This window comes from Solanum dulcamara, chromosome 12 (assembly GCF_947179165.1).
Source record: "Solanum dulcamara chromosome 12, daSolDulc1.2, whole genome shotgun sequence".
In the NCBI taxonomy this organism is placed as follows: Eukaryota; Viridiplantae; Streptophyta; class Magnoliopsida; order Solanales; family Solanaceae; genus Solanum; species Solanum dulcamara.
This window is the reverse complement of record NC_077248.1, coordinates 5,119,377-5,190,918: the sequence shown is the minus strand read 5'-3', so window position 1 is coordinate 5,190,918 and position 71,542 is coordinate 5,119,377. Positions and strand designations below refer to the sequence as shown.

The 71,542-nt window shown below is 33.4% G+C and overlaps 6 protein-coding genes, 1 non-coding gene and 2 pseudogenes across 11 annotated transcripts; 4 read left to right on the top strand and 5 right to left on the bottom strand.

Moving 5' to 3' along the window:
- Positions 1 to 1,497: 1,497 nt before the first annotated feature.
- On the bottom strand, positions 1,498 to 1,570 carry TRNAR-UCU (transfer RNA arginine (anticodon UCU)). Its single transcript has one exon. It is a non-coding gene; the product is annotated as a tRNA-Arg (tRNA).
- A 918-nt stretch (positions 1,571 to 2,488) lies between these two features.
- Positions 2,489 to 10,051, bottom strand: LOC129876127 (pyruvate kinase 2, cytosolic). The gene is made up of 16 exons (XM_055951459.1): positions 9,765 to 10,051; positions 9,556 to 9,652; positions 9,379 to 9,476; positions 8,282 to 8,437; positions 7,974 to 8,051; positions 6,950 to 7,081; positions 6,033 to 6,113; positions 5,847 to 5,918; positions 5,612 to 5,701; positions 5,170 to 5,314; positions 4,837 to 4,925; positions 4,235 to 4,330; positions 4,049 to 4,116; positions 3,864 to 3,963; positions 3,153 to 3,212; positions 2,489 to 3,021 (listed from the first exon to the last, which is right to left on the bottom strand). The coding sequence occupies exons 1-16, from the start codon at positions 9,831 to 9,833 to the stop codon at positions 2,869 to 2,871; spliced, it is 1,584 nt and encodes a 527-aa protein (XP_055807434.1). The 5' UTR covers positions 9,834 to 10,051; the 3' UTR covers positions 2,489 to 2,868.
- Positions 10,052 to 19,073: 9,022 nt separating this feature from the next.
- Positions 19,074 to 28,494, bottom strand: LOC129876174 (probable 3-deoxy-D-manno-octulosonic acid transferase, mitochondrial). Of its 5 annotated transcripts, XM_055951520.1 has the most exons (14): positions 28,163 to 28,474; positions 27,088 to 27,181; positions 26,401 to 26,443; positions 25,820 to 25,942; positions 25,412 to 25,531; positions 25,247 to 25,325; positions 24,884 to 25,000; positions 24,033 to 24,130; positions 23,018 to 23,108; positions 22,206 to 22,325; positions 21,953 to 22,023; positions 20,747 to 20,921; positions 20,073 to 20,153; positions 19,074 to 19,773 (listed from the first exon to the last, which is right to left on the bottom strand). In XM_055951520.1, the coding sequence occupies exons 1-13, from the start codon at positions 28,359 to 28,361 to the stop codon at positions 20,143 to 20,145; spliced, it is 1,341 nt and encodes a 446-aa protein (XP_055807495.1). In that variant the 5' UTR covers positions 28,362 to 28,474; the 3' UTR covers positions 19,074 to 19,773; positions 20,073 to 20,142. The 5 variants fall into 5 exon arrangements, with proteins under 5 accessions (XP_055807495.1, XP_055807499.1, XP_055807498.1 ...); XM_055951523.1 differs by lacking the exons at positions 26,401 to 26,443; positions 27,088 to 27,181; positions 28,163 to 28,474 and having other exon boundaries at positions 19,075 to 19,773; positions 25,816 to 25,904; XM_055951522.1 differs by lacking the exons at positions 19,074 to 19,773; positions 20,073 to 20,153; positions 20,747 to 20,921; ... (1 more) ...; positions 22,206 to 22,325; positions 23,018 to 23,108 and adding exons at positions 24,203 to 24,304; positions 24,511 to 24,565 and having other exon boundaries at positions 24,046 to 24,130; positions 28,163 to 28,494.
- Positions 28,495 to 35,009: 6,515 nt separating this feature from the next.
- LOC129876880 (protein PELOTA 1-like) lies at positions 35,010 to 35,534 on the bottom strand. Its single transcript, XM_055952357.1, has one exon. The coding sequence runs from the start codon at positions 35,532 to 35,534 to the stop codon at positions 35,010 to 35,012; it is 525 nt and encodes a 174-aa protein (XP_055808332.1).
- Positions 35,535 to 39,952: 4,418 nt separating this feature from the next.
- Positions 39,953 to 41,910, top strand: LOC129876194 (cytochrome P450 76A2-like). The gene is made up of 2 exons (XM_055951551.1): positions 39,953 to 40,980; positions 41,099 to 41,910. The coding sequence occupies exons 1-2, from the start codon at positions 40,066 to 40,068 to the stop codon at positions 41,702 to 41,704; spliced, it is 1,521 nt and encodes a 506-aa protein (XP_055807526.1). The 5' UTR covers positions 39,953 to 40,065; the 3' UTR covers positions 41,705 to 41,910.
- A 6,922-nt stretch (positions 41,911 to 48,832) lies between these two features.
- On the top strand, positions 48,833 to 51,125 carry LOC129876970 (cytochrome P450 76A2-like). The gene is made up of 2 exons (XM_055952443.1): positions 48,833 to 50,068; positions 50,297 to 51,125. Exons 1-2 carry the CDS (start codon positions 49,154 to 49,156, stop codon positions 50,900 to 50,902), a joined length of 1,521 nt encoding a protein of 506 aa, XP_055808418.1. The 5' UTR covers positions 48,833 to 49,153; the 3' UTR covers positions 50,903 to 51,125.
- Positions 51,126 to 54,996: 3,871 nt separating this feature from the next.
- On the top strand, positions 54,997 to 56,435 carry LOC129876969 (cytochrome P450 76A2-like; annotated as a pseudogene).
- A 2,253-nt stretch (positions 56,436 to 58,688) lies between these two features.
- LOC129876558 (protein SRG1-like) lies at positions 58,689 to 65,308 on the bottom strand. Its single transcript, XM_055952016.1, has 4 exons — positions 65,006 to 65,308; positions 64,437 to 64,684; positions 59,938 to 60,262; positions 58,689 to 59,221 (listed from the first exon to the last, which is right to left on the bottom strand). Exons 1-4 carry the CDS (start codon positions 65,264 to 65,266, stop codon positions 58,958 to 58,960), a joined length of 1,098 nt encoding a protein of 365 aa, XP_055807991.1. The 5' UTR covers positions 65,267 to 65,308; the 3' UTR covers positions 58,689 to 58,957.
- Positions 65,309 to 69,700: 4,392 nt separating this feature from the next.
- On the top strand, positions 69,701 to 71,446 carry LOC129876828 (cytochrome P450 76A2-like; annotated as a pseudogene).
- The last annotated feature ends 96 nt before the right edge of the window (positions 71,447 to 71,542 follow it).

Genomic DNA, 71,542 nt, shown 5'->3' with positions numbered 1-71,542 from the left:
ATTCCGTTCAAAATTTTATCAGTTGGGTTCAAGATTATTTGACTTGGGTCAATCTCAACTCATTCAAGTCTTAACTCATTTTAAAGAATCTTCAATTGAGCCCAATTTAATCTCAAATTTCAACTCATTTTAATTTTTAAGACTCTTTATTGTGTAATGCGTATTCCCATACTGAAAGTTTTAAATTACTATCTATTTTATATCTTTTAGAATTTATTTATTCATTTATAACTTTTTTTTTAATTTTCTTGAGTGGAAATTCAAATTATGATTATAAAAAGTAAATAGCAATATGTTAAAATTATTGAGATTAAACGGATCAAATTAAGTGGGTCATGACCCAACCCAATTTCTATTTCAAACCATTTTAATATCTTGAATTTCAAACCAATCTACCCCATTTGACACCCCTATATAATATCTTTAAATTATTTGTTTCGAACTTATAGTTAAGTTTATCCGATCCTAGAATCTAGAATCAACTCGCAAACTTAAAATTTTGGCTCGTTTGCTAAAACTAATTAACTAATATTTCAATAGTTACAAATATTAAAATTCAGTGTTATAATTTTTTGTTTGATCATTCATCAGTATTGCAATGTACTAATTAAACTTCAATATTTGAAATAGAGTTGAAACACTACAAAATACGTATTTGAAAAATATTTCAAGTGAATTAACGATCGATTTTTAATTACAAGTTTTCTTAGACTTTACATAAAATTAAAGATATTTCATTAAATAAAAAAAAACCAGAGGAACCGTCATTTCTCACTGTGGTATTTACTCTTGAAAGTCTCGGGATTGCTTAGTTAGTTAGAGCAAAGGTATCCCATCTTTGTGGTTAAGGTAACGACTTCGGGCATGCTGTTATATAAGGCATATACACTACAAATAAATCAGATATAAAGATGGCAATTATATCTGTATAATTTATATATAAATACAGCATATTCATTTACAAATTCAATCAATATTGTCCAAATTGCGCCTACTATTATTATTATCTTTCTTATATGTTCCCTTGCCTATCTACAAAAAATGAGAAAAAGACATAGGAACAAGAGTAGTCTTACTCCTTGAAAACATATCATGTTAGATGGAATTTGAAGGTCTTCTTGCAATGTACCTTTCTAACAAATTAAAGAAGAAGAAGAAAAGAAAGAAATTATCTGTTTGCATCTTAAAAGTGATCTTTTATTTTATTTTATATAAATATTCTAAAACTTTGTAGAAATTCATAAGAAAAATAACCATTAAAGATTGTAATGGGATGGAATAGGTCCCTGCACTAACCAGATGACCTCAGGATCGAGCGTGCATGGAAATGAAAAAAAAATTATAATATAAATCACTCAATGCTAATTCAAATTGGTCAAAGGCACCAAAGCGAATACCAGGCATCCGCCGATTACTCAAAAGAGAAAAAGAGAGAGAAGCTTAGCAATCAACAAAGAAAAAGAGGGTTGGGGGGGGGGGGGAAGGAGAAGGGGAAATCACGCCCAGTGGGACTCGAACCCACAATCGCTTGATTAGAAGTCAAGCGCCTTATCCATTAGGCCATGGGCGCTGCCTGTTACTTTTTACAACAAATCTATTATACTTTATGTTATGTTTGATTGATACGGAAGGTTGTGCACAGAAGAAAATATTTTCCTAAAAAATTAGTAGTTTTTTTACTTATTTATTTGATGTTCGGTAAGTATGAAAAAAAAATATTATTTCAAATATTGTGGTGATGTGGGGTTAGGGGTGGAACGGAATTTGATGGAGACTTGGACTCATCGAACATGAAAAAATTAAAAAATATTTTTTCTTCATACCCAAACTGAAGAAATACCAGTATTATAGTTACTCACACTCTCAATAATTTAGGTAAGAAACTAAAAACGTGGATAATTTAGATGTGTTTTTGATACTTTAACTCTAATTAGTATGATGTTTGGTCATTTTAATTTATTTTTTGAAAATTCTTATGAATTTAATTATTAAATTAGTATCTTTATTTTTAAGTCAATAGTAACTAGTTTATCCAGCACTTGAGAGTAAGAAATTAATTTTATTTATGAAGTAATAATTATATGACCCAACTTTAACTGATTCTTAATCAGGTCGGCTAAGCTCAGGGCTAAAATACTAGGAATTCGAGCCAAATTGTTGATTTTTATTACTAGTCCTAATAGAAGTCCAAAGGAACTTATTGACTGCTTAACCAAAATTTGTTTACACGTATGGATGTATTCGATTAGGTACTGGATTTATCAAAAATTGAGTTGCTTAAGTAATTTCTTCTCATATGTTAAACATTCAAGGACATAATACATAGAGCAACAATCGACCTAAATGAGTGAGAAACAAAGAAATTCTCTATACCTTACCATGCCGACCATCAAATACAAGATGGGGCCCTTCTCAAAGATTTGATGGAATGGCCAACACTATAAAATGAAGATCTTTCAAATTGGCTAAAAAGTAGAAACAACATACATACTTTTCAAGGTTTCATTATTGATATTTAAATGGGCATTGATGGTCTTTCTTCTGTTGAGTTAAGTTCTGAAACAGAACAAAAATTAGTTACAGACATCTCCATAACACACAGCATCAGAAAAAACAGTTGGAAGGACTATTGAGCACGGAGACTCCTATCGATAAACTCAAGGAGGAGCCATTAAACTAATTTCAATAGTTTCCAGTACTGCTAGTTCTATCAACAAGAATAATCGCCCGGTTTATGACTGTACCATATCACACATCAGAGTTAACAAAACCTTTGTAGAAACAAAGAATGTGATGGCTTTAACACTCCCATCCCTTCGCAAAAAGATGTGGACAAAATAAATGCTGACAACGGCAACCTATAACACCCTAATCTTCAAGTTCAATAATCTTAACCACTGATGCATCTCCAACTTTCTGGCAAACGACAACTCGATCATGTGATTTAATAACTCCTGATGCCTTTCCATGATCAAGAGCAACTTTCAGCACTGACTCGTTAGTTGCATTGTTAGATTCAGCCTATGAAAGAACAAATCACTTGATTACGCACAGCCAAAACAAAGAGATGTGAATATCCAATCAAAGAACATTTTGGGATGAAAAGGAGCATTCAACTGAACATGATACACCAAAATGCTGAGATAACTTACAGGATGTCGAGGATCAGCCAGCATTGGGAAAAGACCTCGGACAATAAGAGATTGCCTTGCCTGAATATGAAGAAATTGAACACAAGATCTGTCAGCTTTCATTGTTTAATCAAAAGTTACACAAGATAAAAGGAACAAATAGAAAGAGAAACGAGAAGCTGATAAAGAAAGTAAAAGAACAAGGAATGAATAGATGTGATCTAAACAAAAAGCATAGAAGCTTCATAACTAATCACTGCAAATTCAGACATTTGTCATTCTGATTCCTCTAATAAATCAAAGAATGAAAATTTGACATTCTACTGTCACTGCTGCAATCACATCAAATAGGTTAACCACAAGAGTGGCTCTAAACAAGGAAAAAAATAATCCAAAATTGAATAAAATAGTCAAAAGTTTCGGACAACCCTTCTCACAATTGTTAAAAAGGATGACATGTTATCATATCAGTTCCAAAAAAAAGGAGCACCAAATTCAGTATTACTATCGAAAAGTATTTTATGTTAAGAATAGAACATCTAATGACATAATGTTTAGTTTAAATGAGTAGTAACTATTTAATCCGATGATAAGTCAAAATAGGAACTGAAAAAATATCTAGTAAACAAGGTCTCACTAGTAACATAACACTCTTCATTCAATGCATTTAACAGGCCATCAGCTGATAAGTTGGATTCGATAACTAAAGAATATTTAAGCTGTAGGTTGTACCTCAAATGCACCGGTAAAACTCCACTTCAGTTGATTTGTCTTGAGTCGAGGAATGACAACAGACAATACTGGCATTGTTGGCCTATATTTAGCTATCAATCTGTGTAATGAACATAAATTACAACTCGCATAAAGAAAGAGACGCTCAATATACCAAGAAGTACAGTAATAATGCATCACACTACCTTGCTGCCCTTCCAGATGAAGTGAAACAAATAATTACTGATGCTTTCACCTTGATGGCGGCTCTTACCTAGAGAACAAAGGAATATAGGGTTATTGTAGTAAACAGACTCAAAAGAAGAAAGCATTTCAAATTCCAGAAATATTTCTTTTCCCATCTCAGAAAGGCGTTGCATTTAAAAAATTACCGCCGATGAGGCAATTGCTTCCAGATGTGTCATGGGTTCTCCAACAAATTTGACCGTTTTCTTGAAGTATAGGTCTTGGTTGAAAACCTTCCCTGCCTGCATGGAAATTAATTGCTGATTAGTCCCTAGCCAGAAGCTCAAGTAGATCAAAATAGACAAATGATGAGCTAAGACAGGAGCAATCGCCCATCCAAAGTTAATGCCAACAATAACTCCAATGCCATAAATCTTGGCAAGTAAAGACCACATTGAGAATTTCCAATCAGAGCTCAAAGCAACAATACCAAGAGTTGATGACAGAGCAAATATGTTTTACCCCAAGAAAGCTAATAAAAGCAGAAAACATGCAGAATGTTCTTAAAATGTCATAGGAATTTAAGATGTAGTTATTTCTACAACAAAAATTCTTGAGCAAGCATAAGCCACAACACCTCCCTCTCAAAAAAAAGGATCATTAAGTATATCCCTCTCAAAACAAACCCATGATATTAAATGCAAAGTCAACACATGTCGATTACATCTATTTGAGGCTTTACCATACGTTCTTTAAAAGATAGTGTGGAGACAATTTCCTAAACTAACAAGACTTCAGGAAAAATTACCTCAGCACAAATTTTGCCAACAGTAGAAATAGTCTCGACTGGGTATAATCCACGCAGAGTCTCAGCACCAAGAAGAATAGCATCAGTTCCTGAAAGTGTTAAATGTTAAAATCTCCAAGCAAATCAAGTTTTCTCAATAAGTTTGTTTTACTTTTTTGATAATCGAGAAATCCCCGAGGGTAAGTGATGCACAAATCAAAACTTGGTGGATAATTGAGAGTTGTCTCAATTAAGTATTAAAATGGTAAATTGATGTTATCATGACTAATTAGATGTAAACGGATAAAAGAAGAACACCAATCCATCACAATAAAAAGTCCCCAAGTAGATTACCATCCAAGACAGCATTAGCAACATCTGTTGCTTCAGCACGAGTAGGCCTAAGATTGTCAGTCATACTATCGACAACACGTGTTACTACAGCTGGCTTGCCAGCCATGTTACACTTGTGAACAGCAGCCTTCTGGAACAAGAACACCTGCAAACCGCCTGATATTAGCATAGCAACAAGAACACAAATTTTGCAATAGAATTATATGTGAGTAGGAGAAATGGTGTATGTAGACGGCTTAAAATCAATCAATATATAGTTTTAAATTCAACCTGGGTGCACTCAAAACTCAAAATATTAAGGAAAAAATTAACCATAAAGGATATCTATTTTCTAGAAGAACACTTTTTACATGCTGATAATGTCAAAACAGAAATGAAATTTGTCTGACCAGCCAACCCACTTATCAGACATGTAAACACCGACTGTTGAGAAGATTATTACCTTCTCTGGTGGAAGATCAATACCGAGGTTTCCACGAGAAAGGATGATCCCATCAGCCTCTTTGAGTATCTCATCAAAATGAGTCAAACCCTATATAGATTACAGAAAGAAAGGCAGAAACTTAAATGCCTTGCCCTTGCATAATACATGATATTCAACATAAACAGAGACCTCATAGGACTTGCTAAAAACAGAAATAACCAACCTCACTAAATATACAAGTGTATCAACTAACCTCAACATTTTCAATTTTAGCAAAGATCTGAGTTTGACTTAGATCACCCAGCTTAGATAAGAACTCACGGGCCTGAATTTTAGCACAAGGAATGAAGTCAATTTTACATTGTAATGGTCAATGCAAATTGTCAATGCCAGAAAAACAATCTAAAAATAAAAAACGAAAAGTAATGAAAATACATACCTCACGGACATCCTCAGCATGCCTTGTATATGATAGAGAAATAAAGTCGATTTTGTTTTGAACACCCCATGTGCTAATAACCTGCACAAAATTAAATAACCAAATGTCCGAAGTAAATAAAGAAGGATTCCTATAAAAATAACCACAAAAGGACACAAAAAAAGGAGCAAAAAGTAGCTTTATCAAGGCAACCTATGTATACAACAACAACAACAACAACAACCCAGTGAAATCCCACAACATGGGGTCTGGGGAGGGTAGAATGTACGCAGACCTTACTCCTACCAAGGTAGGACGGCTGTTTCCTAGAGACCCTCGGCTCAGTAAAAGCATAAAGGCAACCTATGTATGAACAATGATAATAAAGTAATAAACTGGAGTAGTAAGATCATATAATGTAAATATTACTACAATGAGGGGGGGAAGTGGGACCAATTTATTTTAGTTGTGAAGTGTCATGTACCCAACTTACACTTGTAAAGTATAACATATACAATAGTTAAACATGTTTTTAAAATGGTATTACTCTAGAATAACCAGAAAGCTAATGTGGAAATCCATTTGGGATAAGGCAGTAACCAACAAAGCTAGCTTTACCTATCCTAGGCATGGGTTAGGGTGTAGTATGGATGGTTTTTGCCTACTGCTGGGCTGTATCAGTCAATAATGTTTAGGCGGGAAACAAGAATGAAACTATGTTACAACTCATATATGTCGTTTACAAAGTCCCAATAATCCTGTATCCAATAGATATTGACATTCAGAAACCACATGTACTCAAGAGTAAACAGTTGTAGTTATGCTTAGCACCAAGTTCTCAGAGAAAATTATCTTGAACTATGGAACTTGAACTTCATTGTCTCCAGAGTGATTTAGAAATGGCTCTTATCAATTGTTATGAACTTTGAGTAACTTACCTCTTTGTCTTTCTCAGTGAGGGTAGGCATATCAATATGAACTTGAGAAGCATGCAGGGTGAACATTGACCCAGCTAAAGTGGCAGAGTTCTTTACCACGCAAATGACATCATCCCCATTCACTTGGTCTACCTGTGAAGCCACATCAGAAATATCTAGTTAACAGTGTCAATAAAAAAAAATTAAGACTGCTTTTCTTAGTACAGAGATTGTACAATTACAAAACATATCAATCAACTTTCTTTCTTCGTTTTTTTAATAGCATTCATCCACGAGGGCCATTGGCACACGGTTCAAAACTCAGTTGATAATGGCCGATCCCTCTATCTTCTTTTTAATCTATAGTAACATTAAAAAAAATTAAGAAAAAATGGAACAAAAGAGATGGATCAGAATTCTCCACTTAAATATCAAGCTTTTGTATGTCGCAACGCTCGAACCCGTGTCATACGCTTGAACTCACACACCACGTGATGCGCTCTTACCACTAGAACAGAGAGTCCTAGGAGATACTCATCAATCAACTTACTTTAACAAAGCAATAGCTAAATCCTAACGTTAAGGGGTCGCTTGGTTTAGAAGTAAATTATGCAGGGACTATAATCCATAAAATAGCAGATTAGTAGGATTGTGATGTAAGGATTATTCATTATTGGATATTTAATTTGTTACATTAAATATTATATAGAGTGCACATGTTAAATATATTTTTTTAACATGATAAATATTGATTACTACATGAAAGGTTATTTTGACACTTAAATGTTTAATTTATGTATTATATCTCTACATTCTTATTCCACATTCTACCCTGCATAAGATAACACATACACTCCCACATAACTCATACATGTTTAGTTATGTGAAAAAGATAAACTGGAAGCAAACATCGTATGAATATTGCTAAGTTTTAAAAGTAGCTTACTAAACAAATGTTAAGTTTTACGTGGAGATTATTTTATCTACTACTCCCAACCAAATGTCACTAAGGTTCCACGGAGGGGGAAGAACATCTAATTCATACCTCCAGCCAAACAGATGTTGTTTCGCTTCCTGTGAAAAGGTACTGACCAACAAAAATGGTGTCTCCCTTCTTTACAGCCTGTGAGCAAAATTAACAGTAAACATTATTACCATGGAGTTGATGAATAAATATACTTATCCCGATGTCGATATCTTGTTCTCTCCACCGAATTTTACATTGCATTTGGAAATAACTGCTCCATTTGGTTCCTTTTAAAAAGTCTTACTTACCAAACTTCCATAGGAACTTAATTTAATAACATATACTGTCTGAAAGGGAAAAGTAAAGACAAGGGATGTAGGCTAGACCTTGGCTAATCCACCAAAGTTAATTGGCAAGACTTCATTAGATGCTTCTTGACCTTGATGAGGAGTCAGAGTAACAATTGCATCTTCCTTAAGTGAAATAGGTGTCTCGCGTTTGTTGACAACCTGCAACTCAGCACCAACAGTATCTAGCATGACCTGAACAGAACGAAGAAAGCATGTATTTTACTACCTTTATACTGGACAATGCTCAACATATCAGACTACATTGTCATCATAAATCCCCATTCAAAGACTCTACGGATGAGTAGGAGTAGATACACACAATCTACAACTAAAGCTTTCTTACACATTAACTTGCATAACCCTTCTCCTGTCTCTTGTACTTCGATTATCTTTACTTCATCATGCTTTCTATAGTATTAGCTTTGATATGCTTTTCCTTTGAGTTGGGGCTCTATCGGAAACAGCCTCTCCACCTCCCAAGGTAGGGGCAAGGTCTGCACACACTATACCCTCCCCAAACCCCAATTGTTGGATTACACTGATTATGTTGTTGTTGTTGTAACTTGCATAACCCCTAAATAATATTTGTTAAGTCCAGTCCAATGATTCCAATTGACACCTCAACAAAGACCAAGACAACAACAGAATTTACAACTGCCTCCCTCCACCCCCACCCACCCAATGTGGCATGCTTTAAGACAGCAACAAGTTTCTGTACATGTGTTTTTATGATTAGTAACCCACTGACAAGAGGCAGACCCCAGAACTTAAGACCCATACAACACAAGGGTCAATGGTGTGATTAAGTAGCCGATGAAGTGGGATGAAAACCACATGAGAACAGAGTTCAAATCCCAGCAAAGAAAAAAAAAACTACTTGATTTCTTTCAATGCGACTAAAACGTTGTGGAAAAGTCATCATCCAATAGCTCTATTGGTAACAACAAGTGCAGACTCAGCATAACAGTATATGTCTGCACACATCTGCCCCTGACCCACTCTCCACACATGACAGATGTATAAACAACCAGAGTCTTAAAAACTGGACAAAACTCAACAAATCCAAGGCAAACAAAAAAGCATTAATTACACCAGTAACAAAAAAAGGACAAAAAACAAATTGTTATACATACAGCACAGAGCTTCTTAGTAGCCTTAATAGAAGCCTTCAAGTTCTCCAAAGTCTCTTGGTGGTACTCTGAATCACCCCATGAAAAATCAAATCTTGCCACTACCAATAAACAAATTAACAATCAATACACATCCAAGTATAAACACCATAAACAAAGTAACAAAATTTCAAGATTTACCAGACATTCCAGCTTTAAGACAAGCCGAAATAGCCTCAACGGATCGAGATTTAGGACCCAAAGTCCCAACAATCTTAGTCATAGCCGGGAAAAAATTCTGCAAGATTCAAAAACAAACAAACCCCATCAAATATAAACAACAAATACACATGCAAACATAGATCTAACAGTATAATACATCAAAAAGATTCGATTTTTTTTGTTCTTACAGCTTTGGATGGCTCTAAAATTGAAGCCATCCTGATGGGTTCTTCAAGAAGCAAGTGATTTGAATGCATGTTTGGTTAATTAATCAAAGACCCAGATGAAGAAAAGTGAAGAACTTGACAGAGGCAAGTGGAAAAAGGGAAGAGAATGTGCTTTCTTTGGAGTTTTTGAAGGAGTCTTTTTGGTGTTGGGGAGTTTGATTCTTTTTGTAAGGGAAAAGCTGGGGGGCTGCGGTGGAATACTCATTGTTTAAAGTTTAGTGTATTTGTTTTCTTTTCCCTCAAGAAATTTCTTCTAAGTTGAAACTTTAGGTAATGACATCTATATTTCTTTTTTTCAACAGGTTATTTTTATTCCCTCGCTTTGGTATTCATTATTTCAAAAAATAGATTTTCATACTTTCTTGTCACTTTTAATATATCAAAAAAAAATTAAAAATTATATTTTATTCTTAATATTAATTAATTATTTTTCAAGACCTAATAGTTAATTTGTCTATCTTTATATGTTTATTATATTATTTTGGATATCTAATAATATTTGTCCAATTTATAAAACTAATAAAAAATTTATCCTGATGTACCTATTTTACCCTTATTATTAAATACTATTTATTTTTCAATTGTTAAGATAATTTGTGTTTAATAAGGATAATTTGATAAAATTACTTCTATCATTTACTCATTCTTAATCTTTGTGCCAAGTAAATAGTAGACAACTATTGTTAAACAGAGGGAGTATTAAACATCAATTAATAGAGGTAATGTGCTAAAATAATCATGTAAATTATTATTTTGTTAATGGGTATGTTAAGACTTGAGTCCAAATATGACAAGTAAAAATTAACGAAAAAAATAGTTTTTAGTTTGAGAGAAATATTGAAAACACCTTTGAACTTGGTGCAAATTATTAGTTTCGTCCCCAAATTACTGACATGCTTAAAAATACACCTTTACTTGACTAATTAAACTTAGATATACCTTTAGGGTTGTATTTCACCATGTTATAAAATCGGGAATGTATTTAAATTCAATTAGCCAATAAATATTTTAAAATTATCAATAATTTAATGATGAAACTAAAATTTGAGCCGAATTTAGGAATGTTTTAATAATTTTCTCTTTTTAGTTTAGCAAAAAAAAAAAAGGATGCTTTTTAGTCTTGGTATATTCTCTGGATCTATTTCCAACCTTTGACCCTATGATAAAGTCGTGTGTATTTTAAGGGGTTGTTTGGAAATTACAGCGTAGTTTTTAGGTTGTGTAACTTTTAGCTAAGCTACGTTTGAAACTTTGAATGCTATAATGTTATTTCCTCCTTTTTAACAGTCATATTACGCATTTTAAAAGTTAATTTGATTAATTTACATTTTAAAATAAAAAATTAGATATTTAAAAATTATATAAAAGGTATTATGATTAATTGTAATTTTTTTTATATTAATATGATAAAAAAATATATCTTAAAATGTTGATCAAAGATCATATTGTTTAACTCTCACAAAAAATTGTGACAAATAAAAAAGAATGGAAAAAATATAATTCTTACTCCCTCCATCCTAATTGATGTGATGTTATTTGACTTGATATGAATTTTCAAAAATAAAAATAATAATTTTTTAAAAATTATGTCTAAAATAAATTTGACGTGACATAAACTTTTAAAAAATTATCGTAATATGACATTAATCATGAAAATTATGTGGGAAAATCATGAAAAAGGTGAGGGACATAGCGTTAAAAATTTAAGATCACGAAGGAGGTAAAACATAATGGTTAAGAGTAACGAAGATAGATTACATTGGATATTCACATAAATAAAAATACTCATAACAATAATATAATTCTAGCTGACGGCATCATGTTTGATTAAACAAAGGCAATCACACTATAAAATAAAATAAAATAACTAAAACTAAAGAAGTCAAGAAACTTTAATGTATCGTTTTACGGGTAAACAAAATTAATTCTCTAACTAATATTATAATTGATATCATGACTAGCTTTCAAATAAACAATATTTTAACCTAGTGTAATTAATAAAATTCCAATTATGAACATAAATTTTTTTATCAACTTATGTGAATTTAATATAAAATTTATGACATTTTTTTTCTAATTTTTAAATAATAAAAAGATAAATCTAAATTCAGAAGTTATATTTTTCGTAATATATACTTATATACGGTTATATTATGAGGCTTCTCACTTGGGAAATGTGATGTCTACCTCGTGGTTAATGCCACATTGTCTCTAATTAATTTATATTTAAAATTTGGAGACTACTAAAAGTATTTAAAAATAAGTAAATTTCCTTCAAGATTGATAAACATCTACTTATAAAAATATCTATTGTTTAAAATTAAAAGTCAAGATTTAATTTTTAAATGTGAAATTGGAGTGTTAAATAACTTTTATCTTAATACTCTCTATCTATGCCAATCAGCTGCACATTTTTTTTTTAAAAAATTGTTCTTAAAGAATATCATCTTTTTATAATTTAAAATAATTTAATTCTAAAATTCTACTTTTAATTCTTAATTAAAATAATAACTATCACATAAATATTTAAAAATTATTTCAGATCATGAATCATGTCTAGTAAAATGATATTACACAGATAGATACGAAAATAAAAATAAAATTTATGAAGTGAAAATGACCTTAGTTATTCGTGTACTTTTTTTTTATGAGACAAAAAAGAAAAAGGAGTGCGTAAAACATGGGACCGGTTTGTACTAGTATATGTTCTAGAAGAAACATGTGTTCAAAAAATAAAAATAAAAATGAAAATAAAAAAAAAAATAAAAATGAAAATAAAAATGAAAATAAAAATGAAAATAAATAATAAATAATAAATAATAATAAAGAAAAAGAAAAAAAGAAAAAAAAAACTGGGTGTAAATCACATGTTTTAAAGCAGTAGGTCAGAGTTTTTTGGCTGTTGAAAAGAAAAAAAAGTAAAAAAAAAATCTTCGTTGGCTGGCTTTGGCTGACGGCTAACTAGACAAAACAATAGTATTGACGTGGGTCGTGGTAGGATCAGTATTTTTATTAAAAAGTTTAAAATATAAAAATAAATACGCAAAAAAGTCGAAGACAATTCAACATCAATTATATATATAAAATAAAAATAATAATATATAAATAATATAATTTTTTGCCGAGGAGATTTTGATGACAGACTTTTACTGGTTAATGTTGGCTCGTATGCCCTTTTAAGAATTCATTTTTTAATATATATATATATATATATATTGTAGTGTCACGATCAACGTATGCCCTTTCATGAAGTACTTGTTGCCTTCTACCAAAAGGTAATTTTGTGCCCTTTGAACATTTGCACAAAATAGAATCTTTTAGTGCAAATTTGCCATCTCTAACGAACTCGCCGAAATTTGCGGTAATTTTTTAAAAAAAGATCCAAGTTTGTTGTGGTATAATTTACATTAATTTAGCAATATAATTGTAAACAACAAATTTTCGAGCCGAGGAAAATAAATAATCAAAACCGGAAAATTGGAGTAACAAAGTGTAATATTTGATTTCAAAATATGATGTGGTTACAATCTCTATAATAATCCTCTGATTCTTCAAATAATATGAAACACGTTGAACTTGAATTTGATTTAGAGTCAAGGGCTTGAATAGCTTGATCTTGAATCTTCGTTTTCGAATTTGGATTTGAATTATTCGTCACGAACACTTGTATGGTTATGACGAACAGTAAAGATGAACAAGTAACTTGATCTTGATCTTCTTCTTCGTTCTTGATCTTGAACTTGAATTTGATTGCTTGAACTTTGTAGCTTTGTAGAGAATTTGCGGTCTTTGATCCACGAGCTCTCTTCTTGCTTCTTGTTCTTTCAAAAACCCCTTTTTTCAGAATAATGAGGACCCCTATTTATAGTTGTAGGGAGTGGTATGAGGGTGTGATTTGATTGGTTGGTTTGAACTGACCAATCAGATTTCTTTGTTGAAGAGTTTTAATTTGATTGGTCAGAACATGTCACATGGACACGTGGCATTATTTTAGTGGCTTATTTAATTTGACTTAGATTGCCACATAACTCTGACATGTGGCATGATTTTAGTGGCTTATTTAATTTGACCTGGATTGCCACCTAACTTTGACATGTAGCATGATTTTAGTGGCTTATTTAATTTGACTTGGATTGCCACCTAACTTTGACACATGACATAATTCTAGTGGCTTATTTAATTTGACTTGGATTGCCACCTAACTTTGACATGTGGCATGATTTTGGGCCTCTAGGATGAGATGATATTGGGCTTAACAAAGTGGAGTCATCTTTATAGCCCAAATCAATGGATTTAGGTTTTTTAATTAAATCCACATTTATTGGGCTTAAATAATCGACCCAATTTTATTAATCCAAAATATTTATTTGGACTAATATATCTTGAATTTAATATAAATTGAACCATTCTACAAATTTATATTTAATAAATTGTAAATGATTACAATAATTTTAATTTATCTCCTCCAAAATACAATAATCTAACAAATACATACATCCAAACAACTTCAAATTAGTTGAAGATTCGAAAGCTCTATCAAAAAAACATCTTCCTTAGATACAATATAATACTTTTCATCTACTTCTAATATTTTTCTTGTTACAACTCAATGAAGAAAGTATCTTTTGTACATGTATAAAATTTCTTCCACAAATAAATATCAGGATTGTGAATAGTCATATAATAGAATATGGGATTGATGGATAATTAGCGGTAGATCATGATATTAGCGGTTATCTGAGCTACACCATAAAATAATGACCACCTTCTTGCCAATTTATGCCCACTAACATATACACTTTAATATTTTAATTTAATATTAAAACGTAATGCTGTAACCATCATGTCATAAAACCTGATGAATTCTTAGAATTTAGCCACAAAATTAACTAATACTTTGCATTTTCAATATGTTCTTGCTTCAAAATTGGCATGATGGAACTTCCAATGACTTTAAATTTAATATTCAATATTCTAATATTAATTCCAATAATCCACGTTAAATTTATTCCAAACTTTCAAAATCACTAGACCCACATGGTCTTCTTTCAACAATCAAGCTTAACAAAACTCAAATATGATGTTTTACAAGTTTATCCAGCTAAATCAATTAGTACAAATAAATAATGAGTATTTAATTTTTTAAAAGGTAACAGGTCAAAAGCTAAACCCCAATCCTCAAAAAGGACACAGGTGAAAATTAGTATATTAAATAGTCCTGTACAATAATATAGTGAGTCAAAGCTTTGCTTCTTGGATCTTGCCGTCATCCCCCCAACAATATTAGGCCAAATTCATAGTCTTATAGAACTCATAAAATTTAAATTTTAGATGTGTATAAATACCGTAAATTGCTAACCAAAGATAGATAGGTGATTGACGTATACCTAAAATTGTCGTACTTATTACTTGGCTAGAAAAAGAATTTGTAGTGGGGACTGTTGTATCTTTTTGGATTTTGGTCATTTCATATTATATAATTTTTTATATAGGGTGGCGGGCCATTAGGGGGCTACAAAAGGCAGGTATATAAAAATAAATAACCTTATTGTTAAACATAGCACGCATTCTTTTTTTTTTTTTTTTTGAAGGGAACAGACCCTACACGAGGCTTTCACCTCTCGTGCACAGTCAGGGGTTGAGCAGCACCCCCAAGCCTTAACATAAATAAACAAAATAAAAATACAAGGAGGGGGACATAAACTTTACCTCCGATCCTATGTTGGTTCATAAATCGGCTAACCTATTAAGGTCAGCTAACTCATCCCCGATACAAAAGAGAGGCTAACTATAACTAGAAAGCAGTAAACCTATGAGAGGACTCCTCCCGGTACAAATCGACTAAGAAAGTATAAATGAGGGAGACTCTCCCCTTCCATGAGAAAAAAAGAGAGTAACCTACACTATTCCTATTCAATTATGCTACGTATCAGACATAGCTAAATTGAAGAAGAAAAAAGTATATGAAACTTCTATCTCACATGAGATGGGAAAATTCTTTTCATCTTTGCCCTTTTTAGTCTTGTCATACCAAGTAAGTCCAAGGAAATATGCAACAACATTAGTATAAGGATGAGTAGTTAAGGAGGATGAAAGGATAGGAAGTAAATGAAGCTATAGCAGCCAGTAGCCTTGGGGTTGTTGTTGAGGATCATGAAATATAGAGTAGTTGTGTAGTGCAACTTGTATGTGATGCCTCCCTGAGCCCTTGCTTGTGTGGCTGTTGTCTCCCTTTGTCTGAGACTTTGTGTACCTGCACAACCAAGCAACCAAAGAGCCAAACAAGTATGAGAGGTGTGATGGCTGTTGCAAACCTGCAGGCAGCTTCTTAATACAAGCAGCCAAGGAAGGTTGCTGCATTCCTGTAACCAACTCCTTATTGCCTCTCCCAACAAGCAAATCTGGAAGCTGATGTATGAAGTAGTAATGACTTGTAGTTGCTCATTGAGTGCTGTAAATTGTTGGTACAGATGTTGGATGCTGATGGCTGCTGGTGCTCTGAGAACCCAAGCATTCTCAACTTTGACGTTGTAGCTGGGGTGCACAAAAGCTGTTGCAGGTGTTGAGACTAGGAACCTGGTATTTAGTAGTGTTGCTGTGATGATGAGGTCCAAGTAAGCCAAGTAGTTGTCTCCCTTAATGTGAGGATCTATGGACTTCAGGTGTTGCATTGAGGGAATTGGCTTGAGTGGAGAGCTGATGTGTTGGTGAAGTCCTAGCTTGTAAGGTTACTGTCTCTATGTTGATGCCTTTTATTTGCCAAGGTGCCCCATCAGGTGTTGTACTTACACAAAAACCATCAAAGAAAAACGAAGAGCCAACCAGACAGAAAAACCAGGATGGGCCTTGTGTAGCAGTCTTGGAGTTTCTATTTGATTTGGTGGTTGTATCTTTGATGTCCTCCATGTAGTTGTTGTTAATGCATGTTGATGTAGCACTCCAGCAACCTGCAACAATACAACAAACAAACAAAAGCAAGAAAGAACTTGCACAAGCTAGCAAAAAGGAAAGGACCTCTAAAAGTGTTTTGGAGCCTGTTTGCTTTTTCAAGGTCACTCGCCTAACGTCTCCAATTATCCGATTGAGCTGAAACTCCTTGAGACTTGCACAAACATTATTTTCTTTTGTCCTGCAAGATTTTGAGGCATTTTGCACAAGTTGGAACTTCCAAATAGCAAAATGCTCCCTCTTTAGGCTTAAGACAGCTGATTTTTTCAAGGTCGCTCGCCTAACGTCTCCAATTATCCGTTTGAGATGAGACTTCTTGGGTCTTGCTCCTATAGTATTTGCTGCAGTCCTGCAAATTTTGGAGACCTTGGTGCAGGTCCACATGGTCCAAATCACCCTGCACATCATACCCTGCTGCATTTTGGTCATAGTCTGCTGCAGGTCCTTGGGTATCTCCATTTTACTTTCATAGTAGAGGGGGTTAAGATGCTTGTTGTTGCAAGCTACTCCCAAGAGAAGACCCTTCCTTATGATCAGGATCAGCTCTTCAGAGTACCTGCACAAGATAGACAAACAAAAGGAGAAATCCCATTGCTGATTCCTGTGCTGCATCTCTACAGCATTCTTATGTTGTTGTTGCTGCATCTCTGTAATGTAGTTGCTGCTGCTGTAGCATCTACATGTGATGTTGTTGATATGCTGGTGCAAGAACTTCAAACTCATCTGCTGCAACTCCAACCCCAGGCTCAAAGTAGCATTAAACCTACACAATGAGACACACAACAGAAAACAATAATAGAACCAGAGTTTTCTTTTTGATTGCTGTTGAATGGAGTTCCATGTGGTGGATGTTGTGTTGCTGGTTTGTACAGTTGTTGCTGTGGATTATTGTATGCTGTTGTATTGCTGGTTGACATTTTCCATGTCTGCAACTACCTGCATAAACAAAAGGACAAGAGAAGAGAAGATAGCTACTCTATCCCTTATCTCTAGTGGTATGGTAATTATTCTAGGAAAGCAGTAAACTAGGGAGACTCTCCCTTTTACAATGGTCCTGGATATCATTATATATATCATCTAGTATTAAAAAAATGTGAATAAATGTACTTGAATGGAAACTAACACTAGAGCATGATTAGTGATATCCTTCAAGGTGGTTGGTGGATCTTCTTCATTTTTGTTCTCCTAAAGCTAGCCATGCCAGCTTTGTCCATTTTGTAATATCCCTTGGTCTCTCTTGGAAGTTGTTGAAAACTGTAGTAGTGTTGTGTATGGTCCTTCATGTGGCTTTCTTTTGAGAGTGTATCTGCAGGGAAATTAGCTTCCCTAAAGATATGTCTGCAATGGAAGCTTTCCATCTTGCTAATCAATAACTGCAGCTCAGTGAGATAGGTGTGAATATTCCATGGTGGTTTCATCTCTTGTTTGAGCCACTTGATCAGTAGCTCAGAGTCTACTTCCAGGGCTACCCTACTGTGGCCATGTTGTAGACACCATTGAATACCAATAAGAGCTGCTTGTACTTCAGCTTGGTTATTAGAACCAAAGCCTAGTGGAGATGCAAAGGCATATATCAGCACTCCATTATGGTCCCTAAGAATGCCCCCTGCCCCTATCTTTCCTGGATTGTTAAGGGCACTCCCATCTATGTTGAGCTTGATCATTGTAGGCTGTGGTTTAGTCCAACATACTTTTGGTCATTTCATATTATATAATTTTTTTATATAGGGTGGCGGGCCATTAAGGGACTACAAAAGACAGGTATATAAAAATAAATAACCCTATTGTTAAACATAGCAAATTGTCCCCACTAAAAATAAATAACCCTATTTTTATATACCTGCCTTTTGTAGCCCCCTAATGGCCCGCCACCCTATATAAAAAATTATATAATATGAAATGACCAAAATCCAAAAAGATACAACAGTCCCCACTACAATAATTTATACGTAAGCATTAGAACACTTGCTTGTACTAAATATAAATTGTTTATTGGTTAGGATTTATAATAAACAAGATTTGAAAATAGTGTTTTTGAGTACAGGGTCTATTGGAGATAAAATAATGTTGAATATGATGGAACCAAAGTGATTCTACTATCCTTAATTCAAGTCAAGGTCTTGGGTGATAGGAGGAATTCTAATGGACAACAACGTTTTCGCTTTAAATGGTCTAATATGGTACAAATCTGAATTAATTGAGCAAGTGAATTGAATACCAAATGGTTAAACTAAAAAATGAGCAGAAAGGAAACTTCTCAAGGGGCATAACATTTCCACAATCACAATAAGTAGTGACATGCAAAGAAATAGCCCCTCTAGCTCTAGTGGAAGGTAGTAAGTATGAAATCTGTGAAATTAGTAATTATGCTCGCCCAAATACCACAATTGTACAAAAAAAAACAGTTGTTCTAGTTAATTTGATCTGCATTTTGTATGTTGAACACATAGTATACTCTACTTCTCAGCATTAGTCAATGTTGTCATTGTTCATGCCCAGACATAGTCCGCCATAACTGCAAGAAATTGTTATCGGAACAAATTTCTGGACGTTTTCTCGTCTATAAGTCGCTTCTACGGTGAAGATTATACTGCATTTATATGTTACCACAACAACAGTCACCATTCCAGGCAGTTATTCCCAGAATAGAGTACTGATGAATGCTGTGTATATGATCCCGATAGAAGATGAAATTATTGCGAAACTCAGAAAGATGCTTGAGCAGTTAGGGAATAAACCAATATACAGTAGTGGAGAAGCCATGCAAGATGTGAATAACTTTAATCAGCAAATTATCCCAGAGATGGAAGAAATTTCAAAGTATTGGTCATAGTAGCCATGAACTTCGCGTCCAATCCACAAACGTGCAAATGCACTCCATTCAGATTATCATGTTCTTCATTTCAAGCTTTGAACAATCTCACTGGGAAGAAGAATTTCTGCTGCTCCTCTTGTATGCCTTAACAGTTAGTATTCCAGCAATAACATCACCTCTAGCCAATCAAGCATCATCGTCACTGGACTGAATCAATGATAATTTAAAGAAGTCAGTTAGATCCTTCTTCTATACTAAAATTATGGCATTTAATAGGTGACAATATGATATAAAGAACATAATTAGAAAATACTGATGATCCCTAAACCAGGAATACTTCATTTTTGGAAGATCTTTGTGTCGCTTGTCGTTGACTTCCAAACCAAACAAAAATTGTTCTCTATTGAGTTTATGCCCAAAAAATTCTTAATCAAACGGTTTAAGAAAGGTGTTACCTAATACTACCCAAATAACAGCTAATGCTATAAGTAATGCATCTGCGATACCTGATATTTGTGATACACTTCCATTTGAGGCCTTCCCTTAAAAATCCTTGTCCTCTTAGGCTGATCTTTACTAAGTACAATCTGATAAATAAAAAAAGTAGATATTTAACTGCCGCGAACTATCAAAAGAAGCTGAGGGAAATCCAAATCACCCAAGGTATTAGCGAAGTAAGGGTGTAGGTGGGATTCAAAAGAAATGCATTACAGTAGCTCCTGCAGAAATTTCAGGCAAACAAGCTTACAGCTGAGGAGTTAACAGAGGACAACCAGATATCTAATGAGGTAGCATGACAGAATCTAGCATCAATGAGCCGAGGACATTTCTCATCACAATAATGAATTCTGTTTTTGATGAAGACCACATTAATGAAAATAAACAAGAGAGAACCTGATCTATATTGGGGACAACCAGATATTAATGAGGTATTGCAAGACTGAATCTAGCATGCAATGATCTGGGGACGTTTCTCACCACATTAATGAAAATGAATAGATGAGAACCTGATATACAGGGTAAGGAGGGAACAGCATTTATGTTCTTCACATTTTTCTTCCCTGTTCAAGATCTCATGATATTGAATTACTGATGCAGGAACTCGTGAAGGCTTTTTTTAACATGACACAGTCAATCATAGATAGGGATGATCTGAAGAAAGGGGTTCACAGCATCAAACCTTGGTTTGCCAGTGCAATCCGAAAAATGTGGAAGTCTAGAAGGCTCCAAACTTTTTCTGTGATCCCACAAGACAGAGCATGATAAGCTTGCTTAGCAGCTTCTTGACGTTTTTCCAAAAGTTTTGCATCACTAAGAAGGTTGCTGAGAGCTTCAACAAGAATGTGTCCAGAAACCTGCCAGAACAAAGGACAACAAGGATCTCAAAGAGGGAGATAAAAAATCATATACAAAGCAAACCACAGTAAACACTTCAATATGCTGATCTTCAGACTTGAAAGTGCATATGCTTCTACAGCTAAATTAGAATATGAAATGTTAATCTCTTCCTGCTGCAGGCTCATCAGTACCAATTTATATAAACACTGTAGTTGGTTTATGTTTCTAGTAAAGATTGTACTGTTGAATATTAGAAGGTACAGTACCAATTTACATATCTGACATACTTCATATGGATACTTCACTATTACAGTACTATGCTATCTAAAACATTAAGAAAGTAAAGCTTTTTGGAGGGGGTTTACACTTTGATGTGGTATACCTGTGGATACATAGAAGTAAATGTTACCTTTCTCAAAAAAAATAAAAAAATTAAGAATGTCTGCAGAAGATAAGAACCTGGTTCATGAAACTTTTGTCGGTCAAAGGCTATTGACCTTTTCTTTATGAAGTAAGAAATTTCATAAAGGAATCTAGAAAGTGCAAATTCGTACAAAAGATAGTTAGCTCCAATACATTAGATGCGCACTCTAGAAGAAAGACAGGGAGCTAACGAATCCAAAATTTGCAGTCAAAGACTATTGACTTAAAGGTTGTTAAATTATAAGATCTTGAATAGTTTTATCTTCTTATTTCATTTTCAATCATTCAATAAGAGCTATTGAACAATAGACTTTCATTCTCAAAATGTCAAGTGTTATGTTGCTGTTCCATCTCATTTTTTTGGTTATATACTACGTTGAGTCTTCCTTTTCTCCAAAATAGGTTAGTTATCTGCCTTTCTCCAATTTAGGGTTTGTGTATGCAAGATTCAAGGAATCCTCTCATAACTGACATTGAAATTTGACACCATAAACAAAAGAGTCTATTGCACATGTTGAACTACCACTTCCTAAAATATTCATGCCATCCTTCCCTTCAAATAAAAAGCATCAATATCACAATGCACGCCAGCCGAGTGTGTATAGATCAAAATAAGTATCCACACCTGTAATACTGACAAAGGATTCGAGCGCTGCATCTGTGTCGCCATATGAGAGAAATGACCGATATAAGGACCTGGTAATTGAACCAATAGAAAAACTGATATAAATATACGTTATGCACCAGATGAGAATCAAACATGAAATTTTACTACAAATTAACCAGGCACTCCAAAAAAACAAGGGAAAGAAGCGTTGATCCCAGACTAGCTGCAGACTGGATCCAAGTTCTATCTAAAAGATGGGAACGGAAGTGACCAGTCAAAATAGCACAGCCTGCTGCAGCGGCTTCTGAAATATTATGACCAGCTAAACCTGGTAGAAATGAACCTCCAATCACAGCTATTGGTGTTAGTCTGTAAAACTTTTGTAATTCACCTACAGAGCAAAATAATAAGAAATATCAATGACTTCGTTAATACAGCTCTACAACAGGAAGCAAAACGGAAGTATTTCACCTGTTCAAATTTACTGTACCTAATGTCCTAATCTTCTAGCTTCTATAGGCAAATATCTGAATTTACATATAAGGAAATTGCTATATCATATATGGCGTGGATTGTGGCTCAACAAATAAGTTTAGTTCTTATGAAGGTATAGCTTCTTTAGGGATTAGATTTTCAACCTGCTCTCATGTGCAAGCTGGATCTTCTCTATAGGCGGAACACAAGGAAAATTTGCAAGAAAACTGAAACTTCTAGCTATTTGCACCTTGTTGAAGTATGTGGATCCACGTCATGTTAAAGGAAACAAGAAGAGAGAGAGAGAGAGATGAGATCATTAATTGGTATGCACCGCACCCTAGTCATTCTAGGCAATTTGACCCACAACTAGAACAAAGCATATTAACAACAAACTCTAAACTCTTTCTGATTTTCTCTTTAGTTATTCTTAGTTTGTTAGAATTCACCAAAAAAGTGTGATGGAGATCATTCGATTATTTCACCTACAGGATAATATTACCCACAAAATTTTTGAAAAGGAAATGGGATGGTAAAGCTTAAACAGATCTAGACTGAAAAGCTGAGCCAGCTAGCTTGAGGAATTTTCATAAGGCCAAAGAGGTTAACCTAATGTGTCAACCACATATATGTTTGTCCCTGGCATGAGCTTATCATGACGTGACCGTAATGCTACCCTTACTCCTGCTTTCTCCAATTCCTGCATAAGTTGAGGAAGACGACATAAATCCAGTCTTGATAGAGGAAGTAATATACAAGTTCCATATTATGAGAAAAAGGCCTCTTTTGACATCAATCCTAAGGACATTTTTAATGACAAGAAAGAGGTGAAATAGAAGGCTCATTATGAAATGTAAAACATGTGGTCACTGGTAGCTTTAAATGTATGTCAATTGTCAGATACTTTATGGGCTTGACTGCACTTTATGGAGACCTAGTCCTTTGGTTTTTTTGGAAACATTTTTGAGTTTAAATGTAGCTACAAATTGCCTGATCTTGATGGAATTTTTTCTACTATCTCTATGACCAACAGGCAACAATTATGCTTTTCTTTCTCAGTTCCAATGAGACCACAGAAGAGTTTCAATTTAATTATTCCCTATAGATGGAAAAAGCTACAGCCATCTGACAAGCCTTTCCTTAGCCATCCATCTCAAAGAGTATGACATCAGCTTTCCTAGCCTAATTTGAACCTCCTGGGCGATGGACATCCCTATTAGCAACTTGGGTTCATGATCCCTCTAAATCTTTTGATGTAAGGTCAAAACACATGCTTTTCTCAATTTAACTAACAAAATATGGCTGTTTTCAAGTATTATTATGTTCACTTGACAAATTTCTTGCTCTTATAATGCAATATCAGGAACCCATCCAACTCTTTCCTCCAGTGCTCACTGGGTAGACATGAGAATGAGGATGAATACGAGCTTAAAGAACAGATCAAGATCATTCAAGAGTTCTTTATACAGTTTGAGAAAGCACTTGAGCGTGATCATGGTTAAATAAACTTAATGATACAGTCAAGTTAACTTTCAAGAGAGAGAAGTTAGGGCAATTTGAGAAGGACAGAGATGGATTATGAATACAGTAAATAAATTCTAATAGGCTAGAACATGAATCATACCAAAGCAATTTGTTCTCCATGCTGAGGATGCCTGGGCACAATGATGGTAATGATATCCGGATGTATTTGCTTTAGTGCGTTGTGTACTCCTAACATAACTGCATATCGATGTTGTTACAAATTCAATCAGCAACACAAAGCAACTTTAGTAATATTCAAAGTCATCAGACCATGAGATACACTCCATTCACTGCGCTATATCCCAAGAGCAGAAGGCTGCTCACGTCATACGGGAAACCCCTCTTCCATTTCCCTTTCCACTTAGACAAACACTGATTACCATAAAACACACAATCAATACATGCATCTTTTAGAACAAAAAATTAGAGAAGTAGAACAAAGTTCCTTTTTTTTAATAAGTTGGAAGTGGATAAACATGCTTATGTTAAATTGAAAAGAAACAAAGTGCAGATGGCCTTAAACTTTGTTAACTGAAGTGGGAATTCAAGTTCAAGCTGAACCACTAATTTTTTTTTACCTTGAACCGTGATTGTATGACAAACAGACTTCGGAAGTTTCCTCTTCACTCAGTCCTAGATTCATTCAACCAAATAGCAGTCATAAATAGAGAGTTTCAGGGTCCAGTACCCTCTTAACCTCTCTTGAACAACTTACAGAAAATTGAAAGGGGGTTAAAAAGAAATGCATACACAGAACACAGTTTGTTCACACACATGCCTGCATGAACCCAAGCTCAAACTACTACCATGGTATAAAGTAACAGAAAAAAGGGGCCTTTATGACCCTCTTATCTAACACCCTTGCTTCAAGTTAGAGATTGTTTTCATTTCTTCACCTCCATGGAAAGTCTTTAATACACGGAAAGACATTATATATCAAAAGAAAATTACCTTTTTCTTCACCCTTATGAATAGAAGATGCCATCCAAACCTTTCTGTCCATAAGCTGTACCTGTAACTCTTTCAGCGCTCTTTGATCCTCTTCATTTGTGTCAATGTTCCCTACGGCTAAAGGGAAAAAGAACCAAGAAGTGAGAACAAAGAATACAAGCAATGTCTTCTCTCTGGTAAGCAGCGGTAAATGTAACAAATATTCCTGAACCTGAAAATAAAGAAGTCATCTGTGTATTTCTAAGGCACAAACAAGAAACAACTAATCATAGTAAACTAAAGGAATATATAAATGAATTTATTATGAGTGCTAGTAGTTCTATCGTATCATGCAAGCTAATAAGTCTTTCTTTTTGGCCATACCATACTTTAGGTCACCGCAAAAATTTATGACGAAGGGTGGACACTGCAGCAGTTGAAAGCGAATTGCCTGGGTAGTGCTCTTTATAGAAATAAAACCAGAAGTTTAAAGGTTAAATGATGTCTTTAAAATCCATAAACTTCAATATGAATATACGAGATACTTACCAGTGGAAGAATCAGCAAGAATTTAGAGAGCATTAATGATGTCAGAGAATTAACTAATGGCTGAGACCAACTGTCATAAGATTTTGCAGATATTCGAGCATTAAGCAATGCAAGTGCAATCTGAGTAGCATAATGGATGAGTGTAAGCAGAGTAACAAACATAATACACTAACATACAAGTGAATACAATGAGAATTAAAAAAGAAAAAGAACAAGATAGATGCTAAACCACAAAATAGGGTGTCTGGACAATAACAATGGTTAAACGAAATAGTGTTCTCGTGAAAAAATTAAGTGAAATTTGCATTAAGTCCTTAGCAGAAAATATAAGCCTTTAGTCAAGATACTAAAAGTTGCAATAACAGGCATCTCGCAGTTCAGAAGCTTTCAGAAAAGATGTTTACCTACCCTATTTTTTGCAGCACCTATAATCAGGTTTGGCCAGAGTTCACTTTCCATTAACATGATTGCACTTGGTTTCCAATAACGAAGGAAAGCATCAATGGCGCCAGGAGTGTCAACTGGAGAAAACTGGTAAATTTGTAAACATGTTAGAGACGCTCCTTCTCTATCTTCTAACTTTTGTAAGAAATCCATATACAAAGTATAAATCGCAAAGAGTAATTTTGGATTTTTTTTTTAAAAAAAGTAAAACAGTTTTATATGCGGAAATAGGCAGGTCAGAAGGAGAAATATTCAGAAGAAACATTTGAGCCAAAAAAAGAAATGCCACAACATCATAAGAACTCTGAAAAATAAGAGGGTGAGATTCACCCAGTGTGGTCAGAAGAAAGGGAAGGAGGAAACAAGCTAACAGCAAGGAAGAAGAGCTAGGGTGTGATCTCCTGTTCAGATTTCACTTGCAAAAGCCAAAATTGGAATAGAACACTTGAAAGGGAAGTTGGTGTCTTGTCAGATAACTCAACTTAGTGACCTCTATCAAGCAAAATGTAAATTGTGGATCAGTCTTAAGGAAATGGAACAAGTACCTGATAAATGACATTATTTGGAAGCTGGTGCTTTATTACCTCACTGTAAGGAAAAAAAAAAGAACTAGGTATTAAATATGAATTAGCTTTTCAGCAGGGCATGAAAAAAGATGAAAATAACACCTACACGAATCTGGCAGAAGTTGTTACATGACCAAATTGGAACATCCATATCGTAAACAAGTTAAAGTAAATAGCATACTCGAAAGCACAATTTATTTATTTTTTGCATTAACTGATCTAGGACATATCTTCTGTTTCTCATCACGAAGTAGTTGATTCTGACCACATTGTTTTGATCCAATAAGTTAGTTATGCCTTCCATTTCTATTGGGAACTAATAGGAATCTTGAACATAACTTGAATTCCGATACTATTAACAACTAAATGCACTCTTAAACAGGTCTTTCTTTTCCCGTGTCAACAATTAATACACTAAACTAGATTTTTAACATCAAGGATATCTTGTGTCATTATCTTTCCCTCATTATCACAGAACCACCTCTTTTCATATATTTCCCACAATACCTTCTATTTTATGCAGCAGAAAACTAAACTATGATTGCAAAATACTAATTTTTCTGGCCATTATCACATTACAAAATTTGTTATCACCAAACACTTGACGAAATAACGAAGGACGAAGATAAGAGTATTTGCAGACTTTGAATTAAAATTGAGACTCACAATGCTGACTTGGTGGTTGTGGTCATCAAAACAGTTACATCAGGCCTCCTCTCTATGCAGCTTTTGATAACAGGAATCGCACACATTCCTTCACCTAATTCCGCATTATAACAAACAAGTAAAATAACCAATAACAGTTTCAAACTAGGATGAAAAAGGAAAAAAGAAACAGTAATAAATAATACTATATTTGTCTCAATTTATGTGGCACACTTTCTTTTTTAGTCCGTTCGAAAAAGAATGTCATTGTTCTATAATTTGATATAATTTAACTTTAAAATTCATCTTTTACCCTTAATGAAATAATTCATTGCCACACAAGTGGCTAAGTTTGTTTTAGATCACAAATTTCAAGAGTCTTTCATAAGCGTGGTGCAAGATCAAGAAGATGTCACATAAACTGGGACAGCAGGAGTATAGATCAACAACTTGAACAACAATTGCACAATATACAATTGTATAAATTTCAAATACCTACACAATAACAGGAAAATGTGTGTGTGAATGTGGGGTGGATTGGGGGGGGAGGGTTTATATCTACACATACACACAATAATACTAATAATAATATGTGTATGTATATATCACTCACTAATTCTGATATGCATACATTATGAGTCTCTCTCTCTCTCTCTCTCTCTACTTGTGCGCCTAGAGTAACACTATGTTTGGATGGTTGTTACCTAGTATTGTCTTTTAATGAATACAATATTTGGATTGATTGTATCATTTTCTGTCGTTACATAATGTCACACGTCAATAAGATAAATCATACCAGAAAAGCACGGCATTGAGTAGAGCTACTATAAAGAAAAAAAGTAGAATAAAAGATAAAATAGGATTATTAACAATACATCATACCAAATTGTTTGTTACATTAAAACAGACTTTTTATCGTTACGTAATAAATGATTAACCAAAGATACAATAAAAATAAAATTTAAGTAAAAATTAAAATAAATATTGTATTTAAACAAACAACAAAATACAATAGGTAACAACCATTCAAACAAGAACAAGGTGTAAGAGTGTAATCTATAAAAATGGTTAAAAAAATGGAAGGGAGGAGAGTTACCAAGGGAGACAGCGTGGAACCAGAAGAGAGGGCCAGGGGGGCGAGAGAGAGAAGGGAGTCCGAGACGCTCGCGCCAGCGGAGAGGATGTTCCAAGCCGCGGAATTTGCGCCACCGGAGGTGAAGCTGAATCAGCGGCGATAATCCATACGTTAGGGCTCTATAAATTTTGTAAATCAGCTCACCTCTCTCCATCGCCATTTACCCAAGTCTTATTCTTCGTCTTGCTGCTTAGACAAGTGTTGTACTGCTCAACTGTGAGTAATTTTGTGAGAGAGGGGGGAAATTACCATTAATTACTAATGATGAATGTTACAATCTACGTACTACAATACTACTTTTTTTCTACTCCTTTTCTTTCAAAAGTAGTGTGCAAGTGGTTGTCCACTTGATCATTTTTCTATTGTAAGTGGAGCCCTTAATAAAGGAAACTACAAAAAAGATCTTAGAGCTAGCTGTCTCAATCATCCACACTGTTCATTTGATTAGTTTTCTCTCACTTATTATCTTAAAAATATATTTTGGCTATAAATATAGCTTAAAGTTGCAATGGTAATATGGAGATACAAAAAGAAGCAAAAGACATACACGGCAAAACTCTTCTGGTCCTTTTGTTTTTTTTATTCTCTTCGCATTAATTTGCTAAGCTAATTTATTTTATAACACGTTATCAGCACAAGTCTCCATCACTTTGAGCTATATTTTTAAGAAGATAACAAAAGGGGTAAGAATTTTATTTTCTTAAAATGTCTAATATTTCTAAACTTGAATTTGTTACTCTTGACATATCTCGAAAAGGTTATCTATCATGGGCACTAGATGCCGAAATACATCTAGAAACGATGGATCTGGCAAACACCATCAAAGATGACAATACGGCATCTAGTCAAAGATGTAGAGGTATGGGGCACTAGTCACAGACCTGCCGGTCATCAAAACGTCTGGATCAGCTATATCAGGCATCCTTGAAGAGGGAAGAAACTTGTTAAGTTTTAAAGATATCCGCAGAAATGGATTTCATGTTGAGACACTAAATGAAATTAATACTGAATACCTTGGTATAACCAAGAGTGTCTCATGCCAGAAATATATTTTGAAAAAATTACCAACTTTGTCGTCTGACATATATTATGCAAAAATTAGTGCAATTGAAGCACATATGATCGTAAACCAGAAGTTTACTGATCTAAATACATTTGTGTTATGGCATGATCGAATAGGTCATTCTGGATCAATAATGATGAGACAAATTCTTAAAAATTCAACTGGACATCCGTTAAAGAACCAGAAGATTCTTACAAATGGTGAATTTTCATGTGCTACTTGTTATCAAGGCAAATTAATTGTTAGACCATCGACCCTGAAGGTTGGCATCGAATCTCCTGACTTTTTAGAGCGTATACATAAAGATATATGTGGACTTATTCATCCATCTAATGGATTATTTAGTTATTTTATGGTCCTAATAGAGACATCATCTAGATGGTCTCATGTGTGCCTCTTATCATCTCACAACATGACGTTTGCGAAGTTGTTAGCACAAATAATAAGATTAAGGGCGCAATTCTCAGATTATCCAATTAAGGTCATTCGCCTTGATAATGCTGGAGAATTTACACCCCAAGGTTTTGATGATTATTGCTTATCAATTAGGATAAAAATTGAATATTTTGTTGCTTATGTTCATACTCAAAATGGTCTTGCAGAGTCATTTATTAAGCGCCTATAATTGATAGTCAGACTTCTACTAATGAAAACAAAATTGTTAATTACTGTTTTGGGTTATGCTATCTTACATGCAGCAACACTTATACGTCTCAGACCGACACATTATAATAAATATTCTCCACCACAATTAGTATTTGGTCATGAGCCAAATATAGCCCATCTACGAATTTTTAGTTGTGTGGTATACGTGCCTGTAGCACCACCACAACGTACAAAGATAGGCCCTCAACGAAGGTTGGGCATCTATGTTGGGTTTGACTCACCCTCCATAATTCGATACCTTGAACCATTGATTGGAGACTTATTCACTGCTCGAATTGCAGATTATCGGTTTGATAAAATAATATTTCCGCCATTAAGGGGAAAGAAAAAGAAACCCGCAAGAAAAATTGCATGAAAATTTTTATCACTATTTCATTTTTATCCACGTACCCGCATATGTGAGCAGGAGGTCCAGGAGATCATCCACTTACATAAAATAGCAAATCAAATGTCAGATACATTTACTGATTTGAAACGGATAACTGAGTCACATATCCCTACAGTGAATGCGCCTATCCAAATTGATGTTCCAAAAGGACCATCTACTAGTATCATAGCTTCTGAATTTCAAACACGTCTGAAGCGTGGTAGACCATTGGGTTCAAAGGATAAAAATCCTAAAAAGAGAAGCGTGAGGAATAATAAAGATGATACTACACAAGAACCTTCTGAAGAAGGTCAAAATTTGAGTAATTCTGATATTTCTGAAGAAATCAGTGAACCCGAGAATCAAGTGAATGAAGAACTTTCAATAAGTTCTACCGGTGATGAGATAAATTTAGATCAATCGAAAATTACGATAGATAATATTTTTGCATATAATGCTGCACTTAACCTCATGCAAGATAGTGAAAGTCTTGAGCCTAAATCCATCGAAGAATGTCGACGTAGATGTGATTGGCTAAAATGGCAAAAGACAATTCAATCAGAATTAGACTCACTTGCTAAACGTGAAGTTTTTGGACCTGTAGTCCAAACCCCTAAAGGTGTAAAACCAGTTGGCTATAAATAGATTTTTGTACGAAAACGAAATGAGAGAAATGAAATTGTAAGATACAAGGCACGCCATATTACAAGGATTCTCTCAAGGACCCGGGGTCAACTATGAAGAAACATATTCACTTGTTATGAATATAATAACTTTATCTCATCAGTTTAGCTGTACATAAAAATTTTGAAATACATCTAATGGATGTAGTTACAGCTTGCCTTTATAGTTCACTTGATAATGAAATTTACATGAAAAATTCAGAAGGATTAAAATTGTCTGAAGCATGTACTAAGTCTCGGGAGATGTACTCAATGAAACTGCAAAGATCATTATATAGTCTGAAACAATCAGGGCGTATGTGGTATAATCACCTTAGTGAGTACTTGATAAATAAAGATTATATAAATAATATCATTTGTCCATGTGTTTTTATTAAGAAAACGAAATCAGAGTTTATTATACTCGTCGTTTATATTGATAACATAAATCTCATTGAAACTCCTGAAGAGGTCCAAAAGGAGATTGAATATCTAAAGAAAGAATTTGAGATGAAAGATCATGGAAAGACAAAACTTTGTCTAGGTCTGCAAATTGAACATTTAGCAAACGGGGTCTTTGTCCACCAATCTACCTACACTGAGCAAATCTTAAAACAATTTTACATGGACAAAGCACATCCATTAAGTACTTTAATGGTTGTTCGATCACTTGAAGTGGAAAAAGGTTCGTTTCGACCTCTAGAAGAGAATGAAGAACTTTTTGGTCTTAAAGTATCATATCTCAGTGCAATTGGTGCACTTATGTATCTTGCTAACGCAACCAGACCTGATATAACATTTTCTGTTAATTTGCTGACAAAGTATAGTTCATCCCCAACACGAAGGCATTGAAACAGTATCAAACATATCTTGCGATACCTAAAAGGTACCATTGATATGCGTTTGTTTTATACTAACAAAAATTGTGCAGACCTTATTGGTTATGCAGATACAGGTTATTTATCAGACCCACATAAAGCTCGATCTCAGATAGCTGTCTATTTACACACGGAGAATCTGCTATATCATGGCGATCTACAAAGCAGTCTATTGTTACTACTTCTTCAAATCATGCTGAAATATTAGCAATTCATAAAGCAAGTAGAGAATATATGTGGTTGAGATCAATGATACAGTTCATTAAAGAAAGATGCAGCCTGGAAAATGATATCAAAGTATCCACAGTTATATTCGAAGACAATGCCGCATGCATAGCTCAATTGAAAGGTGGCTTCATAAAAGGAGACAGAACGAAACATATTTCACCAAATTATTCTTCACACATGATCTCCAGAAGAATAGTGATATTGATGTACAACAAGTTCGTTTTAGTGATAATCTTGCAGATTTATTCACAAAAGCATTATCAACATCAACTTTTGAGAAGCTAAGATATAAGATTGTAATGCGTCGTCTCCAAAATATCAAATGAAGATTTCATCAAGGGGAGTAAAATACGCGCTGCACTCTTGTTTCCTTAACCAAGATTTTGTCCTACTAAATTTTCCTGGTAAGATTTTTAACGAGGCAGCAATCAAGACGTATTACAAGATGTGTGTACTCTTTTCCTTCACTAGGCTTTTTCCCACTGAGTTTTTCCTAGTAAGATTTTAATGAGACACAACATCTATGGGTGTTCAGGATAACTATGAATATTGTTTATAGTAAGGTTTTAACTAGACACATTTCACGTGGATATCCAAGGGGAGTGTTAAAGGGTAAGTGTGCAAGTGGTTATCCACTTGATCATTTTTCTATTGTAGTGGAGCCCACTGCCCATTTGATTAGTTTTCTCCCATTTGTTATTTCAATCTTTTCTTTGGCTATAAATATAGCCCAAAGTTGTAATGCTAAAATGGAGATACAAAAAGAAGCAAAAGACATACACGGCAAAACTCTTCTGCTCCTACTATTTTTTTTATTCTCTCCGCATTAATTTGCTAAGCTAGTTTATTTTATAACAAATCACTCTTTCTTTCTTTTTTTGCCACACTTTGTTTGGATGGTTGCTAGTTATTATTTTATAATGTATTGTATTGTATTGTTTCAATGAATACAATGTTTGGATGTATAGATTGTATCGTTCTTCATCATTACATAAAATCACACATCCATCATTCGAATGATAAAACTTACAAAAAAAATAGGGTACAAGATAGAGTTACTATGAAAAGGTAGGGTAAGAGAGGAAATATAATTATTAAGTAATAAATAAAGATAAAATGAAAAAAAAATATTAAGGTAACGATGCAAACACACCAAATCATTCGTTACATAAAATGGATCTTTTCGTCGTTACCTAGCGATGGATTTAAACAATACGATACAATAGAATTTAATTAACAATCAAAACAAACATTGTATTTAAACTAATAATACAATACAATACAACGGATAACAACCATCCAAACAAGATGTTAAATTTTAATTTGTTGCTGCGATACATAATTTTTAATTTAGGACTATAAAATTAAAAATTATTTTTTATTTTCTTAAACTTCATACCAAATTAAACTAGATCATTTTTTGAAAACGAAAAAAGTACCATCTGGAAGAGTCTTAGAAGCATGTGGTCGTTAACATGTTGCTTCCTAGATAAGGGTAATTTGGTAGTTTACTTTATAATTTTTTATATATTTTTTCTGCTTTAATTTATTTCTCTTACTTTTCTTTTTAGTTTGTTATGTATTTAAAGATTTGGTAAATAATACAAAAATTTTAATAATTAATAATTTAAAATATTTAAATAGACATAAAAATTTTGACTCTCGAAATTCTATTGGTGCCACGTAAATGGGACGGAAGAATTAATATATATTATTTTAAAATTGCATAAAAAGTAATGATACTATATATTACAATAATTAACGAGTTAAAATATTTAAAAAATATGTAAAAAAATAGTTAATGTTTGAAATTCTTTTTGTGTCACATAAATTGGGACAAAAAAACTAATATATTTTGTGTAAACTCTAACTGTCATATTATTGTTGGAAAACCTACTATTTTCAACACTTATAATAGTGTATTACTCCCTATATTTCATATTTAGTGAATTTGTGAGGCAATATATATTTATTAAAAAAAAATTTAAGACATAATTTAAACTATATTTTTTACTATTACCCTTTTATGAACTCATAAATACTCCCTCCGTCCCTTTTTAATTGTCATGTTGCGCTTTTCGAAAGTCAATTTGACTAATTTTCAAAGCTAAATTGGATATTACATTAGTTCGATAATTTTAAATAAAAAGTTTAGATTTTCAAAAATTATGTGAGAAGTACTATTAATTGCCATTCTTTTCATATCAATATGATGAAAAAATACATCTTAAAATATTAGTCAAAGTTTATATCGTTTTGACTCAAAAAAAGGAAATTGTGACAACTAAAAAGAACGGAGAGAATATAACTTTATAAGTAATGCAATTTATCTCCTAGAAAATAGAAAACTTCATATTTAAACATTTATCTTGAACTTTGAACAACTCAATCATTTTAAACAAAGAAAAAATTACAAAAAATCATTTAATATAAAATAGGGAAGTACAATATAGATAACGAAGTTTAGAAGGAGGACAAACTAATAGAGTCATAAACTAACGAGCTAATTAACATCCTTTATAGATGGATCAATCCAATAGCTATTTTCAACATGATGTTAAGTAAAAACTTCACCTTTTGCAAATTGTTACTGTTTGTTCTTTTTTGTCAGTTGAACCTCTTAAATGCATAATCAAACCTTATGTTTTAGACTCTCATAGTTAGAGCCTTGTAGCATAAAATCTTCAACTTTGGTGTCTGAGGCAGAACCTCAATCACCAAATTACAGACATAACATTTCCAAACGCCCACACAGTTATAAAAGCATCGGTGATGAAACGACTTAATGTAAACATGATTTAAAAAATAACTATATAAAAACTCTTTAACTAATACTACTAATCTCTCCACAAAATATATCTAATAAAATAAGTAACCAAACATTACAAAACCAATTCTTTAATTAATACTACTAATCTTATCTAATAAGAGAACTAAAAAAACATTACAAAACCAAGTCATCAAAATTAGGTATAGGAAACCTCAAAATTGCACCAATTCCAGTCATCTGAGCAAGTCTTTGTCCTTCTACTTCATTAAACTGTATCACTTTCCCACCAGCTTCATGCACTGATTTCTTCAATTCCGAATACTTTTTCCTCAATTTAATATCCTTGTTTTCCAGTATTTCATCGGTGATTAAAAGCGTTTCAATTGCCAGCAAGTCATGTGCATATTCAACACTTTTAGAACCATAACATACCTTATCACATTTGGTTACCACCATATTCATGAAATCTTCAAGCACCTTCGTGTTAATTTCACTCTTCGTCGGGCTCTTCATCACGTTCATCACCACTTTATCGCTCAAAATATCATTTACATTACTCTTGTTCACCATGAAAATTTGCGATTTGTTGCTCTCGATGGATTTTATCTTCCATCTCTGAGCCTCAAGCAACATGTAAGCTCGAAAGTCATTCTTGATATAGTTGTTGCTCGCGATCACCACATAAGGTATGACATCCATATTTATATGTTTTCTGAACGAAAAGAATAAATCATCGAAAAATTTCTCTGAATTCGAGCTGTTTTTGAAGGGTTTTTCGCATCGTATAGTTGTACAATGAGTAGCAGCAGTTACCGAGTTATTATCAATCAATAAAATTTCCGTTACTGCTAGATCATACGTCGTACCGTTTTGACCCGATCCGTACATCAAGATCTTAATTGTTTCTTTGTCCCATCGTTTCTTGCTCAAATTAAACTCTTTCTTCGTTTCCAATTCCAAAGTCTGAAATTTTTCTGATGTAGTTATCTTGCCACGAACACGAATGATTGAATAGTCTTTCTCGTAATCAACAGCTGCGACTTTGATTTCAAGCTCGAGTTGAACCTAGAATTATTCTTCTTGTTCATCGAATTTGAACAAAATTGTATTTTCCGAGTGGTGGAAGTAGAAGCAACGTCGCCATTGGCGATAAGATTGAACAAAACCCATAAATCATCTAGTTTTTCTGGGATGATTGTGATTTTGCCGGTTGATTTGGGACTAATTTTTCACCTGAAAGCTTTGTTATGCATCTTTATATAGTGTTTGATTTTTACGTTTACCTTTCTATCGTGGGACTAGAATTATTCATAGTTGTCCTCTTTTGTTTAGAATTATGATTCCTTTTTTTTCTTAGGATTTTCTAGTAACACAAGTTTTCCTGTAATTTCCCCTTTTCAATTCCTTATTTGTTTGCCGCGTGTTTCAGTCCAGTTCCACAAAGGATTCAACAAGAAAAAGGTAAGGTTTCACTCCTTTTTCTGCTTTCTTTATTTGCTGCGTTTATGTCTTCAGTAGCGTTGGAGGTTTAGTTGTTCAAACTAAATTCCTATTGAAGAGGGATTCCAACAAATAGGAGGACCTAATTTACATGTGTTGTGACCAACTCCAACAAGGAATGATATAATTTATAAGGTGGTAAGGTCTTCATCATATTATCAATGACCTATTTTTCTCTTCCACTAAATATGAATGGGCTAATAAGTTACTTTTCATAGATTGACTCGGAGCAAGTAGTTTCTTTATGTACTGATCAACGCTAAATGGATCGCTTAATGGCAAACTCAATGCAAAGTGGGGTCAGAGGAAGGTACCAAATCTTTAACAGCCTTTATGAGGTAGAGAACTTGTCGTCGGTTAATCCTTTATAACCCTTTAAAAGAAAAATCATGATCGAAAATGTTAGAGTAGCCAAAGCTATTGTACTTTTTAATTTTATGAAGTGGAAAACTCTGTTTTTTGTTATTAATAGACTAGAAAGGGGAAAAAGAATAACTGAAACCAAGCCTGTAAAGTTGTGTGCTTGCCAATGTTCAAAATCCAAGGGATATTTTCAATCGCTATGCAAAGAAAGGATAATAAATCATCTATACTTTTGATTGAGAAGGGCATAGCCTTGAGCTTTGTCTATATGTTATAATAAATAATGACACATCACTCGATTGGAGGGTTACAGATTCAAGTCTTAAAAATAGTCTTTGAAAAAAATGTAAGGTAAGATTGCGTATAATAGGTCTTTGTAGTTGGTCCCTTTCTTGAATTCTATGCATAACGAAAGTTTTAGTACATCGGACTGCTCAATAATTTTGAACCTTAAAGATTTGCCGGAACTTAAAGAGCCTTCCAGATAGCATTTGTGAATTAAAATGTCTTGAGACACTTAACATCTCAGGCTGCTCAAACATTGAATTTTTACCAACAGAGCTGGATAAATTGACATCACTAAAGGAACTTTATGCTGATGGGATCTCTATGATCAATTTGGGGGCCCAAACATGGTATTCATTTTTATGGTCTTGGGGCTGGAAAAGTAGATTTTAAAAAGAAAAATTATTTGAATATTTTTTAAAAATTAATTACTGATTTTAGCGATATTTTTTATTTATTATCATTTATAGCAATACATAACAATATTATGATAAATCTACACTTATATTAAAAGTGAATTATGCATACAATATAAATGTATTATAAGTGTTTTAAAATATATATTATGTTTGTATAGTAAGAAAATGACATAATGTATTATAAGTCTATTAAAATATGTGATAAATATATTATCCATCTATAAAACTTATATTATATATGTTTTATAAATAGTTCTCTGCAATATGTATTAAAACTGTATTATAAGTGTTCAGTAATTATTTTTTTTATTGCTATAAAGAAAAAATATTTTTTTAATATTGTATATTTATGTAAGTTTCCGTTTTAAAACAAAGAAGAAAAAACAACCTCAAGCAATCATCGACTTGTCCTTTCCCTTTCCCTTCCAGAAGAACTTCAATTTATGTGGATAATAGAGAACCACGCCTGATCATTGTTCCCCATGAATTGAATACTTCTAAACATATCAGCATCATTCTAGAAGATTGATGGACTTCTTTTTGCTAATTTATTATTTTAATTTTTTTAGCTTCTCGGGACTATGATTAATTCGAATTTATGTTGCATAAAATTCGTTTAAGGAGAGTACTTTTTAAACATAAATTTTTTTATATTCAGAGTTCGAATCTTAAACCTCTGAAATAGTAATGATCTTTTATCGTTAAACTAAAATAAGTGTTCACAACTAAATTTAATTAAGGGAACAAAAATCATATGAAAGAGTTTGAATGGTGGATGATAATTAGATTGATGATCCAATTAAATATAAGAATATAGATTTGCCATAAGCTCAAATTTGTAAATTAAATGAATAGTAGTACTTTTAGTCTTTAGTTGAAGCAAATGGATTAAATTGAATTATTCAGTTAATTAAAAGTTTAATGTGTTTAATTAAATATTGTAAAAATTAAAATAAGAATTTATCAGGAATTGAGGGATCAAAAATATTATTAACCCTTTAAGGAAAGAAAAAGATCTTTACTTGATTTTGAACAACGAAGCAAGTACGCATTAGTATATATATGTGAAAATCTCAAAGAAGATACGTGTAATATTTCGTTGACTATTTTTTTGATTTCTCGACATTCACATTAAAGCTTTAATTAATTCGAATTCAGGTGGCTATTTTTTTATATATTCAAAGTTCGATCTCAAAATCATAATTTAAGAATGAAACAATCCTATTCATCCTATCATAACATTTGTCGGTCAACGATTTCTATGAATTAATTAATATCTTATCAAAGGATTTACTTCAACATAGGCCATGTTTAACATTAGTTACATAGCAATCGACGAAAGCGACTTGCTCACGATTTGCTTTTAATAGAAGAAGTTCGAGTCCTTTTGCTATTTGTAGAAGAAAAGAAAAATCAGCCAATAGACAATTAACTTTTTTTTATTAATGATCTGTCCAATAATTATTCATTTTTTTATATTGAATAATTTAAAACCTGTTATTTTATTCTTATTAAAAAGTTTCAATAGTCATACAAATATTATGATTCATTTAAGATCATAAACTTTTCATGTTTTTCATTTTTTTAAAGAAAACTTCATGATGAATCAAATTATATCACTGAAATAAAAGTAGTATTGATATGATCTAAAAAAATGGATTTAAAATGAAGAAATTTTAGTGCTTATCTAATTTTATCATATCATTGTTAGGTGCTAGTGGAGATATACCGATTTGCAACATTTTGCCATCATTTTTTAATGAATAGTGATCTCAATTATTTTAAGTACTGTTTGTTATTTTGTGAGATAAATATTAGGAAATGGCTAAAGTTTTTGTGGACATAATTTATCATTGACTTTTCATTAACGAAGCATTGACAATGTTAAACACTCAAACTAACAATGATAATACAAGCAACGAGTTCAAAGGCCATATCTAATTGACAGAGACATTAATATATATTATATAGCTTAGAGAGCCCAGCCGCCCCATGGAACTCAAAATTTGATCTTTATAGGTTCTAAATTTTAGGATGACATTACTAGTAATTGAGTTTTGAATTTAATTATTATACATATTTAATGAATTTTTTAATATAAACACATGATTTAAATATAATAAATATGCATATTAATAAAAAATGCTAAATTTTTTATCATCATTAGTTAATTGTCATTTGATCCAATGACGATATAGATTTTAGGAGCATTTATAAATAGTGGCGGAATCATGATTTTCAATAAGAGGATTCAAAATCTAAAAAAAGTAGATACATGAATTAGTCGAAGGGGGGTTCGACATCTACTATTTATACATAAATAAATTATTTTCACCGTGTATAAATAGTATAATTTTTCGCCGAAGGGAGGTTGCCACCATGTGGCTCCGCCCTGTTTACAAAGAGTACTAAAATACAATTGTCAGTGGTAATTGTCGATTTGTTTTAAAAAAAAATATATTTAGCGATAATTAAGTTATTGTAGTTTATTGGGCGTTGACGCTAAAGATTTGGTGCAGTGGCGGCCTCTAGCTCCTCCAATTCGGTACGCATTTGAACTATTTTTGTTTTGCCAACAGTTCAAATGGGAAGCAATATAACATTATAAATAAGAGCTTCCATCCCATAATTTACAGCAAACCAATAAGTCACCAAAAAAAAAGATGGAATGGGAATGGAGCTATCTGTTTTTTTCTTCAATCATCTTGTTACCAGCTTTCATCCTATTATTTTTTTCTCGGAAAAAGACTACTAAAAGTTCTTACAAATTCCCTCCAGGACCACCTGGATTACCATTTTTTGGTAACATGTTTGAACTAGGAACAGAGCCATACAAAAATATGTCAGTTCTAAAACAGAAATATGGCCCTGTTTTGTGGTTAAAACTTGGAACATCCAACAGTATGGTTGTTCAAACAGCTCAAGCTGCTGAAGAACTATTCAAGAACCATGATATTTCCTTTGCGGATCGATTCATACCTGATGTAAATCAGGTACACAGTTACTATCAAGGGTCCTTGGCTTTAGGCAGATATGGCTCCTTTTGGCGTTTTCAAAGGCGGATATGTACTGTTGAAATGTTTGTACACAAAAAGATCAGTGAAACAGTGCCAGTAAGGCGAAAATGTGTGGATAATATGTTAATGTGGATAGAGAAAGCAGCGAATTATGCTGAAAAGGGAAGTGGGATTGAAGTAACACGTTTTGTGTTCCTTGCGTCGTTTAATATGCTGGGGAATTTGATTCTGTCGAAAGACCTGGCTGATCCAGAATCAGAGGAGGCCTCGGAGTTCTTCAGTGCCATGAAGGGAATCATGGAGTGGACAGGTATTGCTAATGTTTCTGACATATTTCCATTTCTTAGGAAGTTCGATTTACAAAATTTGAGGAAGAAGATGACGCGAGACATGGGGAAGGCCATGGAGATCATTTCTATGTTTCTCAAGGAACGCGAGGAAGAACGAAAGAAAGGTATGGAGAAGGAGAGAGATTTCTTGGATGTTTTGCTTGAATTTGAGGGCACTGGAAAAGATGAACCAGCTAAATTATCAGAACATGAGATCAAAATATTCGTGCTGGTAAGTTTTTTTTTTTTTAAAAAAATCTCTAGACTTCTCGTTTCAACATTAATAATTTCATTTCAATTAGTCGTATTTCAATCAATAATTTATATACTAAATGGATTACACATATCAGGAATTGTTTTTAGCTGGTACAGAGACGACGAGCAGCAGCGTAGAATGGGCACTGACAGAGCTTTTGCGCCATCCACAAGCAATGGCCAAAGTGAAAACAGAGATATCAAAAGTAATTGGAGTAAACAGCAAGTTTGAAGAAATAGACATTGACAATCTCCCTTATATGCAAGCTGTAATAAAGGAAACACTTCGCTTACATCCTTCTCTCCCTTTCTTGATCCCAAGAGAGACAATTCAAGACACCAAGTTCATGGGGTACGACGTACCAAAATACACTCAAGTCTTGGTAAACACTTGGGCGATTGGAAGAGATCCTGAATGCTGGGACGAACCTATGAGTTTCAAGCCCGAGAGGTTTCTTGGCTCGAAAATAGACGTGAAGGGTCAGCATTATGGGCTAATTCCATTTGGTGCTGGACGAAGAATGTGCGTTGGCTTGCCTTTAGGCAATCGAATGATGCATTTTGCTCTGGGATCGTTGCTTCACGAATTCGATTGGGAGCTTCCTGATGGTGTCTCTCCTAAATCTATCAATATGGATGAAAGCTTGGGAGTAACAGCTAGAAAACGCAACTCTTTGAAAGTGATACCAAAAAAGGCTTGAGAATTCATCAATCTAATCTAGCCAACAAGTATTTGTCTTTATAATTATGTATTTTTGCATATTTTCCTTATAGTAAGTATCTGTAGTGCTAACTGGAGTTTCTGTTAGTACAAAATCATAGATGTAGATCTTTGTTAAATAAGATTGTAATTTGGAGGAATCCGATGTGGATGATAAAGTAATAAATAATCAATTTCTTGAAGCAATTTTATTTTTTTTGACACAGATTCTACAAGACTCCTAATACTATTAACATGTACATAATCGTTGGTCATGTTAATATTTAGGCATAATACAAAAATAGGACCTTAAATTTCGCTTCAAATTTTAAATTGGACTTTGAACTTTCATAGTACATAAGTAGACACTTTAACTATTTCACGCTTAAACAAAAAAATACTGAAATCCTACCTGACAAAACGCTTGTAAGGCACTCAATTTGCGCGCATTCGGAGTAAAATTGGAGGCCAACAACAGTAAAAAAAAAAGTTGAATTGACACTTTTGCCCTTAATGAATCCCTTTTATATATATCGTTTATTTATTCAAATCAAAATCCCATTTTTTCCTCTTCTTTCTAATTTTATACTCAAGCTTTTTTTGCTCTCTTTTTTTCACCATTTTTGATCTTTTTAAATGAAAATAGCTTCTAATTTTTTTTGTCATTGTGGAAAAAAAGCTATAATAAAGATGACCTATATGACCAAAGCTATAAGAAGGAACGAATTTACAATTATGGTCTCAAAAAGATTCTACAATCTATCAATAATAAACTTTCAAAAGAAAAAAATTAATCATACATGGATTAAATTGATGAAGAAGAAAAGGCAAACATCCAAGAATATCAATTGAAAGCACAAATCTTGGACAAATTTTCCTTTGATTTGCGAAGAAATTATAGTTAGGGTTTGCAATTTTGAGAAAATAGTGAGTGAAAAAGTAAAAATATTTCTAAGTCTTTTACGCTACCCTTACCCTTGTATATAATTCTATTTTATTTTTAAATTTTAAAATCTACGTGTAAATTAGTTGGCAGCCATTGAATGGCTAATAAATCCACGTCACAACGTTTGCCTTACACGCGTTTAGGCTGTAGGCGTCGAGTGTTTTTCGTTTAAGCGTGGGATAGTTAAGTGCCTACTTGTGCACTATGAAAGTTCAAGGTCCAACTTAAAATTTAAAGCCAAGTTTAAAGTCCTATTTATGTATTATGCCTAATGTTTAACTCTCAAAAAAATCATCTAAACAATTGACATATTTCAGTATATTTCAGTCATCTTCTTTTTCTACGTAAATCATGATTAAGAAGACGAAGTAATGAAGGTCATAGAGTATTAAACGAAAACAGTAATTCAACACAAATGACTGTATCTTACGATAACATATTTGTGTAATCTCACAAAGTAGGGAAATTATTGTATCTTTTATTTATAACTTATATATGGGAAAGGGTGTGATATACTCCTTAACTTTGCTATTTAAAGCCCTTGTTAGGAAAGTGGTTCATATATATCTCTATTGTTACACAAATAACTCATATATACCATTTTCCTCTAATGAAAATGAAAAAAAAAATTATTTTAAATTAATTTTTGTTATTTTTTATTAAAAATAATAGTTCATGTAGGGGTATATTTGATCCTTCTCACATGTTTTTTTTTTTTTTACTTTTTTTAATTCAACGACTAATTTGAATTTATTATTTGATGATCAAATTTATTTTTTTCACTTATTTTCTTATAAAAGTTATCATAGAAGCCCCAATTTTTTTTATAGTTATAAAAACTAAATTACAATATAGCCGCAAGAAAATTAGTTTAATTTTTTTTTCTCTTCTTTCGTTCACACTTTTTTTTCTTATTTTTATACTAAAGATTAAAGAAAAAAATAAAATAAGAATACGAAACTCAAATAATAAGAACCAAAGTCAAAAAATAATTTATGCGTGAAAATGATTAAATACATGATTTTTTAAAAAAAAATTGAAAAATTAATTTAAAGTTAATTTTTGTCACTTTCATAAAGGTAAGGTGTATGTGAGCCACTTTTGTAATGATAAAGGGTATATGTGAGTCAATTTTATAATGATAGATGTGGATCATTTTTATAATGAATGATATATCATCTCTAAATAACAAAGTTGAGGAGTATATTAGGCTTGCAAGTTGCAACTAGGTATGTTCGTCTTGTCATATGAATTTATTGATTGCGTAATCAAACCTTATTTTGATTTTCTCATGGTTAATCCTAAATATCATATTGCAGTTCCGTGAACTGATTTATATACGTTGGATTTTGCCTGTTGTGATTAGGATTAAGGACTGGACTAATAGAGAAACATACTAACCTGGACGAGGTTAATGGGCGATCAATAAAATCCAAGCTTAGGCTGGTGACTTTTATTGCATTTTGTGTTGTATTTGTTTGAATAAAGAAGAAAAATGTCAAAATTGCGAGCATTTGGTTGGTGGAAGTCAAAAAAGAAGGCTAATTGTCATCACATAATTTGTTAAATATGGTGGCATAAATGTGTTCATAAGAACCAACCATGCCTCTAAATTGCTTATAAATAGGCTTCTCCACCATGAACACAACATCATCAAAAATTCAATTCTTTGTATACTAGAGGAGAGGTTTAGAGATATTTTTATCTTGAAGATCTCCTTGGAAATAATATTTTGGGAATTGGAGTGTGTGAAAAAAAATATTGTGTATTATATGGTTGTAACAATTTTTCATATAGTGAATATTTTTCTGGGTGGTCCGTGGATTTTTCCGCATTGAATTTCCACGTTAAATCTTGTGTTGTTGTTATTGTCTTTAAATTTCTCTGTTACTATTTTCCGCTTGAAGGTGGTCCGGAAGGAATGAGAATTAGTCGGTGCTTTTTTCCAACAAGTGGCATCAGAGCCTTAGGTGTAGAATAATTCTTTTGAAATTTTAGTATGTTTTGTTGTTGCAACTTTGTTTGATCTTCCACATCAGTAAAAATTTCTCTATTAGAATTATTATTTTCAAGCAGAAGTTTTGTCCTGGTGGAATAACAAGTGAAGTCTAATTCTGGTGGAGTTTGCTATTCTGGTGGAGCTGCTTTGCGGTACTTGTATATTTGGTAATAGTGGGAATAAGTAGAATCTAAAGAGGTTCGGGCTAAGGAAAAACTTGGTGCTTAAGTGTATCCGTTGTGATCCACCTCTCTTTCCTGAGAACTAATTTAGTGGATATTTTTTATTGCTATTGTCCATTTATTAGTACTAATAAGCAAGATGGGGACAAAATTTGAGATTGAGAAATTTGATGGGAGAATTAATTTTGGCTTGTGGCAAGTGCAAGTCAAGGATGTGTTAATCCAATCTAAATTACACAAGGTGTTGAAAGGGAGACCAACCAGCAGAAAAGATGACAAGGGTTCAGAAAAATCTGAAAGCAGCGGAGACTCAAAAAATCCAAAATTAGTGATGAAGAATGGAAAGAGCTAGACATGAAAGCGCCAAGTCAGATTCGCTTGCGTTTAGCTAAAAATATTCTTGCTAATGTGATTGAATTGTCTACAACACAGGAGTTGTGGGAGAAACTTGAAGAATTGTACAAAATCGAAAGTATTTCAAATAGGCTATATTTGAAGAAATAATTTCATAAATAGCAAATGGATGAAGGTATAACTATTTCTGATAATCTAAGCGTCTTGAATGAGATTGTTTCTGAATTGAAATCTACTGGAGTGAAAATTGATGATGAAGCCAAGACACTTCGATTCATCTGGTCTCTTCCATCTTCCTATAAGCACATGCAATCCATTTTAATGTATGAAAAGGAAATTGTGATTTTCTCGGAAATGACGAGCAAATTGATTTCTGAGGAAAAAAGATTGAAGAATGGAGAGGAAAAATCTCAAAAAAATTAAGCACTTGTTGTTAAAGAAAAATAGAAGCAAAATAAAAGCTCAAAAGAGAAGGTCGTTTGTTGGGATTGTGGTCAACCGGGATATATTAAGAGTAAATGTCCAAATAATAAGGCTAGTTCAACTGGAAGCTCCAAAGAAAATGCTATCAATGTTGTCTCCCTAGAAGATGGGGATGATATTCTTTTGTAAGAAAGATGAAAATCTAATGGCATCTGCGTACAATAGACCCTTGTGGTCAGGCCCTTCCCCGGACCCCGCGCATAGCGGGAGCTTTAGTGCACCGGGCTGCCCTTTTTATGAAAATCTAATGGCATGAATGCTACCTTTAGAATTGCCATGGAAGATGATGCTTAATTGGTAGTTGGTCCACAAGTTTGCACATGGGTATTGGTTGATAGGTGATGCAAGGTGTGTGGTGGAAAAAATATCGATGGCTAATGAATTCTCAAGAAATCAACAAGAGGGTTGCACCATAAGTTATTAGCAAGTTTTTCGACATGAGCCGAAATTGAAATTCTTGAAATTGGGAAGTAATTTCAAGTGAAAATTCTTGAATTAGTTTTTTAATCTTAGTGGATGTACTCTTTATGGTCGGGGTATGATAATTCTTGATATTAGAATTATGATTGTCGGTAGCAGATAATGAGAAGGTTGCAGCTGCGCATGGTTGGCCGAGTTTAGAATCACGTGAAGAACTGATTCTGTTATGTGTAGTTGGACAGCTGCAAAAGCCAACGAGTTATATTTTTCTTCATTTTCAAAGGTGAAGATTTGTTGTATTTGTTTCAATAAAGAAGAAAAATATCAAAATTGTGGGCATTTCGTTGGTGGAAGTCAAGAAAGAAGGCTAATTATTTTCATATATTTTGTCAAATATGGTGGCATAAATGTGTTCATAAGCATCAACCATGCTTCTAAATTGCCTAGAAATAGGCATCTCCACCATGAACACAACATCACCAAAAATTCATTTTTTTGTATACTATAGGAGAGGTTTAGAGCTAATTCTCTTAAAGATCTCCTTGGAAATAGTATTTTAGGAATTGAGTGTGTGAGAGAAATATTGTATATTATATGGTTGTAACAATTTTTTATATAATGAATATATTTTTGGGTGGTCCGTGGTTTCCACGTTAAATCTTGTGTTATTGTTATTTTCTTTAAATTTCTCTGTTATTGTTTTCAGCTTGAAGGTGATCCGGAAGGGACGAGAATTAGTGGTCGATCCAAATGATTGAGCCTATGTCATAATCTATGATAGAGGGGCTTGCGTTGGCGTGCCCCTACCAATATTAATGTTAAAGAGTCCATTAATAAATTGATCCAAGAGTTTGTTGTTATGAATTTTCCTGCAAATAGAATTTTGAATAGACTACGAGTCTAGGGGTGTTAAACGAGTGGGTTGAATTTGAGTATGACTAAAAGTGTTAAATGAGCGGAGTTAAATTTGGGATAGTTGAGATAATAAATGGGAGGAAAGATCCCATTAATAAATTGGTCCAAGTGTTTGTTGGTGTGAATTTCCCTCCAAATAGAATATGATTAGGAATATTAAATGGGCAAATTGGGTTGAATTTTGGCCTATCAAATAAGCTGATTCTTTTTAAATTTTATGACAAATCAAATTACGTAATGAAAATTAAATAAGTATGATATGTATCTCAAAAATAGATTTAAACATAAGAAATTTGTGTCAAGTGCCAATTATTGGATACCAATTTACAACATTTTCTTATCATTTTACTTTATGAATAGTGATCGCAATTGTTCTAAGTATGTCTGTTATCATGTCAAATAAATAGTAGGGTAAAGCAAAGAAACAAGTTTTGTGTAAATTTATCAGATTTTGACAATATTAGTGAGGCATTGAGAATTTTGAACTAACATAAATGTACAAGCATAGCCGCTTTTCAAAAAGAAAAATCAAAGGTCATATCTACTTGACACAGTCATAACATATAGCTCGAAACCATAGGCGCTGCATGGAATTAAAATTTTAACTTTATAGGTTATAAATTTTAGAATAACGATATCAGATACTGGTAATGGAGTTTTAAAATTATTTTTTGTTTATATTTGGTGAGTTTGTTAACACAAAATTATGATTTGAATTACGGGTGTCAAATGGGCGGATTAAGTTGAAATTGAGAATATTAAAATGGATTGAAATAAAAATTTGGTTGGGTCATAACCCGCCCAAATTTACTTTGGGCTCAAATGAGTTGGGCTCAATTGGGCTAAAATTAGGGTTGAGTCATGACCCTCCCAATTTGACCCTCTTAATCTAAATAATTTTAACATATTATTATTTACCTTGTATAACCACAATTTGAATTTCAACTAAAGAAAATAAAAATAAAAATTTACAAATTGATAGATTAATCCTAAAAGATATAAAATAGATAGTAATTCATATCTTTAATATGAGAACATATATTATAACAATGCAAATAAAGAAACTTAAAATTGGAGATTAAGTTGGACTCGAAAATTCTTTTAAAATGGGTTAAAACTTGAATGGGTTGAGATTGAACCCAATACAAATTATCTTGAGCCCAACCATTAAAAGTTTAGACGGATTGAATAGATTACTTATATTTGAGCTCATTTTGACACTCCTAATTTAAATTAAAGTTATTGGATTCAATCGATTCCGACGTAGACTTCTAACTCTTGCCTTGCTCAGGACCCGGAACTGTCATAGTTTATTCAATACACATTTGAATTACAGTATTTTTAATTACTAATTAGACCTTATCTTCAGCTCTTTTGCCACGTTAGCGTCCATTCATTCCAGGGATTAAGGTTATCAAATCACCAAGTTCAAAAGGGTAATTAGGACAAAAATAATTTAGCTGTTAAAATAAAGATGATTTTTGGATGGTCAAATAATTTTAGATATTTAATGTAACTTTCTAGAATTGTGTAGAGTTACTTGTTGTATCTAAGAAATGTGTAAATGTTCTAGAGAATGAGATATATGTAGTCAATTATAGAATAATCTAGAATAGTATCTAGGATAACCATCTTAAGAAAATATCAAGCTATAGAAGATAAAGTTCACTAGATTTTTCTTTGTAGATGTATCTAGAAGAATTTCTAGAACCATCCATGAACAACTATAAATATGGGTGCTCTCGTACATTTTTAATAACAACAAAAAATTAAAGCATTACAAAGAGGCTTTTTTATCTTCCACCTTATCTCCACAGCTTTGGGCGACCGCGGGGCATGACTGACGTACCCGGGCGATAAAGAAGCCTCTGCCGGGGACTTCCACGAAATGAAAACGTCTTATTTTCTAACCAAGTTTTCCTTTCCAAAATACATATTCTCCTTTCTAACTTCCTCTTTTTTAATTGAATCTTCAGATCTTACTTAACGATCTTGAACTAGCAAAAGATTTCCCCAATTATACTTTTTCTTGTGCTATTTCTCTAAATTAGGTGCCCACGGAATAAACAATGCCAAGTTATAAATAAGAGCTTCCATCACATAATTTATTGCAAAACCAAATAAGTCACCAAAAAAAGAAGTAAGAGATAGATGGAATGGGAATGGAGCTATCTGTTTTTTTCTTCAATCATCTTGTTATCAGTTTTCGTTCTATTTTTTTCTCAGAAAACGACTACTAAATGTTCTTACAAATTACCTCCAGGACCACCTGGATTACCAATTTTTGGTAACATGTTTGAACTAGGAACAGAGCCATACAAAAATATGTCAGTTCTAAAACAGAAATATGGCCCTGTTTTATGGTTAAAACTTGGCACCTCAACAAACATTATGGTTGTTCAAACAGCTCAGGCTGCTGCAGAACTATTCAAGAATCATGATACTTCCTTCGCAGATCGACCAATAATCGATGTAAATTCAGCACACAATTTCTATCAAGGGTCTTTGGCTATAGGCCGATATAGCCCCTTTTGGCGGTTTCAAAGGCGGATATGTACTGTGGAAATGTTTGTACACAAAAAGATCAATGAAACAGTGCCAGTAAGGCGAAAATGTGTGGATAATATGTTAAAATGGATAGAGAAAGCAGCGAATTCTGCTGAAAAAGGAAGTGGGATTGAGGTAACGCGTTTTGTGTTCCTAGCATCGTTTAATATGCTAGGGAATTTAATTCTGTCGAAAGACTTGGCTGATCCAGAATCCAAGGAGGCCTCAGATTTCTTCAGTGCCATGAAGGGAATCATGGAGTGGACAGGTATTACTAATATTTCTGATATATTTCCATTTCTTAGAAAGTTCGATTTACAAAATTTGAGGAAGAAGATGACGCGAGACATGGGGAAGGCCATGGAAATCGCGTCTATGTTTCTCAAGGAACGCGAGGAAGAACGAAAGAAAGGTACAGAGAAGGGGAAAGATTTCTTGGATGTGTTGCTTGAATTTGAAGGCACTGGAAAAGATGAACCAGCTAAATTATCAGAACACGAGATCAAAGTATTAATAGTGGTAAGTTTTTTTAAATCTCTGAACTTCTCTTTTCAGCATTAGTTTGCATTTCAACCAGTGCTATTTGGTGCCTAAAACTCTGTTCTGCTTAGGCAATAATTCTTAGCTTCCACTTCAATTATGCTACTAGTTTAAGTTTTATCGTCTCTTTTATTTGGCTTCTTTTAAAAGGTTAAATTTTGCTCTTGTATAATACTTAAACTCGTCTTTGATATGTATGAAAAACAGGAAATGTTTTTAGCTGGCTCAGAGACGACGAGCAGCAGCGTAGAATGGGCACTAACAGAGCTTTTGCGCCATCCACAAGCAATGGCCAATGTGAAAACAGAGATATCAAAAGTCGTAGGACCAAACAGCAAGTTTGAAGAAAGTGACATCGAAAAGCTTCCTTATATGCAAGCTGTAATCAAAGAATCGCTTCGTTTACATCCTCCTCTACCTTTCTTGATCCCAAGAGAGACAATTCAAGACACCAAGTTCATGGGATACGACATACCAAAAGGCACTCAAGTCCTCGTAAATGCCTGGGAAATTGGAAGAGACCCTGAATGTTGGGACGACCCTATGAATTTCAAACCTGAGAGGTTTCTTGGGTCGAAAATAGACGTGAAGGGTCAGCATTATGAGCTAATTCCATTTGGTGCTGGACGGAGGATGTGCGTTGGCTTGCCTTTAGGCCATCGCATGATGCATTTCGCTCTTGGATCGTTGCTTCAAGAATTCGAATGGGAGCTTCCTGATGGTGTCTCCCCCAAATCAATTAATATGGATGAAAGCATGGGAATAACAGCCAGAAAACGCGACTCTTTGAAAGTCATACCAAAAAAGGCTTAACTACTTATCGTATAGTTATTAAATGCATATTTTTCTTCGTAATACTAAGTATTTGTAGTGTTTGTCAAATAAGACTATAATTTGGAGAAATTGATATATGAATGTCCATCCGAATTTATGAATCTTTACAAGGAGATGGAGCAACTTGTGAGTATCTGTTAAGACTTTTTTATTATTTAAAGTGGGATTTAATTAATATTAATATAGAATTCATAGTTTATAGTTAATGAAGAAGAAATCGTATCTATTGAATTGATAAAGTCTTATTTTTTTATGAATTAATCCTCTCTCCATTAATTAGGTTACCACATATTTTCTCTATAATTCTAGCGAGACTATGGTTAAAATAAGGAGATATAAATTAATTTTTTAATTAACGCTTTTGCTTTTCTATGTGATAATATCTTTCATGTCAATATGTTATTATTTATAATTTTTATTTATGTAAAATTATCATGTTCAACTTGTTGATTATGGTAACAACCGTGATTATAAATAAATTTGTGACTAAGGCATGACGGTACATTCTATTTTCTCGCAATTTCTATTCTAATCAAATGACTAAAGGCCTCTATTGATCAAGATATGTCGCCAAACTATGATCAAGAGCTTCGCCTTTTGAAGCGCCAGTTACATAGGGCAACTTGGCCACATCGAGTCAGGAAAAAATTAAATACATCTTGAAATGCTGTTGAAGAATGAAGGGACTTTCTCGAACACAAAATAAATAATTGAGAGATAGATATTCATGTTTTTGTCATTTTCCTTCTAGAAGAACTCCAAGTGCATTCCGTTCCTGGTTATTCTGTAGTTGGATCCTCCAGAACCATAAGAATTTTTAGTTTGAAAGTTCCAACTCAGCACCTTTTGAGTGCATTACATGCAAGCAAAAATCTGCTTCCCTTTTAATTCTGTCACACCATAAATATATGTTGATTAAAATTTCCCAAATAAGTCCAAACACATTGAATTCATGGTCTCACCATGAATTTTGTGGACATAATTTATCATTGCCATGATATTATTGATACACAATTATAGCTGGAGACCCCAGCCACTGAGGAGCCAATATTTAAATTTTATTGATTTTATTTTTAAGATAATAATATTAGAAATTAGCAATTGGATTCTGATTTTTTTTTTATACATGTTTAATGAATTTCTCAATGAACAAAGCCGTACACATAATTAAAAATAACAAAAATGTGTTTTCGCTTCAAATATTCATAAAAATCAAAAACTTTAAATTTTATTCATGACCGAACATAATTTTTCAACTTTCAAACATCATTTTTCCTTTTGAAAATAAAACTACTGTTTTCAAATTTTACCATAAAATATGATCCAAACGCCCACTAAGAACCCGTTTGGATGGGCTTAAAAAAGTAACTTTTATGTATGAAGTGCTTTTAGAAGTTTAAAGTGCTGAAAGTTATTTTTATAAATAAGCAGTTGAGTGTTTGGATAAAAGTGCTTAAATGAGGAAAATTATGTGAATTTTTGGGTTAAAAGAATAAAAATGGTAGTTTGAGAATTTAGTTAAAATATAAGGGATATAAAAGTAATTTTCATGGTCAAAGAAAATGACTTTAAGCACTTAACAAAAAAAAAGTTAGGAATCCTAACTTTTCATTTTTGACTGACTTTAAGAACTTTCTGGCTTAAAGTTAGCATTAGGCAAACACGTCCAAAAGCTGAAAAGGGGCTTTAATTTGATTTTGACCAACTTAAAGCCAATCCAAACGGGCTCTAAATTTATGTTTATGTAGACTTGTTCTTGTCATTTTCCTTCTAGAAGAACTCCAAGTGTATTATATGCAAGCAAAATCTGCTTCCCTTTTAATTTTGTCACACCCATAAATATATGTTCATCAAAATTGCCAAATTAGTCCAAACACATTGAATTCATGGTCCCACCATGAAATTGAATACTTCTAAAATTAAAAAATCAGCCGAAAAAAATTAAATTTTCATCGATAGGTAAAAATTTTGATAGCCAATCAACAGAACTATAACTAAGCTTATTACTCTCTTTGTCTATTTTTATTTATTTGCTATACTAAAAATAGATGCTTAACAATACTTGTCTAATTTGTATAATCAAGAGATAGTTCTAATTTAATTTCTAATTTACCCTTATCATTAATTAATAGTCACTTTCTATTAAATTTTTTAAGACATTGTATTTATCACTCCCTCCGTCCAACAATATTTGTCCACTATTGACTTTGCACAATTCTTAAGAAACTATAAATAAAAGGGTAATTTTCCATATCATTATTTGAATATAATAAATACAATATCTTGAAAAATGTAATAAAAAATGACTACTAATTAATGATAAGGGTAAATCAGGAACTAAGTTAAACTTATCTCTTGATTTCATAAATTGAATAAGTATTGTAGGACATCAAAGATAGACAGAGGGAATATATTCAAAATGTGATATGATAAAATTACCCTTTTATTTAAAGTTTCTTAAGAATTGTGCAAAATCAATAGTGGATAAGTATTGTTGACGGAGAGAATATATAAAGATAGGTTGAATACTTTTCCCGATTCTTTTATTATTTACCTCTCCTAATTTTTGCTATGGCCGATCTCTTACACCTTCTTACTAACATATTCACACACTCTTCTTCACATATTCAAATTATATCAATCTTGTTTCTCTCCTCTTATTCACCTTTACCTGATGTAATTTCACCAAATTCTCGATCTCCCCTTTGAAAATTACATATATAGTGTAATCATCTCTACATCTAATTTTCGATTAAACAAGTAATTATTTGACCAAATAAATAAATTAAATAAATCAAACTATATAATTATACTAATAACATTTAAATTCAATTTCCCTCAGTCCTTTCAAATATGCCCTTAGTGATCTCAATTAGTCGGCCACGAATAACAAAATATCACTTGCAACAAAAGCACGTTTTGTGGACATAATTTATCATTGCCCATTGCCATGATATTATTGAGGCATAATTATAGCTCGAGACCCCAGCCGGTGAGCGGAGCCAAAATTTAAACTGTATAGATTTTCAATGTAAACATAAAGTAACAAAAATGTAAATATAGAGTTTGAACTAAAATTATTAGGTTCGATTAAATTTGTATACCGGCTTCTAGCTCAAGATCGAGACTGGATTGTCATTGTTTATCCGTTACATAAATCTTAACAATCTTTTCCTATCTAATACAAATACTTGTCTCTTCACTACGTCAGGGACCACTCCTTCAACAATTATAGCTATCAAATTACCAAGTTTAGAAGGATAACAATGACAAGAAATAATTTAGGTGTGCACTGAATAAACGATACTTAAGTTAAAAGGGTTACGAGGCAATCACAAGAAATGTAACATCATATATAATTTATTGCAAACCAAAAAAAAAAGGAAGTAAGAGAGAAATGGAATGGGAATGGAGCTATCTGTTTTTTTCTTCAATCATCTTGTTACCACCTGGATTACCAATTTTTGGTAACATGTTTGAACTAGGAACAGAGCCATACAAAAATATGTCAGTTCTAAAACAGAAATATGGCCCTGTTTTATGGTTAAAACTTGGTACTTCAACCAAAATTATGGTTGTTCAAACAGCTCAGGATGATGCTGAGTTATTTAAGAACCATGATATTTCCTTTGCGGATCGATTCATTACAACAACAACAACAACCCAGTGAAATCCCACATCGTGGGGTCTGGGGAGGGTAGAGTGTACGCAGACCTGACTCCTACCAATGTAGGATGGCTGTTTCCGAAAGACGCTTGGCTCAATAAAAGCATAGAAAAAGGTCAGACAAGATTATTAGAGTAAATAAGTAGATGACGAAAATGGTCCAAACAATAGTATAATCAAAGCACAAAAAACAGTAGATATTATTATTAGATAATAACATAAATACCATAAATAACATACATCAGAGTACAAGGAATCATAGTGCGTTAATACGCCTACGAATAAGGGTGAATAAAACCACTATGTACTAGCCTTCTATCCTAATGTGTGTCCTCCACACCCTCCTATCTAGGGTCATGTCCTCGGTAAGTCGTAAATGCGGATCGATTATGTAAATTTAGCGCACAATTACTATCAAGGGTATTTGGCTTTAGCCCCATATGGCTCATTTTGGCGGTTTCAAAGGCGGATATGTACTGTTGAAATGTTTGTACACAAAAAGATCAGTGAAACAGTGCCACTAAGGCGAAAATGTGTGGATAATATGTTAATGTAGATAGAGAAAGCAGCGAATTATGCTGAAAAAGGAAGTGGGATTGAAGTAACGCGGTTTGTATTCCCAGCATCGTTTAATATGGTAGGGAATTTCTTGGACTTCTTGCTTGAATTTGAGGGCACTGGAAAAGATGAACCAGCTAAATCATCAGGACATGAGATCAAAGTAGTAATACTGGTACGTTTTTAAAGTCTCTGAACTTCTGTTTTCAGCAGTAATGATTTTTTCAGTTAGTTGTATTTGAAACAGAAAACTCTGTTCTGCTTAGACAATATAACAACAGAGCTTCACTTTCGATTAACCCCTCAACTTTTGATAATTGTTTAAAATTACTGTAACACCCGACAATTTCTAAGTTAAGACCCGAACTATTCTTTGTCCATATATAGACTCGTACCGGATGATTCCTAGTTGTTTTGTGTGTTAAGGTTCATTACCAAGTGTAGGAAGTTGTTTAGAGTCGTAAGCTACCTCAAACACCAAGCTAAGTTCAAAACATTTCTATCGGCTAAGTTTTCATATGAGTTCATACATGGGTCAAACTTTAAACGAAAATATTCCTCTTATTATGAAGAGTTAGGTGATCCACGACTTATCAATATGTATGCAACGACAGTAAATGTTTTTAGCCGGTTCTGAGACGACTAGCAGCAGCGTAGAATGGGCATCCAGCATCAATGGCCAAAGTGAAAACAGAGATATCAAAAGTATCCGGACCAAACAGCAAATTTGAAGGAAGTGACATCGAAAATCTTCCTTATATGCAAGCTGTAATCAAAGAATCACTTCGTCCACATCCTCTTCTCCCTTTCTTGATCCCAAGAGAGAAAATTCAAGACACCAAGTTCATGGGATACGACGTACCAAAAGGCACTCAAGTCCTCGTAAATGCCTGGGAGATTGGAAGAGATCCTGAATGTTGGGACGACCCTATGAGTTTCAAGCCTGAGAGGTTTCTTGGGTCGAGAATAGACGTGAAGGTTCAGCATTATGGGCTAATTCCATTTGGTGCTGGACGGAGGATGTGTGTTGGCTTGCCTTTAGGCTATCGAATGATTCATTTCGCTCTAGGATCGTTGCTTCACGAATTCAACTGGCAGCTTCCTGATGGTGTCTCTCCCAAATCTATTAATATGGATGAAAGCATGGGAATAACAGCCAGAAAACACGACTCTTTGAAAGTCATATCAAAAAAGGCTTGACCACTTTTAGCTTATCTTGATATTAGTTGTTACATATCATTTCGTTATGTAATGTAATGTGTTATATTATATTGTATTATTTTAATAAATATAATGTTTGGATAGATTATATCGCTTTCCGCCAGGTTACATAAAATAGGTAACAACCATCGACACAAGCTGTCATCGTAGCATATTAAAGCATCACGCAACGTCTTCAAGCGAGAAAATATATAAGCACAAGTAAACAACTATGTTCATATTTCATACTTTTCTCTAAAATCCAAATTTCCATTTGACAATACTTTTTGATTTCAAATCATGTTTCCATAAAGATATTCCGGGATGAGCAACAGATAGTTGTTGCTCAAGAGAAGCCGTCTCAATATCACATAGTGAAGACATGCTTAAATGAAGCCTGTAGTAATCATACATTTCAATATCACAAAGTGAAGACATGCTCAAATGAAGCCAGTTCAATATCAACTACGTGAAGAATGTGTTCTTTTTATAGGTACAACTTTCTGAAGTTGGAGTTTCCTCACTGCTATTCCTATCCTCTCTTTCATGTCCATCTCGTTGTGTTAACTCTGTGTTCAAAATATGTAAATTGGAAGCAGGAAAATACGTTACTCCCTCCGTCCTAATTGGCTAATTTATATGATGTAGTTTGACTTAGCACAAAATTTAAGAAAGGAACACTCCTTGAAACTTGCGGTATACAATAAGTCATAGATATTTGTGTGGCTGTATATCGTGTCATTAAGGGTAAAATAGATATTTTAAAGTTAAAAGTAGTTACTAAATATAGAAATAGTCATTTTTTTGGATTGACTAGAAATGAAAGTGTGTCGTATAAATTGAGACAGAGAGATTTCTAGTATATAAGTTCCGAGCTACTTGTGTTTGCTTAAGGAATTTAAACCTCTCATAATTGCCCAAGGTTAGGATCAGTTCCTCCTAGGACAGAACAGAGCACTATTTTATAATATTGGCGATCTAATTTGCAACATTTCAGTGAACTCAACAACATGAGCAGATCACACGACACTTACTTTGTATTGAAAACTATGCAGAAATGAGGGGAGAAAGTTTTGCAGATTTTGGTGTTTTTGGTGTCTTTAAAATTGAGGCCAAGCCTCTAAATTTATAGTCAGTTGAGGGTAGTGTGAACTGTGAACAGGTGCTTCGAAAACGTCACAACTTGTTCAATGTGAAAAGGTGCCTATGCCTTTATGAGAAAGTCACAACCTAAACATGAACATGTGTTGTTCAAATTTACATCCTTTCTCCTGATATCTTTTTCGGGAAAACAACTCTTCATTTCCCATTCACACCACATTAACCCAACACTTATAGTGACACTGTCAGGGAACTCACAATCAAATTCATGAAGCAATGTGTCCAAAAGAAGGTGCACACATCCTTCTGCTAGCACCAAATTGTATTAACTCAAAGCATTGCCCTATGAAATCAATCTTTGAATCAAGAAACCTCTCGGGCTTGAACGCCAAAGGTGGAAGTCCCAAAATTCAGCCTCTTCCAATCGCCCATTCATCGACAAAAACTTTATGTAAGAGCCTACTTTTAATCACAAAACAGAGGCATATTTCTGTTTTAGACCTGTCATTCTTTTCTACAGCTTGTTTCAAAGTTAAAACATGTTACCAAATATTGGTCTTTGTTAGGACCGAGAACTCGGGTAATGCGGAATTTAGCCAAATAATGTTATAATGACAATAGCAAAGACAATAGTAAGTTGATAATAATAAAAGTAAAAACAAATAAAGAATATACAAATTTTACGTGGTTCGGTCGGTGTGACCTAGTCCACAGGCAGAGAGGAGGATTTTACTATATCAACAAGAGTACAAAAGAGAGTACAAAATTAGAATAAATACTCTAATTAATCCCAAATACCCGAAAAGAATAACCTCATAGGATCACTCCAAAGAAAGGGCTCACACAAGTGTTTCCCAACACTAACTCTCTTACAAAACAACTCTTAATGAAAATACAAAAAAAGAAAGCAATGAAATGTTTTCATATGCTTCAAGGTGTGTTTCAACTAATGACCAACTTTCCTATTTATAGTGAAAAAATGGATTGCTTGATGTCAATGTATGATATCATTTGAAGATACAAAAAATTCAACATCTTAGTGTGAATATATCAAATATTGTGGCTACCAAATCTTTGACATTTTTGGTTGTCAAATGTGAACCTTATCAAGTATACCAAATCTTTGACAAATATGATTGCCAAATTTTAACATTTGTGGCTTACAAATCTTTGACAAACAAAGGCATTACAGTCTTCCTGGAGGTAATTTGTAGGAAAATTAAGTAGCCTTCTCTTAGAAAATAATAGGATGAAAGCTGGTAACATGATGTTGTAGAAAAAAAAACAGATAGCTTCATTCACATTCAAAGAATTGGCAAGCAGCGTGAAGCTTCTGCAGCTCAGAATTCACAGCAAGAGCTTTAGTGCACCGTTTGAAACATAAAAATAGTTGGAAATACAAAGTCAGATAAAGACATATTTTTCGAAACAAGGAATGAAATTTCAACATAACACAGAGGCAGTCATTTAAATAACTATTCTCAAACCGTGTAGAGTATCAAATGCTACCTAGGATTCTTCATCCTTAGACTCTACCTTCATGAGATCAATGAACGATTTTCCAATAAATTGTCTTCTAGTAAAAGCCTCCATAGATTTTCCTAAGCGATCTCTTCGGAAAATTGGAGGATTATCTGGTCCAACGAGGCTGCGTGCAGGTCCCAATTCACAGTCCATTTTAAAGGTATAGAATGTTGCAAGAGATAGCCTCTCTTTGTCTGAGTTTACAATTGCTCTGTGCTCAATACTTCTGTAAACACCATTGCTCAATATCTGCACGCCAACTCAAATAATACATGCAAAACAATATTATAGAAATTAGAAAATTATCTCCGTCATACAAAAATAAGATTTTATAGCATCTAGCTAACTTGCATGTAAATGGAATACTACTATTCATTCATCTATTTGATCCACTTGTCTTGAGTTAAATCTAATTTCAATAACCTCCAATTTGTTCTAAGAGAACAAGTTTAACCTAATTGGCCTGGCGGAGCCAGAAAATTCGTTAAGGGGTGTCAAAATATAAAGTAAAAAACTAAATGTTGCTAGAAGGGGTAGAACACACAACCTCAAGCACCTTTTGCAACCCCTCAACTTATGTTAAGAGGTACCAATACTTATATATATATTTATTAAACCAAATTTAGACCTATATATACAATGTAATTTTCTGATAGAGCCTCGGGCAAGGGTAGCTCCGCCCATGGCCATATAATGTAACAGCAACAACAACAAAAACGATCTAGTGTAATCTATAGCTGGAATCTAGGAAGGGTAGTGTGTACGTAGATCTTACCCTTGCTTTGTGAAAGTAGAGAGGTTATTTGTAATTGACATAGTGGAGAAAAGGAAACAATAACAATAACCGAAACAAACGAAACATTATGTAATAATAAAATCAAAAAATAAGATAGCTGATTAGCATTGTACAGTGCAAAATTCCCTAAATTTCTTCACAAGAAGGAAATTCTCAATTATACATTTACCTCCATCATATCGCCAATATTCACAGTCAAAGCATTTGGGAGTGGCTTTACTGGCACCCAGATATCGTCTTTTCGGATTTGGAGACCTTCAGTTTCATTCAAGTGGACAAGGATAGTGAGTGCATCAGTATCAGAATGAGGGGTTACGCCAAATGTTCTGTCTGGTTCAGGGCATGGAGGATAATAATTCATCCTTATTATCTGCACACCATCACTGTATAGATCACCCATTTCCTTTTCATCCATCCTTAAAGTCTTTGCCAATTTACACAGGATGCTTATTGCTAGGCTATTGAATAGTTTGCTTTGTTCTTCCAAGGTGTCCCTGCATTGTATTTAATGTGTCTGAATGATTAATATTTATATCAAAGTTTTAATATTATTAAGATGTCAATTGATGAAGAATATATTAGAAAGCAACCTCTCTATCTAAGTAGGGGTACGATCTGCATTCTCTATACATTATGTTATATTTGTGTTTCGATGATTTAACAAACTATAGGACCTGGTAGAGGGATTTGGTCCCATGATTAACGCATGTTCAGGACAAGAAAATGGAGTACAGCTATAAAGCTGCAAAAGCAGCAGAAGTTGGTGGGCACTGCTTTCGTGTTTGATGATTCAACAAACTATGAAATCCGGTAGAGGGACCCAATCCCATATGTAATAACTGTCCAGGACTAGAAATTGGAGTACAGTTGTAAAGCTGTAAAAGTTGCAGAGGTTGGTGGGCATTGCAACAGAGGTGCATATTCGTGTTTTGAGGTATCGACAAACCATGAAATCTGATAGACGGACCTGGTCCCATGAACGTGGAATGTCAACGGCATAATGGTTACCAGCTGTAAAAGTTCTCACTGCTTGCTGTGGTTGGTAAAACATAGCAGAGGACAGCAGACCTGCTGTCACGCCCTGAGAGGATACCCTAGGCGTGGCCGACACTCAGAAGCCATTGTTGGCTCCCAAGCGAACCACTTGGCCTGATCACACATTCATTGATTCAGCGGAAGACTTAGTTTAAGAGAAAAACAAATCTTAGTGGGCTAACTCAATCATCAATCTCCATCATTCAAATCAAAAACATAGTTTGAAAGAAAACTAATCAAGAGTTAAAGACATCAAAATAAATCCATCACTATCTAGTCTATGAAGCCTTTATCTCTACTACCTAAATGGTGTCAATGACAAGTTCATGATAACTCAAAAAAACTACTCATAAGCAATGGAAAGAATGAATATGATCCCTCCGAAGGCAAGGAGGTCTCACCACTATCAGAAAAAAATAGATCTTCAACAAAGCGCCTGTTGATGATATCTAACACCTTTCCTTGCATCATAAAATGATGCAGACCCAAATGGACGTCAGTACGTGGAATATACGAGTACGTAATATGGCAGAATGAAATAACAATACATCAAAGGTACTCAAGATAGAATGAAACTCACCCAACTTAGTATGATATATAAGTATAAAATATAACAATGCTTTAAGAAGGACTCAGTAATATGCAACTTGTTCAAAACATGTCATATACTTTCATGCACAATCTAAGAGTCTCTCTTAACCGACAATAATCCCACTACCTATAAGTAGGAGATGTACAACGAACCGATGTCGTTGCCACGTCCGTCCAATACTTGCCAAGGTAAAGGACAAATCTACCAATCTGGATCCACTAATTAATCAAGTCCTATCTATTTAGGATAATGAAATAGGGAAACATTCGACTTTAACGGTTCAATCCTCTCCTACGCTAGATACGTAGTTATTGAATTTTACTATCACTCAATTCGGTGCTCGATACTACTCCCAAAACTCTATATGCTCATGCAACTTAAATAATTCGGTTCAATCAAAACTTTCGACTAGTCTCATTGGACTTCCATTGAAACTCAATCTCATTTCAATCATTATGCTTTTTCAAATCAACTCAATCCAATCCACTCCTTGAGATTAAATGCTCAACTCTTTTAAATCTCTTTAAAACAAGCAATTTTGACTCAAAATAATGCATAGCGAAATCAAGATCGAACGGTTAAAAATCCTAAAGACTCTTTCAATTCAACTCAGGTTTGACTCATTCTCAACTCATCAAGTTCTTTTAGAAATATATTTTTGAAAATCAATCACATTTCATTAAAACTTTGTCTCAAAACCATCATTTATGCCCAAGATATCCATGTTCAAAATAATGAAAAAAATCAACTTATGTGAAAACATCAAACTCTTGTACAATCAATACTCAAAATCAAATATAATCTTCAATTAGGGTTCATGTGAATGAAGACATGAACATGCATCCAAATCAAATACTCAACCCATGAGTAACATCAATACGTATTTTAAATGTGTACAAGGAACCCAAAAGATAATAGATAACTCAATAATTCAATTCTAGGAACTCGAAAACTCCAACTCAACTCAACTTGAATCAATAAAGATGAAGGGGCATGTGGACGAACTCGGTCCAACGTTGTGTTAGTCTTACATACCTGAATCTTAGGATTTATTGGATAAAAGTGTTGGGTTTGGAACCTTGTAGCTTGAAGTTGAGAAACCAATCTATGGAATTGTGAAGGAGATCTTGAACTTGGAGTCTTTATATCTCCCAATATTGGAGAACTCCCGTTCTTGAAGTTCTTGATTTTGGGAGAAGGAGAATTTGTGATTTTGAGAGTATCTCTACGTATAAGAATATTATTAGGTTGAAAGATAGAGAAAAATCACATTTTAATAAATCCCGTCGGCAATTTTGGCGAGCTGGGGGTCTCCTCGCCGAACCATTCAGCGAGTCACCAAAGGGTGTTTGAACTCGCCTAAAATAACAGTTTATGGAGGATTTAGGATCCATTCAGCGAGCAAAATCGGCTTGTCGCTGAACCATTCAGCGAGTCGCCAAATTGGCAGGTGAGCTCGCCGAATTGTCTTATCCGGATATGCTTCAGTAAAACAATCATAACTTTCTACTCCGAACTCCAACAAATACAATCTTGGTTGATTTAGAAAGAAGACTCAAAGACCTTTAAATTTATAGGTCATGGTCCACCCAATTTATTATATTCTAGGAAATATGATCATTTGAAGTTGACCCTTATACGAACTCATTTGAAAACTTAGCCGATAGAAATTCTTTGGACTTGACTTGATTTTAGGGATCCCTTATGACCCTAAATAACCTCTAATACCCTTAAAATACTTAGGAATTTATCCTAACTCATATATAAAATTACAAGTCATTCAGTTCGAGTCTACACACATATGTAGAATGATTCGAGTCTGGGCAAAAATAATTTGGGGTGTTACATCTGCTCAGCCAATCAGAATGCACAAGGTTGTTTTATCCATACTTTAATACCCATCCATGTCCAAGAAACAACTAAGCTTTTGCAAATCAAGTTTATACACAAAACAAAAGCCAATCTTCAAGGAAAAACATTATCCATACTCAACAGGGACCTAATTCAACATTGTAGCATCTTTATTTGGGTTTTGAATTTTGTATCTTTTGTTCTAACATTGTAAGATCAGTTCTTAGCTATAAAGGACCTTGATCATTTCATATTACACTCCTTGTCATCGAGTTCATAGCTAAAGTTAGCTTTGAAGGGTGTGTTTGAAGTCTATGTCAACTAGAGGTAGTTAGTGTAGTGAGCAATAAAGTTATTACTTAGTTTCTGAGGCATGGCTAGAGTTAGCTTGCTCGGAGTGTTGAAATTCTATATCAACTAGAGTTAGTTGGGGTAGTGGGCAATAGAGGTATTGCTTAGGCTCAAGTCTGGTAATAGAGTTGTTACAAGGTGTAAGGGATCAAGAGGTCGAGGTATAGGTTGCAAGAGTATGTAATACGAAGCCTTGCTCTTAATTTTAGTGAAGTTGGTTGTGAAACCCTGTGGAACAGGTTGTGGTGTTTCCTCCTTTGAGCAAGGAGGTTTTCCACGTAAAAATTGTGTGTCATTTTACCTACTCCACATAACTTGAGCATTCTGTTAACTGATTGTGTCAAGGGATTTGGTCTCTTGATTTGTGTGGTGAACAGATATATTTCATCACCTTCCCCAGACCCCACTTTATCTGTGGGATTACACTGAATATGCTATTGTTATTGAAGAATATAACGAAAAACAACCTCTCTACCTAGGTAGGGGTAAGACTGTATACTTTACCCCTCTGCAGACTCCACTCTACCTAGGTAAAAATAAGATCTGTGTATAATTTACTCTTGTCATGCCGAGGCCAAGCCGAGCGACGACGACAACGGCGCGAGGGGCACCCTCTACTTAAATCTTTAAAAGCTTAAGGAAGTGTTTCTTAATATAAGAACAAAACTTTTCATCTCTTCTAACAATGAGGGAGAAATGACTTTTTATTTTCCTTTCACTTGGTTCCCCCACATTTCCCTATTTTCATTTCTCAATTTACACCTTACTTACACCCAACAAATAGGAATAAAGATTTGCATTGAAGAATATCTAAAAAGAAGGCATTTCACCACTTTTACCTAAGTGAGGCAGGAAGCTTAGGAAATAAGTAAGGTTTTCTCAAACTGACAGGGAGAGTGGTCATGTAAAACAAGTCAGACCAGACTAACTTTTGTTCTTCAGAAAAAACCATGTCATGACCGAATCCTTCAATATTCCCTTTTTGGTGCTCAAACTTCTTCTTCTCTTCCAATGGTAGATCGAAAAATGCTCGGATTTCTGACTTCAGTTTCTCCATGAACGATGAACTCACACCATGATTCACTACCTGCAAGAGATCGACAAACGTGTGTTTAGCAATGGTGAATTCATGTACTAAAAATGGGATATAATATTATTTGTTGGCATTGGCGAATCTAGTGCATCCGATTTGAAATTGAAATAATCCCATGGTGAATTTTGAATCTCCGTGAAACCACCAAGTCAAACCTCTAGTGTTATGTTTAGAGATTCAAAATTTATATATTTACACTAGATCCGCCCTTGTCTCATTGCTAAATGGTGCACTTTGGTTGAATGTTAAGTTATAATTTGGTGGTCACATAAATTGAGACAGAGACAGTATATATATATATATATATATATATACCTGGAAAAATCCCCATTCTTTGCAAGCAAAATGAAGCCTCTCAAGCTCTAAATCACCATCATGACCATCTCCAACATTTGAGAGCAGTTTTTCCATGTCAATAACTGGAAGTTGAGGCAATAACATGGAAGAATTATATGATATCTTTTCTATATCATCATAAACATATCGCGGTGGAACACTTGCTAGTTGTCGTTTTGCCAGTTCTTGAACGCTAGGAGCTTTCAAATTTGAACCACCAAGATTTCTTGCTTCTTCCATTGATGGAACTTTTTTTTCGAGCTTCACTTTTTTTTTTTCAGCATTCACTTTATTATGTAGGCAATCAAAATGGGCCAATATTTTGTTACACGTGCTAATAATTTATAAATTTTAATAAAATACTGTACTATAAATATTATTCTAAAATTAATTTAAAAAGGGGAAATGGTCAAATATGCCCCTGAACTTGTCAAAAATGTTTAGATATACCCTCCGTTTGTAGTTTAGCTCACTTATGCCCTCGCCGTCTACATTTGGGCGCTTATATATCCCTTTCAGCGTTAGTTGCTTTGTTGGAAAATTTTCTTTACACATGACATTTATATTAACTAATAAATTCAGCCAATTCGATATATAAAATACCGACCCATGCCCTTATCGGACCCAAAAATACTTTTTAAATCCATTTTCATCAAAAGCCCTAAATGAGATCTTTATAAATTAATATAAGAAAAGACCCCATTTAGGGCTTTTGATGAAAATGGGTTTAAAAGGTATTTTTGGGTCGGATAAGGGCATGGGTCGGTTTTTATATATCCAAGTGGCTGAATTTATTAGTTAATATAAAGGAAAAATTACCTTTTTACACACCTTATATTATCATATTTACTAATATTCCCTACCATTTATAACAATCTCACAAATCCCTCTTTTTTTAACTCTCTCTCCATCTCATAGATACATCACATTTAACTTCTCTCAACTACCCTAAATTCACGCCTTATTTCAAGCCAAAGCCTCGACAGTTTTTTTTTTTTGAATTTCAGTCCAAGTATTACTCAATTTCAAGCTTCTAAGTAAGGTATATTCAAGTTTTTTCTTCTCGGGCATATCAGTTCAATCTCACCTCCTTAGATTTCCATTGATTTCTTCTTTAATTTTTTGTTGTTTTTACTCGTATTGTTCATTGATACATATGGAATCTGCTCCATCTTTTAATGTTGGTCTCACACAGTTGAATAAAAATCAATGAATTCTTATTTCACCGGGTTCTGATTCATCTTGAGAAGGTTACCACGATGTTAGATCCAAACATCGTAACGATCTAGTAGTTATGGGTAAATTACGTGCGAAATTGAAGTCGAAATCTCCAGTTCAACATGCACCCATAGACGAAGCAGACAAAAAGTTTGAAGGGGTTACAACACACCCTAATCTCCCAAAGGTATGATTAAGCCATGTTCTATTTTTTTTATTTTTAATTCTCGATTTTTCTGATATATTTCAATGTACGTTTCTTAATAGATCCCTTCCCACTCTTTGAGATTCGGCACTGCATATACGGCTAATTTTATTAATGATTTCAAATCATCAATAGGTGAAGAAGTTATACAGTTATTTAGGAAAACCATCTTTGGTCACTACCTAGATATGCCACAGTGTAATTGCACGTGATGACTCATCACGTGCAGGGTAACTACTTATCGTATAGTTATTAAATGCATATTTTTCTTCGTAATACTAAGTATTTGTAGTGTTTGTCAAATAAGACTATAATTTGGAGAAATTGATATATGAATGTCCATCCGAATTTATGAATCTTTACAAGGAGATGGAGCAACTTGTGAGTATCTGTTAAGACTTTTTTATTATTTAAAGTGGGATTTAATTAATATTAATATAGAATTCATAGTTTATAGTTAATGAAGAAGAAATCGTATCTATTGAATTGATTAAGTCTTATTTTTTTATGAATTAATCCTCTCTCCATTAATTAGGTTACCACATATTTTCTCGATAATTCTAGCGAGACTATGGTTAAAATAAGGAGATATAAATTAATTTTTTAATTAACGCTTTTGCTTTTCTATGTGATAATATCTTTCATGTCAATAGGTTATTATTTATAATTTTTATTTATGTAAAATTATCATGTTCAACTTGTTGATTATGATAACAACCGCGATTATAAATAAACTTGTGACTAAGGCATGACGGTACACTCTATTTAAAGGCCTCTATTGATCAAGATATATCGCCAAATTATGATCAAGAGCTTCGCCTTTTGAAGCGCCAGTTACATAGGGTGACTGGGCCAAATCAAGTCAGAAAAAAATTAAATACATCTTGAAATGCTGTCGAAGAATGGAGGAATCTTCTCGAACACAAAATAAATAATTGAGAGATAGATATACATGTTTTTGTCATTTTCCTTCTAGAAGAACTCCAAGTGCATTACGTGCAAGCAAACATTTGCTTCCCTTTTAATTCTGTCGCACCATAAATATGTGCTGACTAAAATTTCCCAAATAACTCCAAACACATTGAATTCATGGTCTCACCATGAATTTTGTGGACATAATTTATCATTGTCATTGTTGTGTATTGGATGTTGTTTTTCAGAGTGGGATCCATTTTAAAGTAGGCAAATTGCCTACTAGGTCTTTTTTTATATTATAATTGTTACTTTTTCCTCTTATATAAATGTCATCTTTGGCATTAAGAAGAACATACATATACACACAAAAATAAGAGATACTATTTTTTCTCTTGTGTTCTCTTGTCCTTTCTCTTACTCTCTTTTTTTTATTTTGTTAAGTTAGTGTATTTTATAACAATCATGATATTATTAAAGCAGAATTATAGTTAGAGACCCCAGTGGCTGAGCGGAGCCAATATTTAAATTTTATTGATTTTATTTTTAAGATAATAATATTAAAAATTAGCAACTGGATTCTGATTTTAATTTTTTATACATGTTTAATGAATTTCTCAATATAAATAACATGTTTGAACTAGGAACAAAGCCGTACACATAATTAAAAAAAACAAAAATATGTTTTCGCTCCAAATATTCATAAAAAGTCAAAAACTTTAAATTTTATTCATGACCAAACATAATTTTTCAACTTTCAAATGTCATTTTTTCCTTTAAAAATAAAACTATTATTTTCAAATTTTACAATAAAATATGGTCCAAACGCCCACTAAATCTATGTTTATGTAGACTTGTTCTTGTCATTTTCCTTCTAGAAGAAATCCAAGTGTATTATATGCAAGCAAAATTTGCCTCCCTTTTAATTTTGTCACACCCATAAATAAATGTTCATCAAAATTGCCAAATTAGTCCAAAATTGCCAATCAACGGAACTATAACTAAGCTTATTACTCTCTTTGTCTATTTTTATTTATTCGCTATACTAAAAATAGATGTTTAACAATACTTGTCTAATTTGTATAATCAAGAGATAGTTCTAATTTAATTTCTAATTTACCCTTATCATTAATTAATAGTCATTTTCTATTAAATTTTTTAAGACATTGTATTTATCACTCCCTCCGTCCAACAATATTTGTCCACTATTGATTTTGCACAATTCTTAAGAAACTATAAATAAAAGGATAATTTTCTATATCATTATTTGAATATAATAAATACAATATCTTGAAAAATGTAATAGAAAATGACTACTAATTAATGATAAGGGTAAATCAGGAACTAAGTTAAACTATCTCTTGATTTCATAAATTGAATAAGTATTGTAGGACATCAAAGATAGACAGAGGGAATATATTCAAAATGTGATATGATAAAATTACCCTTTTATTTAAAGTTTCTTAAGAATTGTGCAAAATCAATAGTGGACAAGTATTGTTGACGGAGAGAATATATAAAGATAGGTTGAATACTTTTCCCGATTCTTTTATTATTTACCTCTCCTAATTTTTGTTATGGCCGATCTCTTACACCTTCTTACTAACATATTCACACACTCTTCTTCACATATTCAAATTATATCAATCTTGTTTCTCTCCTCTTATTCACCTTTACCTGATGTAATTTCACCAAATTCTCGATCTCCCCTTTGAAAATTACATATATAGTGTAATCATCTCTACATCTAATTTTCGATTAAACAAGTAATTATTTGATCAAATAAATAAATTAAATAAATCAAACTATATAATTATACTAATTACATTCAAATTCAATTTCCCTTAGTCCTTTCAAATATGCCCTTAGTGATCTCAATTAGTCGGCCACGAATAACAAAATATCACTTGCAACAAAAGCACGTTTTGTGGACATAATTTATCATTGCCCATTGCCATGATATTATTGAGGCATAATTATAGCTCGAGACCCCAGCCGGTGAGCGGAGCCAAAATTTAAACTGTATAGATTTTCAATGTAAACATAGAGTAACAAAAATGTAAATATAGAGTTTGAACTAAAATTATTAGGTTCGATTAAATTTGTATACCGACTTCTAGCTCAAGATCGAGACTGGATTGTCATTGTTTATCCGTTACATAAATCTTAACAATCTTTTCCTATCTAATACAAATACTTGTCTCTTCACTACGTCAGGGACCACTCCTTCAACAATTATAGCTATCAAATTACCAAGTTCAGAAGAATAACAATGACAAGAAATAATTTAGGTGTGCACTGAATAAACGATACTTAAGTTAAAAGGGTTATGAGGCAATCACAAGAAATGTAACATCATATATAATTTATTGCAAACCAAAAAAAAAAAAAAAGTAAGAGAGAAATGGAATGGGAATGGAGCTATCTGTTTTTTTCTTCAATCATCTTGTTACCACCTGGATTACCAATTTTTGGTAACATGTTTGAACTAGGAACAGAGCCATACAAAAATATGTCAGTTCTAAAACAGAAATATGGCCCTGTTTTATGGTTAAAACTTGGCACTTCAACCAAAATTATGGTTGTTCAAACAGCTCAGGATGCTGCTGAGTTATTTAAGAACCATGATATTTCCTTTGTGGATCGATTCATTATTGATGTAAATTTAGCGCACAATTACTATCAATGGTATTTGGCTTTAGCCCCATATGGCTCATTTTGGCGGTTTCAAAGGCGGATATGTACTGTTGAAATGTTTGTACACAAAAAGATCAGTGAAACAGTGCCACTAAGGCGAAAATGTGTGGATAATATGTTAATGTAGATAGAGAAAGCAGCGAATTATGCTGAAAAAGGAAGTGGGATTGAAGTAACGCGGTTTGTATTCCCAGCATCGTTTAATATGGTAGGGAATTTCTTGGACTTCTTGCTTGAATTTGAGGGCACTGGAAAAGATGAACCAGCTAAATCATCAGGACATGAGATCAAAGTAGTAATACTGGTACGTTTTTAAAGTCTCTGAACTTCTGTTTTCAGCAGTAATGATTTTTTCAGTTAGTTGTATTTGAAACAGAAAACTCTGTTCTGCTTAGACAATATAACAACAGAGCTTCACTTTCGATTAACCCCTCAACTTTTGATAATTGTTTAAAATTACTGTAACACCCGACAATTTCTAAGTTAAGACCCGAACTATTCTTTGTCCATATATAGACTCGTACCGGATGATTCCTAGTTGTTTTGTGTGTTAAGGTTCATTACCAAGTGTAGGAAGTTGTTTAGGGTCGTAAGCTACCTCAAACATCAAGCTAAGTTCAAAACATGTCTATCGGCTAAGTTTTCATATGAGTTCATACATGGGTCAAACTTTAAACGAAAATATTCCTCTGATTATGAAGAGTTAGGTGATCCACGACTTATCATTTATCAATATGTATGCAACGACAGTAAATGTTTTTAGCCGGTTACGACTAGCAGCAGCGTAGAATGGGCATCCAGCATCAATGGCCAAAGTGAAAACAGAGATATCAAAAGTAGCCGGACCAAACAGCAAATTTGAAGGAAGTGACATCGAAAATCTTCCTTATATGCAAGCTGTAATCAAAGAATCACTTCGTTCACATCCTCCTCTCCCTTTCTTGATCCCAAGAGAGAAAATTCAAGACACCAAGTTCATGGGATACGACGTACCAAAAGGCACTCAAGTCCTCGTAAATGCCTGGGAGATTGGAAGAGATCCTGAATGTTGGGACGACCCTATGAGTTTCAAGCCTGAGAGGTTTCTTGGGTCGAGAATAGACGTGAAGGTTCAGCATTATGGGCTAATTCCATTTGGTGCTGGACGGAGGATGTGTGTTGGCTTGCCTTTAGGCTATCGAATGATTCATTTCGCTCTAGGATCGTTGCTTCACGAATTCAACTGGCAGCTTCCTGATGGTGTCTCTCCCAAATCTATTAATATGGATGAAAGCATGGGAATAACAGCCAGAAAACACGACTCTTTGAAAGTCATATCAAAAAAGGCTTGACCACTTTTAGCTTATCTTGATATTAGTTGTTACATATCATTTCGTTATGTAATGTAATGTGTTATATTATATTATATTATTTTAATAAATATAATGTTTGGATAGATTATATCGCTTTTCGCCAGGTTACATAAAATAGGTAACAACCATCGA

Coding starts and splice junctions, on each gene's coding strand:
- LOC129876558 (XM_055952016.1), bottom strand. CDS start 65,266: ATGGAAGAAGCAAGAAATCTTGGTGGTTCAAATTTGAAAGCTCCTAGC. Junction 64,685..65,005: donor AAGAATGGGGATTTTTCCAG/GTATATATATAT, acceptor GATCTCTTGCAG/GTAGTGAATCATGGTGTGAG. Junction 59,222..59,937: donor ATATTGGCGATATGATGGAG/GTAAATGTATAA, acceptor GTTGGCGTGCAG/ATATTGAGCAATGGTGTTTA.
- LOC129876174 (XM_055951520.1), bottom strand. CDS start 28,361: ATGGCGATGGAGAGAGGTGAGCTGATTTACAAAATTTATAGAGCCCTA. Junction 26,444..27,087: donor ACAACCACCAAGTCAGCATT/GTGAGTCTCAAT, acceptor TTTTCCTTACAG/TGAGGTAATAAAGCACCAGC. Junction 20,922..21,952: donor ATCCTTTGTCAGTATTACAG/GTGTGGATACTT, acceptor TTGTTCTGGCAG/GTTTCTGGACACATTCTTGT.
- LOC129876970 (XM_055952443.1), top strand. CDS start 49,154: ATGGAATGGGAATGGAGCTATCTGTTTTTTTCTTCAATCATCTTGTTA. Junction 50,069..50,296: donor AGATCAAAGTATTAATAGTG/GTAAGTTTTTTT, acceptor TATGAAAAACAG/GAAATGTTTTTAGCTGGCTC.
- LOC129876880 (XM_055952357.1), bottom strand. CDS start 35,534: ATGGATGTCATACCTTATGTGGTGATCGCGAGCAACAACTATATCAAG.
- LOC129876194 (XM_055951551.1), top strand. CDS start 40,066: ATGGAATGGGAATGGAGCTATCTGTTTTTTTCTTCAATCATCTTGTTA. Junction 40,981..41,098: donor AGATCAAAATATTCGTGCTG/GTAAGTTTTTTT, acceptor TACACATATCAG/GAATTGTTTTTAGCTGGTAC.
- LOC129876127 (XM_055951459.1), bottom strand. CDS start 9,833: ATGCATTCAAATCACTTGCTTCTTGAAGAACCCATCAGGATGGCTTCA. Junction 8,438..9,378: donor CTACTAAGAAGCTCTGTGCT/GTATGTATAACA, acceptor CGTTCTGTTCAG/GTCATGCTAGATACTGTTGG. Junction 5,315..5,611: donor TTGATCTTCCACCAGAGAAG/GTAATAATCTTC, acceptor GGCGGTTTGCAG/GTGTTCTTGTTCCAGAAGGC.